The following is a 72,089-nucleotide window of genomic DNA, read 5'->3' on the forward strand; positions in this document are numbered from 1 at the left end:
TTGGGCACAAGGACTATGGTGGTCTGCTTGAAATATGTAGGTATTACAGACTGGGTCAGGGAGAGGTTGAAAATGTCAGTGAAGACACTTGCCAGCTTGTCAGCGCGTGCTCTGAGTACATGTCCTGGTAATCCATCTGGCCCTGCGGCCTTATGAATGTTAACCTGTTTGAAGGTCTTACTCACATCTGTTACAGAGAGTGTGAACACACAGCCGTCCGGAACAGCTGGTGCGCTCACGCATAATTCAGTGTTGCTTCCCTCGAAGTGAGCAAAGAAAGCATTTAGCTTGTCTGGTAGGCTCTCGTCACTGGGCAGCTCGCGGCTGGGTTTCCCTTTGTAATCCATGATAGTTTGCAAGCCCTGCCACATCTGATGAGTGTCAGAGCCGGTGTAGTAGGATTCGAGCTTAGTCCTGTATTGACGCTTAGCCTGTTTGATGGTTTGTTGGAAGGCGTAGTGGGATTTCTTATATCCTGTTCATCGGACCACTTTCGTATTGAATGCGTCACTGGTACTTCCTGTTTGAGTTTTTGCTTGTAAGCAGGAATCAGGAGGATAGTTATGATCAGATTTGCCAAATGGAGGTCAAGGGAGAGCTTTGTATGCATCTCTGTGTGTCGAGTGAAGGTGATCTAGAGTTTTTTCGCCTCTAGTTGCACAGTTGACATGCTGGTAGAAATTAGACGTATTTCAGTTTTCCTGCATTAAAATCACTGGCCACTCTGAGCATTTTCTTGTTTGCTTATGGCCCTATAGAGCTTGTTGAGTGCGACCTTAGTGCCAGCATCGGTTTAAGGTGGTAAATAGACAGCTACAAAAAATATAGATGAAAACTCTTGGTAAATAGTATGGTCTACCATGAGGTATTCTAACTCAGGCAATCAGAACCTTGAGACATCCTTAATATTGCGCTCCAGCTGTTGTTAACAAAGAGATACACACTACATCAGAGCCGATGTAGTAGGATTTGAACTTTCCCAATACTGCTGTTCTGTCCTGCCGATGCATAGAAAAACCAGCTAGATGTATATTATACATGTCCTTGTTCAGCCAAGTTTCAGAGAAACATAAGATATTACAGTTCTTCAGGTCCCGTCGATAGGATAGTCTTGAACATAGCTTGTCCAGTTTGTTCTCCAGTGATTGTACATTCGCCAGTAGAACAGAGGGGAGAGGCGGTTTATTTACTCGCTGCTGTAGTTTCATCAGGGTACCCGCACGTCTGCCTATATTATTTACAACAAAAGTTAAGACCAGTGTGCAGTTTTGTGCGTATGAAAAATGTCTGGGATCTTTTTATTCAGCTCATGAAACATGGGACCAACACTTTACATGTTGAGTTTATATTTTTGTTCAGTGTAAATGTTGAACATTGTGCTAGGTGGCTAATGCTAACGTTCACTAGCTGGCTAATGTTAGCTAGACTAGGGGTTACGGTTAGGGTTAGGTGTTAGATTAAAGGGTAAAGGTTAGGGGAAGGGTTAGATAAAAGGGTTAATGTTAGTGGAAGGGTTAGCGAACATGCTAAGCAATTGCAAAGTAGCTTAAAAGTAGTTGGTATTTGCAAATTAGCTAAAATGCTAAAGTTATCAGTGTTGAGACTCGAACACGCAACCTTTGGCGTTCTTGTTGTAAACCCACACATCCACCTTGACCAAACACTCTCCTTTTGGTTTTGCCTTACATCATGTAAACATACCAAACATAACATATCATCAGTGGTGATTTTAGCATGTAAATCTTGGTAGGGCAAACTAAACAATACATAAATTGCACTATAACGGTGACAAACGGTGCCCACAAACTGTTAGGGCCTACATAAAACTGTCCCAACAGCAGAGTCCCAACACCTTACCACTGCTACACCTGGCTATCATCGGAGCCTTGTCTGGCAGCAAAACAGTTAATTCAGCCTCATTTACGGCCTTGAAAAAAAAACATAGCTGATATGGCAGACTTGCCTAAACAAATGTGGTTTCTACTGACAATTGAGATGCAAACTATGGCTTAAGGGGATGACGAACGGATAAGAGGCAATCCGTAATTTCGATTAAGATATTAATGAGCGAGCTAGGACGGACGTAGTCAAAATAACAATTTTTTCAGCACTTTTATAATAATATGCAATTTAGCAGACGCTTTTATCCAAAGCGACTTACAGTCATGCGTGCATAAATTTTTTTATGTATGGGTGGTCCCGGGGATCGAACCCACTACCTTGGCATTACAAGCGCCGTGCTCTACCAGCTGAGCTACAGAGGACCTTTTGAAATGTACAGCGACATAATTCATGGCCGTTCTTACAGTATTCTCCCTGTACACCAAGCCAGAACCTTAGGATAAATAAAGGGGGCATATAAGCAGACAATGAAAGCTCTTACAATATTCGATTATTACATTTCTCTAAAACAGGCTATAGGCTATATGTGCACCACCAAGTCAGAACAGTAGGCAAAATTATGAGGGGAAAAGTGACCAAATTATTAGGGTGAGGCACATGGGCTACTAACAGCTTACTACACAACATACACTTAGTATTACTTTCTTAGCTACAGACAGTATACATATCTCCCTGGCATATTACATCATTTATGCAGCAGCATACAATACATTTTTGGACTCACCTTGATGTACTGTGCTCACTTGAACAGGAAGGTGTCACGGTGGTCCTTCATGGGCAAATTTTGTCATCAAACTTTGTCATCAAAGTCTCTGGATTTATTGTGCGTTCAAGACAACTGGGAATTCAGAAGAAGAAAAAAAGTCTAATCATGATGACGTCAGTGATCTTCAGGTCGGAGCTCTAGAAAGAGGCCAGAGTTCCCGACTTGCAATTCCGAGTTGGATGACTGTTCAAAACGTATTTTCCCAGTCGGAGCTAGTTTTTTTCAGAGTTCCCAGTTGTCTTGAACTCACTGAAGTCAGATTTCCCAGTTCCATTTTTCATGACCTGAAGTAAAAGATCACAAATATTTTCCATATGCACAAAAGCTTATTTCTCTCAAATTATGTGCACAAATTTGTTTACATCCCTGTTAGTGAGCATTTCTCCTTTGCCAAGATAATCCATCCACCTGACAGGTGTGGCATATCAAGAAGATAATTAAACAGCATGATCATTATACAGGTGCACCTTGTGCTGGGGCAATAAAAGGCCACTTTAAAATGTGCAGTTTTGTCACAAAACACAATGCCACAGATGTCTCAAGTTTTGAGGGAGCGTGCAATTGGCATGCTGACTGCAGGAATGGCCAACAGAGCTGTTGCCAGAGAATGTAATGTTAATTTCTCTACCATATGCCCCCTACAACATCGTTTTAGAGAGTTTGGCAGTACATCCAACCGGCCTCACAAGTGCATACCACGTGTAACCACGCAAGCCCAGTACCTCCACATCTGTCTTCTTCAACTGCGGGATCGTCTGAGGAGGTGAGGGGGGGTGCTGAGGAGTATTTCTGTCTGTAATAAAGCCATTTTGTGTGGGAAAACTCATTTTGATTGGCTGGGCCTGGCTCCCCAGTGGGTGGACCTGGCTCCCATGTGCAATCCATAGATTCGGGCCTAATTTATTTTAATTGACTGATTTCCTTCTATTGTTTCATGTTGCGTTTTTATATTTTTGTTCAGTGTATATAATAGTCTTTGTATCTTAATCATTGTCATGTGGTTAATCTAAATTCTATCTAAATGAAAATGATGATCTAAAAGTAACTTCCATTGCCAACTATGTGAAAATATCCTGATTTAAAAATACATATCCTTTAAATCACATTGGCTACGCAGGGCCTGTCTGCAACGAACCTAAAACATTGTATCAACTATCAACTGGGTCCGGCCCGAAGCTCACGCTAGCAAACTTGCAACATTATATAAAATATTCTGGACCCTCAGTTTCCTGCGCCATTGAGCTCAGAACAAACACAGCTGTAGGTTATTTGTGCAAGGGATAAGAAGTAATCTGTTATTTTATGTTTCCACTGGATCAGAGCATTACATGTTACCTTTTCATGCAGAGTGGTTTTCGAAAGGGAGAGAGCTGGATTTTTTTTTGTTTTATTACATTGAGGAACTATTGTCATTCTCAATGGATTCTAAAAACAGACTTTGTTTACTTGCTGTTGGAAGTGAAGAAAAAATTACTTTGAGAAGCTCCACATCTCATTAGAGGTGGTAAGTTAAGGCAATCAGAAATAGTATTAAACATCCCCAAATGGGCACATTTACAGTCCTACATTTGCACGCAGGCCAGGTAGCCTAGGCCTACTTCTATATACGTAATCAGGTGCACATCCTTACTCAACATTGACAGGAGCGATCCAAACAAAAGACAATGAATAAATTGACACAACTCATAAATGCAATGAAATAAACCAAAAACTTGTTTCTCACAAGTGTAGTATATGTTGTGAGCTCCGCAAACAACGTGTCCGACAATGAGAACGGTAAATGACTGTAATAATAATATATTGAATGCATGAACAGAAATTACCTTAACCAAACAAACATTGTAGATTAGAAATTATGGGAATTAAAGGTAAATGTAGGCTCTACTGATGTATGTAATGGGGAATTGATAGACACTAACAATCAAAGGGCAAACAATTCACACAATGAAGTTATGAAACAATGAATGCGCACAAAATGGCGGGAGAGAGCACATTCTGGAGAGAGATGTGCCTTCTGCATTGTAAGCCAAATACACATTGAAAGATGCAGTCAACAGCATCAAAATTTGCACAGGAGAGTAGAGCGCGTCAATTCACACACTGCGTAATTTATGCCAACTTTTAATTGTCAAGAGAATCCAAAATAAACAGATGTATTTGTTACGTTCACTATGTAGCCCTTGTGAATTATTGTTTTGTTCATTTTTACTCACATTTATACACTACGTGACCAAATGTATGTGGACACCTACTCGTCAAACATCTCATTCTAAAATCATAGGCATAATATGGTCCCCCCTTTGCTGCTATAACAGCCTCCACTCTTCTGGGAAGGCTTTCCACTAGATGTTGGAACATTGCTGTGGGGACTTGCTTCCATTCAGCCACGAGCATTAGTGAGGTCGGGCACTGATGTTGGGCGATTAGGCCTGGCTCGCAGTCGACGTTCCAATTCATCCCAAAGGTGTTCAATGGTTGTGAGGTCAGGGCTCTGTGCAGGCCAGTCAAGTTCTTCCACACCGATCTCGACAAACCATTTCTGTATGGACCTTGCTTTCTGCATGGGGGGCATTGTCATGCTGAAACAGGAAAAGGCCTTACCCAAACTGTTGCTATAAAGTTGGAAGCACAGAATCGTCTAGAATGTCATTGTATGCTGTAGCGTAAACATATCCCTTCACTGGAACTAAGGGGCCTAGCCCGAACCATGAACAGCCGCAGAAAATGTTTCCTCTTCCACCAAACTTTACAGTTGGCAATATGCGTGCAGGTAGTGTTCTCCTGGCATCTGGCAAACCCAGATTCGTCTGTTGGACTGCCAGATGGTGAAGCGTGACTCATCACTCCAGAGAATGCGTTTCCACTGCTCCAAAGTTCAATGGCGGCGAGCTTTACAACACAAGAGCCGACGCTTGGCATTGCGCATGGTGATGTTAGGCTTGTGTGCGGCTGCTCGGCCATGGACACCCATTTCATGAAGCGCCCGACAAACATTTATTGTGCTGACGTTGCTTCCAGAGGCAGTTTGGAACTCGGTAGTGAGTGTTGCAACCAAGGACAGACAATTTTTTCCTTCAGCACTCAGTGGTTCCTTTCTGTGAGCTTGTGTGGTCTACTACTTCGTGGCTGAGCTGATGTTGCTCCTAGACGTTTCCACTTCACAATAACAGCACTTACAGTTGACTGGCACTGCTCTAGCAGGGCAGAGATTTGACGAACTGACTTGTTGGAAAAGTGGCATCCTATGACGGTGCCACTTTGAAAGTCACTGAACTCTTCAGTAAGGCCATTCTACTGCCAATGTTTTTCTAAGGAGATTGCATGGCTGTGTGCTCAATTTTATAGACCTGTCAGCAACGGGTGTGGCTGAAATAGCCGAATCCACTCATTTGAAGGGGTGTCCACATACTTTTGTATATATAGTGCATGTCCTACGGGAGCCACCGTACGTGCCTGCGCTAAACAGTTATGTTAGCTTATGAAGGTGAGGAGAGTTGTAGGTAGTACACCCGAGCAGTTTATAAAGAATTTAGCTAGTCTCTGTCGTCTACATACAGGGTTCGCACAAGGTGCTTAAAGTACTTGAATTTGGCACTCTGAAATTCAAGTACTGGAATACCTTGAAAAGCTGACATTTTCTCAAGTTGGTACCTGAAGAACAGATAATGATCAAATATGTTTATGAAAAATATTAGAAAAATGTATTGGTTTTTGGCAGACTACCGAGTTGTTTCCTCACTTGTTTTGTGCTGTGGTTGCCAGGCCAGCTTGCTCCTTCCACCCACACTTCCACTCAGCCAGGTAGGTAAAGAACTGACTGATTAGGCACCGCCAAACACCACATCTATAGCTAAAATGCTGGGCAAATGTAGATTAAATCCTGCCTTTTGTGCGTATGGAAAATGTCAGTGATCTGCCATGGCCAGCGAAGAGCCCGAATCTCAATCCCATTGAGCATGTCTGGGACCTGTTGGATTGGAAGGTGAGGGCTAGGGCCATTCCCCCCCGAAATGTCTGGGAACTTGCAGGTGCCTTGGTGGAAGAGTTCTCACAGCAAGAACTGGCAAATCTGGTGCAGTCTATGAGGAGGAGATGCACTGCAGTACTTAATATAGCTGGTGGCCACACCAGATACTGACTGCGGCACTCCAGGAACAGAGTTGCTTACCTCTGCTCTAGGGTCCTGTGGTGAAAGAACTGCTGAGCAAGGTATTGGGCAACAGCTTTTTTTCAGGACCTATATTCACAAATCGGCTCAGAGTAGGGATAGTGATCTAGGATAACCTCCCAACTTGTCAATGTAATTGTACTCTGTGTGAAGGCAAAACTTATGCTAAAATCAGTATTACTCTGAGATTCTTTGTGAATATGGGCCCTGGCCTGTCAGCAATGCTACTCTACCTGAAATGCAACAACAACAAAAACATGAATAATAATTATCTTAAGTCAGTCAGTGACTTTGCTAACTAGCTAATGAAACACTAATGTAAACGTGCACAAGACCCCTAATCAGCCAAATTATATGAAAACAACAGTAACATTTGGAGGGGCATTTTTGTTGCCAACTTTCAGTCACAAAAGCATCAATAAACAGGCAGGGAAACAAAGTAGTTTGACAAGAACGGTTTAAATAGTAACTAGCTAGTGTTTAAAATATAGCTACCAATTATATACACTATACATACAAACTATGTGGACACACCTTCAAATTAGTGGATTCGGCTATTTCAGCCACACCCGTTGATGACAGGTGTATAAAATCAAGCACACAACCATGCAATCTCCATAGTGAAACATTGGCAGTAGAATGGCCTGACTGAAGAGCTCAGTGACTTTCAACGTGGCACCGTCATTGGATGCCACCTCTCCAACAAGTCAGTTCGTGAAATTTCTGCCCTGCTAGAGCTTCCCCGGTCAACTAAAAGTTCTGTTATTGTGAAGTGGAAACATTTAGGAGCAATAACGGCTCAGCTGCGAAGTGGTAGGCCACACAAGCTCACAGAAGGGAACAGCCAAGTGCTGAAGCGCGTAGAAATCATCTGTCCTGGGCCTCCCGAGTGGCACAGTGGTCTAAGGCACTGCATCCAGTGCTAGAGGCGTCACTACAGACCCGGGTTCGATCCCGGGTTGTATCACAACCGGCCATGATTGGGAGTCCCATAGGGCGGCACACAATTGGCCAGCGTCGTCCGGTTTAACGGAGGGTTTGGTCGGGGGGGGCTTTACTTTGCTCATCGCGCTCTAGCGACTGCTTTTGGCGGCCCGGGCGCCTGCAGGCTGACCTTGGTCATCAGTTGAACGGTGTTTCCTCAAACACATTGGTGCGGCTGGCTTCCGGGTTAAGCGGGTGGGTGTTAAGAAGCGTGGTTAGGCGGGTCATGTTTCGGAGGACGCATGGCTCGACCTTCGCCTCCCGAGCCCGTTGGGGAGTTGCAGCGATGAAACAAGATCGAAATTGGGGAGAAAAAGGGGATAAAATACAAAAAATTAAAAAGTCTGTCCTCGGTTGCACCACTCACTACCAAATTCCAAACTGCTTCTGGAAGCAACATCAACACAATAAATGTTTGTCGGGAGCTTCATGAAATGGGTTTCCATGGCCGAGCAGCCACACACAAGCAAACGTCACCATGCGCAATCCCAAGCGTCGGCTGGAGTGTTGTAAAGCTCGTCACCATTGGACTCTCTGGAGTAATGAATCACGCTTCACCATCTAGCAGTCCGACGGACAAATTTGGGTTTGGCAGATGCCAGGAGAACACTACCTGCCCGAATGCATAGTGCCAACTGTCAAGTTTGGTGGAGGAGGAATAATGGTCTGGGGCTGTTTTTCATGGTTCGGGCTAGGCCCCTTAGTTCCAGTGAAGGGAAATAACACTACAGCATACAATTACATTCTAGATTATTCTGCTTCCAACGTTGTGGCAACAGTTTGGGGAAGGCCCTTTCCTGTTTCAGCATGACAATGCCCCCATGCACAAAACAAGGTCCATACAGAAATGATTTGTCGAGATCGTTTTGGAAGAACTTGACTGGCCTGCACAGAGCCCTGACCTCAACCCCATCGAACACCTTTGGGATGAATTGGAATGGCAACTGCGAGCCAGGCCTAATTGCCCGACCTCACTAATGTTCTTGTGGCTGAATGGCAGCAAGTCCCCGCAGCAATGTTTCAACATCTAGTGGAAAGCCTTCCCTGAAGAGTGGAGGCTGTTATAGCAGCAAAGTGGGGACCAACTCCATATTAATGCCTATGATTTTGGAATGAGATGTTCGACAAGCAGGTGTCCACATTCTTTTGGTCATTGAGTGTATCTAGCTAAGGTGGACTCTGTTGATGGGGGTAAGCTAACGTTAGCGAGCTTTCCCCCAGCAGTGTCAAGATAGTCGGCTAGTGAATGGCATTTTTATAAACTTTATCAATCAGATGAATAGCTAACAAATGTGTTTGATCATGTATGTGTCCCTTGTAGCAGCTAGCTGACCCAAGTTTTCGATGCATGCCTCCACACGAAAAAGCAGGTAATCTGGATATGCATCGTTTTCAGCAGCGGCCAGCACTGTATGTGAAGCTAGCCACAATAAAGATTTGCCAATAGTGGAATTTGCGGTTCGCCTTCAAAATAAAGATCATGCCATATTTGCACTAGATAATGCTTAACAAGTTTGGAATGTTGTTATATAAATTCAACATAAGACAATAATGAGTTAATTTGACAAAACGGACAAATCAGTTGAAATCGCATTGTGGATGAATAAGACTTCATAATTGCATTGGAGGCATACTTATCTTTCATTGTACAGCCTTACCTATGGATCTTGGCTCCATAAAATGTGGTATCAGCCTACTCAGTGACACCTACAGAACACAACTGTGAAGAGTTCACTCAAATATTAGCATTGTAGCTCTTATTGCAGGACTTTTACCGTGGGAAATCACCTCACCATTCAGCCTATTGACTGATGAGCTAATGTGGCTCATTTCACAGTAGTGTCAAAGTCCTGCAATAAGAGTTACCACCTTAATATTTGTGGAGTCACGTGCATTTGGGGCAAATGCCAGATGGGCTGGTCAATTTTTTGTCCAGGTCCTTGTTTAGTTTTTTGGCGCAAAATCTGGCTAATATTATCTGGGCATTTTTTTGGGGGGGGGGGGCCGGAGTGTTAGAAATGCCAGGGACGATTTCTGGTCCCAGTCCGTCCCGCTTTGACGTTTTTGATTTCAGTATCAGAAAGAGCAGATTCAGCAGTTTCTAACTTTTTCCAAGAATAACCCATTGTTCAGCACGTGAGCACTCGCGGCATCATTACTCACTCAGGCTACTAAGCAAAGACTAGTAACATCATAATACTTAAAATATGCTATTCTGTTTAAAAAATATAAATGTTCTTGTTTCCATAATGTTTCTCAAGACCTGCCAAAACAAAATTATAATCGATTTCTTTGTGATTGATTTAACTGTGTTAATGTTTTTTTGTTTTTACATATAGCCTTCATAAACACACCCAAATGATTATTCTTCTGATAGCATATATGAAATGTACTTATTAGACTTAGAATGTTGATCTTAAGAAGACGTGTCATTTGCTCGAACGGGGGTCCGTCGAGGCCAGCCGTATGCTAATGAAGACACCCGACTTGTGTGAATACTGATTCATCCTTGATACAAATAACACCATTACTGCCTGGGTCTATTATGTTATTGGGCTTATTTAGTTGGTTTTCTAAAATATGCAATCTGCAAAAAGCAAGACAGTTGGCGCAGATCTATCATTCAGGCCATGTGCTTGCATTCATGATAAGACTGTTAGCTAGCTAGCTACATTAGAACCTGTTTGACTAAAACCATTGCGTCAAGCATTTTCCTGCATGAACGTTTTCAGTCATCAGTGCATGCCATTTGCAGTTGAAATATATAGCCAATTCATTTTGTATTGAATAACAGTGTAATTTACATTATGGGTTCAGTAACGATTTTTTTTTGTAATGAACAACTAATGTGTGCTTGTCATAACAAGCTCTCTTTGCAAGGTTGCCATAGTGACTGTTGTAAAGCACTCCAGTGAATCTACTCCATACAAATGCTGATGCTGACATCTAGTGGTGACATTACAAACAGCATGTTACAGGATTTCACTGCATAGTTTGATTTTGTGAACAGTGCCATTTCAGATTTACTTTACATTTACATTTACATCATTTAGCAGACGCTCTTATCCAGAGAGATTTACAAATTGGTGCATTCAACTTATGATAGACAGTGGGACAACCACTTGACAAAGTTTAATTCATTCAGCTATTCTTGTTTATTAGTGTGCTTGTGGTTCTTCAGCACAAACACTTCTGCTTTCTTATCCACTGCCATAGATAGGTACAACTGAAAGATTTGTCTAAGAAGGTAAACTGAACAAGTGTTTTGTATTTATAGAGCATATAGTTGCTTTTTGGTGGTTATGTAAGCCACAAATAAAATGTTCTTAAATAATGTTAATTTTAGTATTTAGTTAAGATATCTTAATTTAGAGTATCTCTTCATCCTTTGGAGCACAATTTGTTCATTTTTAAAAAACAAATAATCATTACACCTCTGAAAAACTATATATAGGTAATCGGTGACTTTTGCCTCGGTAACGGTATTGGACCGAAAAATCCCAAATCGGTCGGGCTCTAACCCTGGTCTATGACATAGACTATCACCAAATTGACAGGAGTTTCATGAGTTTCATTTCTGGAGTGAATTATCTCTTTAACAAAAGGGATTGTTAGACCTCAGTTCAATCACCTAGATCTGTCCGCAGCAAAATCAAATCAATCACATTTTATTTGTTGCATGTTTCGTAAACAACAGGTGTAAACTAACAGGGAAATGCTTACTTACGTGTCCTTTTCCAACAATGCAGAGATAAAGATAGAAAACATAAATAGTGACACAAGGAATAAATACACAGTGAAAACAATAACTAGTAAAAATAACATACATACATTGTAGAATAATAGTGAAGACATCAAAACTATAAAATAACACATATGGAATCATGTAGTAACCAAATAAGTGTTAAACAAATCAAAATATATTTTATATTTGAGATTCTTCAAAGTAGCCACCCTTTGCCTTGATGACAGCTTTGCACACTCTTAGCATTCTCTCAACCAGCTTCATGAGGAATGCTTTTCCAACAGTCTTGATGGAGTTCCCACATATGCTGAGCACTTGTTGGCTGCTTTTCCTTCACTCTGCGGTCCAATTCATCCCAAACCATCTCAATTGGGTTGGGGTCTGGTTATTGTGGAGGCCAGGTCATCTGATGCGACACTCCATCATTCTCTTTGGTCAAATAGCCCTTACACAGTGGAGGTGTGTTTTAGGTCATTGTCCTGTTGAAAAACAAATGATAGTCCCACTAAGCGCAAACCAGATGGGATGGCATATCGCTGCAGAAGGCTGTGTAGCCATGCTGGTTAAGTGTGCCTTCAATTATAAATAAATCACTGACAGTGTCATCAGCAAAGCACCCCCACACCATCACACCTCCTCCTCCATGCTTCACGGTGGGAACCACACATGTGGAGATCATCTGTTCACCTACTCTGCGTCTCACAAAGACACAGCGGTTGGAACCAAAAATCTCAGATTTGGAATCATCAGACCAAAGGACAGATTTCCACCGGTCTAATGTCCATTGCTCGTGTTTCTTGGCCCAAGCAAGTCTCTTCTTATTATTGGTGTCCTTTAGTAGTGGTTTATTTGCAGCAATTCGGCCATGAAGGCCTGACTCACTCAGTTTCCTCTGAACAAGTTGATGTTGAGATGTGTCTGTTACTTGAACTCTGTGAAGCATTTATTTGGGCTGCAATTTCTGAAGCTGGTTACTAATGAATTTATCCTCTGCAACAGAGGTAACTCTGGGTCTTCCTTTCCTGTGGCGGTCCTCATGAGAGCCAGTTTCATCACAGCTCTTGATGGTTTTTGCACATGTGTGAGGTGTGACCCAGGTGCTGTGCAGGATAGACAGTAGGCAGAGATGGTGAAACAAGGATCTTTACTTGTGGTCCCAAAACCAGGATATAAAATAACGGACTTGTCACGAAAAGATAAAGGAGGAGCAAATTGGTCTCCAAAAACATGCTCACAGCAAACATACAAAATACTAACTACGACTGAAAACAACAATGAAACAGGGAGAACACTTCTCAAGTACCTGTACATACGTCTCGCGATCATACACTGATTAGTACTGTTTGGCATCGAGAGCTAGCAGAGAAAACAGAGCAAGGGAACACAGGGAAGTGAGGGCATAAATACACAGGTGAACAGGTGACACCAATAGGACAATGATTAGTCAAAAACTGTGAGTGAGGAGGTGCCTAAGGTTGTCGGAGGATGACACAGGGTGGGTCGCTCCAGAACAGCGACCCCCTCCGGAAAACGTGCTGCACCACCAACTTAGCCGTCTCCCGGGCCGACGGGAGTTTGAGAAGGGGAATGAAGTGGGCAGCCTTCGAAAACCGGTCCACAACAACCAGGATGACTGTGTATCCATCAGAGGGGGGTAGGGCGGAAATTAAATCCAGCGAGATGTGGGTGCTTGGGGATAGGCAGGGGTTGGAGCAGCCCTGCCGCGGGCTGACGTGAGCTCTTCGTGCGCGCACACACCGGGCAAGCAGCCAGGAAGGCGCGCGTATCCCCCTCAGCTGATGGCCACCAGAACGTCCTACACAGGAACTCCGACGTCCTGGCACCCCCCGGATGGCTGGTGAGGTTGGACGCGTGCGCCCACTGAAGCATTTGTGAGCGATCAGCCTTGGGTACGTACATCCTCCCCGATGGACCTCCGCCCAGATCGGGCTCCCGCAGCAGCGCTGCTCAGACCAGCCTATCGATTCCCCACGAAACTGGGGCAGCAATCAGGGTGATGGGGACAATGGGGTCTTCCCTCTCCACCAGGTTCACAGGGTCGAACTGCTGGGAGAGCGCGTCAGGCTTGGAGTTCTTCGACCCCAAACGGTATGAGATCGTGAACTGGAACCTGGTGAAGAACAACGCCTACCTGGCCTGGCGCGAGTTGAGCCTCTTGGTCACCTGAATGTAGGCTAAGTTTATATGGTCAGTCCATACGACGAATGGATGGGCGGCCCCCTCTAGCCAATGCCTCCACTCCCCCAGGGCGAGCTTGACCACTAGCAGCTCACGGTTCCCCACATCGTAATTCCGCTCTGCCGGGGACAGCCGACGGGAGAAAAATGTGCAGGGGTGAGTCTTACCATCCGTGAGGAACTACTGGGACAGGATTGCTCCCACCGCAATGTCTGAAGCATCCACCTCCACAATGAACGGCAGGGACGGTTCAGGATGCCCTAGGACCGGGGCCGATGTAAAGCGCTGCTTAAGCGCATCGAATGCGTTTCTCGCTTCCGGGGTCCAGGCGAAGGAGCGCATGCTCATCTGGGTGAGGGCTGTCAGGGGAGCGGCTAGGGAGCTAAAATTGCGAAAAAATTGGCTATTAAAACTATCGAACCCTAAAAACCATTGTAGTTGCTTGAGGAATGAGGGCTGGGGCCAATCCAGTACCGCGCTGACCTTGGCTGGGTCCATCCGTAGGTCCCCCTGGGTGACGATGAACCCGCCTTGACATAGAGCTGGTGACGGAGAAGGCGTTATAGGACCTGTCAAACGTGCTGCTGGTTTTCACTCATGTCCTTTGAAAATATTAGGATGTCATCCAAATACACGAAGACGCTGTAGTCGGGAGGTCCCGGAGCACATCATTGACCAACGCCTGGAACACCGCAGGTGCGTTGGCTAGACCGAACGGCATGACTTGGTACTCGTAATGCCCACTGGGTGTGTTAAAAGCCGTCTTCCACTTGTCCCCCTCCCGAATCCTCACCAGGTTGTAGCCATTTCGTAAGTCCAGGTTGATGAAGACCTGGGCCCCCTGCAACGACTCGAATGCCGTCGTCATCAGGGTGAGTGGGTAGCGGTTCTTAACCGTGATGCCGTTGCGCGCCCGGTAATCAATGCACGGCCGCTGGCCACCGTCCTTTTTCCCCACGAAGAAGAAGCCTGCGCCTGTGGGTGAGGTAGAGGGACGGATGTGACCCTCGACGAGTGCCTCGTCGATATGCTCTCTCATGGTCAGCGTCTCTGGATGGGACAAGGAAAACAATCACTCTCGTGTGGGCTTGGCACCCGGCAGGAGATCGATAGCGCAGTCATATGGCCTGTGAGGAGGTAGGCCCTTGGCGAGCCTCTTACTAAACACATCCCCCAAATCCCAATACCCCCGGGAAACGCCTGCCAGGTCTGGGTCGTGGATGGACTCTGTAGCCGCTGTCCTCCTGGTGGCAACCGCCACTAGGGCGGTAGGCAGTTTGGAGTGCGGGACCTGGGGAAGAGGTGAGGACTGGTAGGTGGTCTGGGACGGTGGTTTGGGCTGATGAGTGGTCGGTGGAGACCTGAACAGGACGGAGGCGGAGTCTCCCTCCAGGATGAGCCACACCGTGGACCAGTCTATCCGGGGTTTGTGGCCGACCAGCCACATGTGCCCGATTACGAGGGGACACTCCGGAGAGTCCACAATGAAAAACTGGATATCCTCCCATAGCCCCCCCACCACCCAGACACGCACGGGGACAGTGCGACGGGAGATGAAGCCCGACCCCAACAGCCGGCCGTCCACGCCCATGACCGGAACCGGCTCGGAGAGGGAGAGTAATGGAACGCTCCACCCTTGGGTTGGGGTTTCGGTTCCGGATCGCTAGCACCCCTCCCGATATTAGTGAGCCCTTCCGTTTCCCGGCTTCTCCAGGCATGAGTCACAGTGGTAACCTGCCAGGCCGCAGTACAGGCCACGTCCCTGGCACAGACGTCTCTGCTTCTCCATCCTGGACAAGCGCGCCTTGGTCATCCCTCTCTCATGCGCCCTCTCACGACGCCGAATGTCTACCCGCACCGAGAGGTCGACAAGGCAGTACAGTCGCTAACGCAGCTACCTGAAGGAGAGTTCATCCTTCATCCCCTCCGATAGCCCCTGCGCGTAAAGGACGACCAGGGCGGCCTCCTCCCATCCTGCCTCTTGAGCCCGGGTCCGGAACGCCACGGAGTAGTCCGCCACCGAACGGTCATCCTGCCGACAGGCCGTTAGCCGCCTCCTGTCCTCGTGCCCCGACACCACCCGAGAGGTGTCGAACACCTTGCGTAGCCCCCGGATTAATTGGTAGAAGTCGGAGCATGCCGGAGTTTGGCTCTCCCACTCCGCGTTAGCCCAGGAAAGGGCCCAACCCGTCAACAGAATGATAATGTAGGCCACCCGGCCCTGCTCCGTCGGGAAGGAGGAGGGTTTTAGGCTGAATACCAGGGAACATTAGACCCACCCATTGTATAAATTAAGAATAGCCTATCACTTGTGAGTGATGCCCATCGTGTGCAGTAAGGCAAGAAACAACGCATTCCTTTATTTTTGTCACACACCTCATTTGGTCTAGCCCATAGGCCTGTATGTTTTGATAAGGTTTGTATCACAACTAAAGTGGCCAAATAACTTCTTAAAATTAAGCACATTAATCCGCTTTACAACCAGTGTAAAGCCTACCTAACTGGTATACATAGGTGCCGGTTGAATTTCAAGTTTGGGGAAGATAATTTTCACCATAAAAATGCACCTTTATAATAAAGCATTACATGCATAATCGTATATATGCGGTCACTTTTGAACTTGTTTTCCAGCTAAATGATTTCATTTTGTAACATTCACACTTATAGCCTACTGCGGTGTGCGCATTGCTGGACTTATAATGTGAAGAAATAGCCTAATAGTTTATCAACATTTTAAGCTAAACATTCTCATCTGTTGCATCAGCCTCATTGCTTTTTAAAGGTTTTTGATGCGAGTGGTTGTATTAATTTGGGATCTATCGCATCCCACAACTGTCCCAGAGTATTTTTTGAATATTTATTTATTGCACAGATGGACAAGGTGACCAATAGAATAGGTAAACTTTTGTACTATGGGGGAAAGAAGATTGACATACATTGTTGGCTGACGAAAAGTAGCCTAAATGTGGACAGTTCTTCTAACATCTTCAATATGCGCTTCGGAATTCGATAAGAAGGACGTGCGTAGTTGCATCCCCGATGTGTCTGTCTTCACTTGTAGCATATTTCGAAGCTGAGATGCCTGTGAGAAGGACCCGATCATGTGATGGGCATTAGCTAATAAGATTTGAGATATCTGAGAAAGCCATGTGAGTGAGAGGCGCTTCGGAGCTACTAACGTAATTTTCGCTACCTATCTTTACATACCGTATAGCTAGCCAAGTTAATTAAATATCACCAGCTAGCTAACTTCATATTAGCTAGTTAGCTACCTATCTTGATGTATTTATTGTTGTAACTTGAAATACATTTGTAGCTAGCTAGCTAGCTAGCTAGCAGCCATGGAAGAGGGTGAAATGATTAACTACCAGTTCCAGCTGTCAGAGAAGGGAGAGTAGGCTACTCCGGATAGGGCAGGTACCTTTGTGGGAGAATGTTATGAAAAGATTATCCAGTTCCTGTCTCTAGCGAGTACATTTTTATGTCAGCACAAGGCATGTGCATCATCTAATATAATGCATCAGTGGCATGTAGGCTATGCGTGGAAGCCAGGAGATGCTAAACGTGTTTATGTTAATTGTGGTCAAGTACCGTGAGACCGGCAGTTATTTGCTTGTTGATGAGGGAAGTGAGGAACGGGAGAACTTCTCCAGAGATGGTCTGGAGGAGGGGATGATGTCGAGCAGGCAGGTTGTCGGGCGGCCAGACCTCACTAGTCGCAGGATGTCATCTGGAGAGATATGGGAGAAAGAGGTCAAGGCATAGGGTAGTTCTGTGTGAGTAAGACCAGTGGAATCAACAGGCTGAGTGAATGAGTAGCGGATGTTGTTAACCTTCTTTTCAAAGTAGTTGACAAAGTCGTCTGCAGAGAGGGTGGAGGTGGATGATTAAGGAAGGAGGAGAAAGTGGAAAATATTTTCCTAGGGTTAGAAGCAGAAGCTTGAAATTTAGAGTGGTAGAAAGTGGCTTTAGCAGCGGATACAGAGGAAGAGAAGGTAGAGAGGGAGTGAAAGGATGATTCTGTAGGTCCTTCAGAAGTTTAGTTTTCCTCCGTTTTCGTTCAGCTGCCCGCAGCCCTGTTCTGTAAGCTTGTAATGAGTCACTCAGCCACGGGGCAGGAGGGGAGGGCCGAGCTGGCCAGGAGGAAAGGGGACAGTGCGAGTCATAAGATGCGGAAAGGGAGAAGAGTAGGGTCGAAGAGGCAGAATCAGGAAACAGGAGGGAGAAGGATTTAGCATAAGAAAGAGATGATAGAATAGAAGAGGAGAGAGTTGTGGGAGAGCGAGCGAAGATTACGACGACGCATGACCATGTGGGTAGGGGCGGAGTGCTTAGGGTTGAAGGAAAGGGAGACAGAAATGCAAACAAAGTAGTGATCAGAGACCTGGAGGGGGGGTGCAGTGAGATTTGTAGGCGAGCAGCCTCTAGTAAAGATGAGGTCAAGCGTATTGCCTGCCTTGTGAGTTGGAGGGGATTGGGAGAGGGTGAGGTCAAGGGGCATGGAGGGGAAAGAGTTGGAAAGAAATGAATCGAAGGCAGACGTCGGGAGGTTGAAGTCGCCAAGTACGAAGTGCAGTGAACCATCGTCAGGAAATTAGCTTATCAAGGTGTCAAGCTCATTGAGGAACTTTCCAAGGGCACCTAGTGGGCGATAGATGACAATGTTAAGCTTGAGTGGACAAGTGACCGCATGGAATTAAAATGAGGAGATGGACAGGTGAGAGAGGGAGAAAAGACAAAATGAGTAGACCTGTTCCACCACCACGACCTGATGCTCACGGACAATGAGAGTAAATGTAGTCAGATAAAGAAAGAGCAGCTGGAGTAGCAGTGTTCTCTGGGGTGATCCATGTCTCCGTCAGGGCAAGAAAGTACAAGGAACTGAAGGACAACATAGACCGAGATGAACTCGGCGTTCTTGACCGCAGATCGGCAGTTTCAAACGCTGCCAGAGACCCATAATTCCTCATGGGTTGTGCACGCAGGGTACACTAAATTAGTAGGGTTGCAGCCAATGGCTGGAGGGTGTCTGTAAAGCCTACAGGGAGATAATTTGATCTGAAAATAACTGGGTAAGATACTCAAGTGAGAGAGTGGTGTGGAGCCTCCCTCGAACAACTCCCTCGAACAACTCCGGCAGAACGATCTTTGTTTCGGCGACAGTCTTAGTTTTACGACTAGACCGCCACTTACAGCTGCCGCTGAGAAACCAGGGGAGACTGAAGTACTAACACTATTTGCTAATTGCCTAGCAGAGGTGGAGAGCACACCTCCCTGTACTAATTGCTGATTGTCTAAGAGAGGTGAAACCACTCCCCCTTCAATACAGCCACTGATTACCAAAACAAGTCACAAATTGCCCTGCCCCTTGATCCTGGTTGATGTGTCAACAACTACAGTGGGGAGAACAAGTATTTGATACACTGCCAATTTTGCAAGTATTCCTACTTACAAAGCATGTAGAGGTCTGTAATTTTTATCATAGGTACACTTTAACTGTGAGAGACGGAATCTAAAACTTAAATCCAGAAAATCACATTGTATGATTTTTAAGTAATTAATTTGCATTTTATTGCATGACATAAGTATTGACGTCTGTATCTGCAAATTATGAGCAGTCAGCAGTTTCGCACACCAAGTAGGCCACTGGGAAGACAGGCAGCACTTAAAGTAGATGGCCCTAGCTAGCCAAAAGACAGTACTAGACAACAACAGATTTTTTATTTTTTATTTTTTATATATCTTTTATTTTTTTTTAACCTTTATTTAACTAAGCAAGTCAGTTAAGAACAAATTCTTATTTACAATGACGGCCTACACCGGCCAAACCCGGACGACGCTGGGCCAATTGTGCGCCACCCTATGGGATAAAGGCAAAGATTATACTTATCACTCCAGGAGTCCTCTAGCTATAGAATGAAGGACATTATCTATAGGCTATATAGGCTATTCATCAAAATATCCTATTTTGCATTGATAACCAAATATATTCTCAGTGACAATTCAAACATTAAACCAAACAAGAATCCACCCAAAAAGGTTTTTTGTTTAGAAGTAATGACTAATGATTCCAGGCTATTGTGAAATGGTAGAACATGCTGTAGCCAACTAGCTAGCATGACCAAAATATGACGACGTTCATTATAAATCTCATTATTTCACGTTGTTAGCTAGGCTGCCAGCTAGCTACTACAAAAAAAAAGCTTTACTGTCGCCCCATTGTAAATGGGAGTAGAACTGGTGAGGATATCATGTAACCAACATGTGTCCGCTGCTCCAAAAATCCCATTCCACCTACGTGCACGTACGCACGTAGATCAACGGAGTCATGATTGTAGTAACCTTTGGGTTACCTGCCACAATGACTACCGCACTCTGTAACATCTCTAATCATGAAGTGCTTTGAAAGGCTGGTCATGGCACACCACCTCCATCATCCCAGACACCTTAGACCCACTCCAATTTGTATACCACCCCAACAGATCGACAGACGATGCGATCTCAATTGTACTCCACACTGCCCTCTCCCACCTGGACAAGAGGAATACCTATGTGAGAATCCTGTTAATTGACTACACCTCAGTGTTCAACACCATAGTGCCCTCTGGGACTGAACACCTCCCTCTGCAACTGGACTTCCTGATGGGCCAACCCCAGTTGGTGAGAGTAGGCAACAACACTTCCGCCACGCTTACCCTCAACACAGGGGCCCCCCAGGGGTGTGTGCTTAGCCCCCTCCTGTACTCCCTGTTTACCCACGACTATGTAGCCACAAACGACTCCAACTCCATCATCAAGTTTGCTGATGATGCGACGGTGGTAGGCCTGATCACCAATGGCGATGAGACAGCCTACAGGGAGTAGATCAGAGAACTGGCAGTGTGGTACCAGGACAACAATTTCTCCCTCAACGTCAGCAAGACCAAGGAGCTGATCGTGGACTACAGGGAACAGAGGGGGGAGGGGGGCACACCACCCCATCCACATCGATGGGGCCGAGAGGGTCAAGAGCTCCCTCCGCCGAGAGGGTCAAAAGCTCCCTCGGTGTGGTCCTCTCACACCTGAACAGTCTTAAAGAAGGCACGGCAACGCCTCTTTTCCTTCAGGAGGCTGAAACTATTTGCATGGCCCCTCAGATCCTCAGGAACTTTTTACAGCTTCACCATTGAGAGCATCCTGACTTGTTGTATCACTGTCTGGTATGGCAACTGCTGCTGGTCACTATTACTCCAGTTTACATGTACATTGGGAAAGTATTAAGACCCCTTGACTTTTTCCACATTTTGTTACATTACAGCCTTATTCCAAAATTGATTAAACTGTTTTTCCCTCATCAATCTACACACAATACCCCACAATGAAAGCAAAAATAATGTTTTAGAATTGTTTTCAAATTTATTGAAAATAATAAAAGGAAATAACATTTACATAAGTATTCAGTACTTTGAAGCACATTTCGCAGCGATTACAGACTCGCGTAGGGTTATGACGCTACAAGCTTGGCACACCTGTATTTGGGGAGTTTCTCCCATTCTTCTCTGCAGATCCTCTCAAGCTCTGTCAGGTTGGATGAGGAGCGTCGCTGCACAGCTGTTTTTAGGTCTCTAAAAATGTTTGATCTGGTTGAAGTCCGGGCTCTGGCTGGGCCACTCAAGGATATTCAGAGACCTGTCCCGAAGCCACTCCTGCGTTGTCTTGGCTGTGTGCTTAGGGATGTTGTCCTGTTGTAAGGTGAACCTTTGCCCCCAGTCTGAGGTCCTGAGCACTCTGGAGCAGGTTTTCATCAAGGATCTCTCTGTGCTTTGCTCCATTCATCATTCCCTCGATCCTGACTAGTCTCACAGTCCCTGCCACTGAAAAACATCCCCACAGCATGATGCTGCCACCACCATACTTCACCGTAGGGATGGTGCCAGGTTTCCTCCAGACGGGACGTTTGGCATTCAGGCCAAGCGTCAATCTTGGTTTCAATCTTGGTTTCATTAGATCAGAGAATCTTGTTTCTCATGGTCTGAGAGTCCTTTAGGTGCCTTTTGGCAAACTCCAAGCGGGCTGTCTTGTGCCTTTTATTGAGGAGTGGCTTCTGTCTGACCACTCTACCATAAAGGCCTGATTGGTGGAGTGCTGCAGAGATGGTTGTCCTTCTGGAAAGTTCTCCCATCTCCACAGAGGAACTCTGGAGCTCTGTCGAATGACCATTGGGTTCTTGGTCACCTCCCTGACCAATACCCTTCTCCCCCGATTGCTCAGTTTGGCCGGGCGGCCAGCTCTAGGAAGAGTCTTGGTGGTTCCAAACTTCTTCCATTTAAAAATGATGGAGGCCACTGTGTTCTTGGGGACCTTCAATGCTGCATAAATGTTTTGGTACCCTTCCCCAGATCTGTGCCTCGACACAATCCTGTCTCGGAGCTCTACGGACAATTCCTTCGACCTCATGGCTTGGTTTTTGGTTAAGTGTGCCTTGAATTCTAAATAAATCACAGACAGTGTCACCAGCAAAGCACCCTCACACCATAACACAACCTCCTCCATGCTTTACAGTGGGAAATATACATGCAGAGATCATCCGTTCACCCACACCGCGTCTCACAATGACACGGTGGTTTGAACCAAAAATCTCACATTTGGACTCCAGACCAAAGGACACATTTCCAACTGGCTAATGTCCATTGCTCGTGTTTCTTGGCCCAAGCAAGTCTCTTCTTCTTATTGGTGTCCTTTAGTAGTGGTTTCTTTGCATCAATTAGACCATGAAGGCCTTATTCACACAGTCTCCTCCGAGCAGTTGATGTTGAGATGTGTCTGTTACTTGAACTCAGTGAAACACTTATTTGGGCTAATGAACTTATCCTCTGCAGCAGAGGTAACTCTGGGTCTTCCATTCCTGTGGCGGTCCTCATGAGAGCCAGTTTCATCATAGCGCTTGATGGTTTTTGCAACTGCACTTGAATAAACTTTCAAAGTTCTTGAAATGTTCCTTATTGACTGACCTTCATTTCTTAAAGTAATGATGGACTGTCATTTTTCTTTGCTTATTTGATCTGTTCTTGTCATAATATGGACTTGGTCTTTTACCAAATATGTTACTCACCACCTGAATTTGGTCTTATGTAAAAAAAAAAATTTAAATGCTGTTTTTTACATTGGATAAACGTTTTTAAAATATAATTTAGCCGTGATGGTGAGCGGGGATGCAGACCCTGATGTGTCTTCTGTTGTTAGATTTGTACACTTGTTACATTCGAGCAGTGCTTAGAGCGAGCAATGTTGATACAGCGAAGGCCAGTCTGAGTAGACTTTGCAAGTTCACTGTCATGCAGCCTCTGAGTGCCAGAGAGGGAAAATGGAGCACCGCTTCATGACAGGCATGCTTGCAGAATTACAGCAAAGAAAACTGCTTGTGTGTAGCCTAAACGGTTCAAATAATATGATCCATATTACCGGAGATGCCATTTTTTCTTTCTATTGGGATTCACACAATTTCACAAACCATGTTGTGGGCCGTTTTAAACTAATCCCGGGTCGCTAATTATTGGTTTGATAACAAACAACGTTGTTCAGTCAACGTTTTTAAAATAAATAATTGGTCATTTAGCAGACGCTCTTATCCAGAGCAAATAGGGTTAAGTGCCTTACTCAAGGGCACATCGACAGATTTTTCACCTAGTCGGCTCGGGGATTAGAACCAGCAACCTTTCGGTTACTGGCACAATGCTCTTAACCACTAAGCTACCTGCTGCCAGTATAAAAAGGCAGCAGACTGCATGGCATGGCAACACCAAGCATTCCAGGTCACAAGCCTCAAAGGATTAATGAGGCAACTGGGAAGCTCCAACGAAAGGAAAGATAATCCAACCCTGGACTCTGACAACTTCTCCTTAGCTCTACAACTTGTTTCCACTGTGGTATAACTTGTGCCTCCAGGATTGGGCTCTTAAGTCACCTCCTTATCATTTAGAAGTGAGCTTTGATTCATTGCTAGTCCAATACGTCTGCCTGAATCCAACATGACCTTCCGCTGGCTCACTGCATTTGTGATGCACATTGGGATGTTCCAGTGCACTCTTATCCTGTTCAGGTTGAGCTGGCACATTGCTTCTTCCAGACAATCATGTCCACTATCCTGAAGTCTGAGCTGGAGTTGCCTTATATGTTGAGAAGCGCATAAGGCAGGTGTTTACTACAATGAACCAACACAACCTGACACTCATTGACATGAAATGCCATCAATTTAGTGGGCCTTCACATGTTATAGGAATTGCACCTCTCCAATGTCAATGCCATCCTGAATCTGCCAGAACTGTCCTCGTTAGGCCCACTCCACCATCAGTCCTTCTCTCAGGCAGTTACTAGAGACAGAGACACCATGGAACTGGACTGCCATGTCAGGAGGCCATAAAACAGCCAAATGCCATCTGTAAACTGTTGGTGCATTGCCCTCACATGTAAACATTTTGCTCCCCCCATGGCAGGCCAACCCATGAACTGGACTCGCATGTGAAGAATGATCTCTCGTGCATTGGTCTGGGAAACTGTGCAGTAACCCCAACATCCCTATAAGGACATATGCCATTAAGCGCAATCAAGAGGCACCTTAGAATGGTAAAACATGCTGTATGTGCTCGTTTATGGTGGCTGGGGATTGACTGTGAGATAGTGGTATTTGTGCACCATGCTTGATCAGCTCCACCTCCTATGCAACCCTTTTACTGTCCATCAAAGCCCAGGGATCATCTTCAAATGTAATGTGTGTGGAGCTGTGCTATGTCCCTCACAACCAACGCTTCTTAGTCATGGTCTATGACCTAGCTACAGTACACTAACTAACCTCTTAAGTAGCCTGAGGTCACACTCACAGGTTATGTCACCCTCCACATTTCCTGCTGGGCGTGCCCCAGTCTGTAATTAATGCCAACCACCCAGTTAATATTGGCTTAATTATCATCCTACCCGACATCCAAAGGAATATAAATAAATATGTAGGACGTGGCCTGCAAGATCTTTTGCCACATTGTACATAAAAAACTCCACCCACAGGCCAATTAGGCATTGTAAAGATCTAAAGGCAAGTCTTTGTGAGAGCCCTATCACAGACTTTCCTTCACAATCAGACAACCAACCATTCCACTACTGGAGTATCCCCAGATAACATTCCAGTTAGCCAATGGGTCTTGTTGGCATGTAAGCCATCTGCTGACTGCCTATAGTATTTATTAGGATCTCCATTTCTCTTCCTGGGATCCAAACTGGATTCTAACAATTACATCACAACAAAACAGCAGCCTACATAAAAAAATAAAACAATACATACAATACATTATTACTCTATTATTACAAATGTACAATATACAATTTACAGTTCTACAATATTACAATGTCTTTGTGTGTAGAGTGCGTGTGTTAGAGTGTGTGAGCGTGTGTGTGTTTCAGGGTTTCCGTTAGGAAAATGTGGAGCCAGACAACGTGACTGGGAAGATTTTAATTTACCAGTCATTTGAGAAATGTACCGGACCCATATGCATTGGGGGCATCACCCATTAGGGTGTTGTCCACCTGATGGGGAATGTGTGAGAGAAAGATCACATATTTACCTGATTTGTTTAAAATTAATAGTTAACAATTAATAATATGCTTAAAAAGATTAGAGACATTTCTTAACTACCAATGCTGTGCTTTTCGTTAGGATGGTTCCCTCTAGCTCCCTGCAGCTGGTCTGGGTGTGTAGTTAAGGACATGGGATAGAGATAAAATTCAGGAACAGATAGTGTGGTGAGTGATTTTGAAGGAGTCAGGCGCAGGAGGGTAAATCACAGAATGAAAGGTTTTATTCAGAAAACACAGCGGTACGCAGCAATGCGTCAAACACTCCAGTGCGTAAATCAGGCGCACTGGTAAACAACAAGGCACACGGGTGAAATATCCCGGCGATACAAAATACAAGGAGCTCCACCGAGCTAATCTAACCTCCACAATAAACAATCAAACACAAAGACAAGGGGGCAGAGGGAACACTTATACAGGTACTGATGAGGGGATATGAACCAGGTGTTTGTAATAAACAAGAGAAAACAAATGGAATGATGAGTTTGGCCGGTGTAGGCCATTATCGTAAATAAGAATTTGTTGTTAACTGACTTGCCTAGTTAAATCAAGGTAAAATAAAATAAAAACATTAATGAGTGGCTAGAAGGCCGGTGACGACAAACGCCGAAACCTACCCGAACAAGGAGAGGAGGCAGCTTCGGAGGAAGTCGTGACTGATAACCTGAAACACATTAAAATGGCGATAGGTTAGTGGAGGAGTGGCGGAGAGAGTTCTGGGCATATTCGGCCCATGGCAAGAACACCGACCATTCCCCCAGCTGGTCCTGGCAGTACGACTGCAGGAACCTACCCACATCCTGATTCACCTGTTCCACCTGCCCATTAGACTTGGGGTGAAACCCAGAGGTAAGGCTGACCGAGACCCCCAGACGTTCCATGAACGCCTTCCAGACCCTGGATGTAAACTGGGGACCCTGGTCAGACACTATGTCCTCTGGCACCCCGTAGTGCCGGAAGACGTGAGTAAACAGGGCCTCCGCAGTCTGCAGGGACGTGGGGAGACTGGGCAGAGGAAGGAGGCGGCAGGCTTTTGAAAAGCTGTCCACAACGACCAGGATGGTGGTTTTACCCTGAGAGAGGGGAAGATCAGTGAGAACATCAATAAACAAGTGGGACCATGGCCGTTGTGGAACTGGTAAGGGATGTAACTTACCCGCTGGGAGGTGCCTAGGTGCCTTACTCTGGGCACACACCGAGCAGGAGGAGACATACACCCTCACGTCCTTAGCCAAGGTAGGCAACCAGTACTTTCCGGTCAGGCAGTGCACTGTACGGCCGATACCTGGATGACCAGAGGACAGAGACAACGAATGCCGAAGCCTGCCCGAACCAGGAGAGGAGGCAGCTTCGGAGGAAGTCGTGACAGTCTAGCAATGATCAACAACCAATTTGACAGACCTTGAAGAATTTTTAAAATAATAATGGGCAAAAGTTACACAATCCAGGTGTGGAAAGCTCTTACAGATTTACCAGAAATACTCACACCTGTAATCGCTGCCAAAGGTGCTTCTACAAAGTATCGACATGGCTGTAAATACATATGTAAATGAGATGAAAACATGTTTTCACTTCATCATTATGGGGTATTGTCTTTAGATGGATGAGAAAAACAACAACAATTTAATCTGCCGACAGATGTTCATGAAAATATTATAAAATCTGCATAAAAAGAATATGCACATTTTCTCATCAAAGTTGTTTCCATCAAATTGACGGATAGAAGTCTGTGCGTAAATATGTAGTGCACGTAAAAATGACTTTTGTAAATATATATTGCACATAAAAATTACTTTTGCGGTTAAATTCCCATGTACCCAAAAAATAAAAATACAAATAAAAAGAGGTTCCATCTCATTTTCAACTCTAATCCTACTGATGGTTTTGTCACTAAAAATGTTAGTGTAGGTATGGAGAATGTGCCCACTCTGGTATTGGCATGTGCGCTCTAGCCAGTAGCTCGCAGATACGGTGCGGGTATACATGATGAGATTATTATGGACAAAAGTGGGAGATTATTATTTGTCAAACTGCAGCCAAGCAGCGATCATCATGTTACCAGAATAAAAGCCAATTTATGCGATCCAGAGGCTCTGTACAAAGGGTTTGACACAATTGCGGAGCCTCTGGAGGCATACAGAGACCAAATCGAGCTCCGTACCACATCGCCGTGCACCTCCCAAATTTTGTAACAATGCAGAGTGCTTCGTATACAGTGGGGGAAAAAAGTATTTAGTCAGCCACCAATTGTGCAAGTTCTCCCACTTAAAAAGATGAGAGAGGCCTGTAATTTTCATCATAGGTACACGTCAACTATGACAGACAAAATGAGGAAAGAAAATCCAGAAAATCACATTGTAGGATTTGTTATGAATTTAATTGCAAATTATGGTGGAAAATAAATATTTGGTCACATACAAATTTCGGGCTCTCACAGACCTGTAACTTCTTCTTTAAGAGGCTCCTCTGTCCTCCACTCGTTACCTGTATTAATGGCACCTGTTTGAACTTGTTATCAGTATAAAAGACACCTGTCCACAACCTCAAACAGTCACACTCCAAACTCCACTATGGCCAAGACCAAAGAGCTGTCAAAGGACACCAGAAACAAAATTGTAGACCTGCACCAGGCTGGGAAGACTGAATCTGCAATAGGTAAGCAGCTTGGTTTGAAGAAATCAACTGTGGGAGCAATTATTAGGAAATGGAAGACATACAAGACCACTGATAATCTCCCTCGATCTGGGGCTCCATGCAAGATCTCACCCCGTGGGGTCAAAATGATAAAAAGAACGGTGAGCAAAAATCCCAGAACCACACGGGGGGACCTAGTGAATGACCTGCAGAGAGCTGGGACCAGTAACAAAGCCTACCATCAGTAACACACTACGCCGCCAGGGACTCAAATCCTGCAGTGCCAGACGTGTCCCCCTGCTTAAGCCAGTACATGTCCAGGCCCGTCTGAAGTTTGCTAGAGTGCATTTGGATGATCCAGAAGAGGATTGGGAGAATGTCATATGGTCAGATGAAACCAAAATATAACTTTTTGGTAAAAACTCAACTCGTCGTGTTTGGAGGACAAAGAATGCTGAGTTGCATCCAAAGAACACATTTACATTTACATTTTAGTCATTTAGCAGACGCTCTTATCCAGAGCGACTTACAGTTAGTGAGTGCATACATTATTTTTTTATTTTTCATACTGGCCCCCCGTGGGAAACGAACCCACAACCCTGGCGTTGCAAACGCCATGCTCTACCAACTGAGCTACATCCCTGCCGGCCATTCCCTCCCCTACCCTGGACGACGCTGGGCCAATTGTGCGCCGCCCCATGGGTCTCCCGGTCGCGGCCGGCTACGACAGAACTTCTACAGCAATAGTATTGTAATATTATAACAGTAATAATAGCGCTGTAATTCTATAATAGCAGTACTGTAATAACAACAGTAATACTAATAATAGCAGTAAGGCTTTAACAACATCAGGAATCAGGAATCATTGATTTATTACTTTCTAAGCTGAATAAAACACTGGGAAAGGTGACAGTTGGCCGTTCCACAGTCGACAACTCTCTAGACCTGAACACAGAAACTGTCCTCCTCTCCAAGTCCCATTCTGTTACCCCTCTCCTTCCTGAAGTTTTCACTCGTTCACTCAAGGGACTGTTGTGAGGAATATTGTGGAAACTCCCCCTCTTGTCCATCATGCAAATCCTAAATTCATGAAGAGAGAAACGAAGTTGGGCTACAGTGTGGGGTCAGGGGTTAGAGGTCAGGGGTCAATCTGAGGGTGTGACCTTCAGCTCCTCACAGCTCCTCAGAACGTCCTCCAGAAAGGCCACCACCACCGCCACACTCCTCTCCTCTTCTCCTCCCTCCCTCCCTACACACAGACCCCTCAGTCTCTCCAGCGTCTCTCCCAGAGTCCTCACCCTCTCCTCCCCCTCTCTCTCTCTCTCCCCCTCCATCCCTCCCTCCGTCCCTCCTCCTCTCCCTCCCTCCGTCCCTCCTCCTCTCCCTCCCTCCGTCCCTCCTCCCCCTCTCAGGTATTTCACCAGGTGTTCCTTGAAGCCCCTCCCCTTCTCCATGACGAGCGACACCCCCAGGGCAGGCATGTCCTGTGATTGGCTGAGTCGTAGCAGGTGTGTGAGGGCGTGTGTGAGTGTGTGTCGGAGAGAGGAGCAGTAGCGGTACTCCAGGAAGTCCTGCGTCTCCTCGCTGTGTTCCAACGCCGCGGCCAGTGAGCGCCAAACACGCCCGAACCGCTCCGCATCACCGTAGCAATGAAATAAAATAAAAACATTAATGAGTGGCTAGAAGGCCGGTGACGACAAACGCCGAAACCTACCCGAACAAGGAGAGGAGGCAGCTTCGGAGGAAGTCGTGACTGATAACCTGAAACACATTAAAATGGCGATAGGTTAGTGGAGGAGTGGCGGAGAGAGTTCTGGGCATATTCGGCCCATGGCAAGAACACCGACCATTCCCCCAGCTGGTCCTGGCAGTACGACTGCAGGAACCTACCCACATCCTGATTCACCTGTTCCACCTGCCCATTAGACTTGGGGTGAAACCCAGAGGTAAGGCTGACCGAGACCCCCAGACGTTCCATGAACGCCTTCCAGACCCTGGATGTAAACTGGGGACCCTGGTCAGACACTATGTCCTCTGGCACCCCGTAGTGCCGGAAGACGTGAGTAAACAGGGCCTCCGCAGTCTGCAGGGACGTGGGGAGACTGGGCAGAGGAAGGAGGCGGCAGGCTTTTGAAAAGCTGTCCACAACGACCAGGATGGTGGTTTTACCCTGAGAGAGGGGAAGATCAGTGAGAACATCAATAAACAAGTGGGACCATGGCCGTTGTGGAACTGGTAAGGGATGTAACTTACCCGCTGGGAGGTGCCTAGGTGCCTTACTCTGGGCACACACCGAGCAGGAGGAGACATACACCCTCACGTCCTTAGCCAAGGTAGGCAACCAGTACTTTCCGGTCAGGCAGTGCACTGTACGGCCGATACCTGGATGACCAGAGGACAGAGACAACGAATGCCGAAGCCTGCCCGAACCAGGAGAGGAGGCAGCTTCGGAGGAAGTCGTGACAGTCTAGCAATGATCAACAACCAATTTGACAGACCTTGAAGAATTTTTAAAATAATAATGGGCAAAAGTTACACAATCCAGGTGTGGAAAGCTCTTACAGATTTACCAGAAATACTCACACCTGTAATCGCTGCCAAAGGTGCTTCTACAAAGTATCGACATGGCTGTAAATACATATGTAAATGAGATGAAAACATGTTTTCACTTCATCATTATGGGGTATTGTCTTTAGATGGATGAGAAAAACAACAACAATTTAATCTGCCGACAGATGTTCATGAAAATATTATAAAATCTGCATAAAAAGAATATGCACATTTTCTCATCAAAGTTGTTTCCATCAAATTGACGGATAGAAGTCTGTGCGTAAATATGTAGTGCACGTAAAAATGACTTTTGTAAATATATATTGCACATAAAAATTACTTTTGCGGTTAAATTCCCATGTACCCAAAAAATAAAAATACAAATAAAAAGAGGTTCCATCTCATTTTCAACTCTAATCCTACTGATGGTTTTGTCACTAAAAATGTTAGTGTAGGTATGGAGAATGTGCCCACTCTGGTATTGGCATGTGCGCTCTAGCCAGTAGCTCGCAGATACGGTGCGGGTATACATGATGAGATTATTATGGACAAAAGTGGGAGATTATTATTTGTCAAACTGCAGCCAAGCAGCGATCATCATGTTACCAGAATAAAAGCCAATTTATGCGATCCAGAGGCTCTGTACAAAGGGTTTGACACAATTGCGGAGCCTCTGGAGGCATACAGAGACCAAATCGAGCTCCGTACCACATCGCCGTGCACCTCCCAAATTTTGTAACAATGCAGAGTGCTTCGTATACAGTGGGGGAAAAAAGTATTTAGTCAGCCACCAATTGTGCAAGTTCTCCCACTTAAAAAGATGAGAGAGGCCTGTAATTTTCATCATAGGTACACGTCAACTATGACAGACAAAATGAGGAAAGAAAATCCAGAAAATCACATTGTAGGATTTGTTATGAATTTAATTGCAAATTATGGTGGAAAATAAATATTTGGTCACATACAAATTTCGGGCTCTCACAGACCTGTAACTTCTTCTTTAAGAGGCTCCTCTGTCCTCCACTCGTTACCTGTATTAATGGCACCTGTTTGAACTTGTTATCAGTATAAAAGACACCTGTCCACAACCTCAAACAGTCACACTCCAAACTCCACTATGGCCAAGACCAAAGAGCTGTCAAAGGACACCAGAAACAAAATTGTAGACCTGCACCAGGCTGGGAAGACTGAATCTGCAATAGGTAAGCAGCTTGGTTTGAAGAAATCAACTGTGGGAGCAATTATTAGGAAATGGAAGACATACAAGACCACTGATAATCTCCCTCGATCTGGGGCTCCATGCAAGATCTCACCCCGTGGGGTCAAAATGATAAAAAGAACGGTGAGCAAAAATCCCAGAACCACACGGGGGGACCTAGTGAATGACCTGCAGAGAGCTGGGACCAGTAACAAAGCCTACCATCAGTAACACACTACGCCGCCAGGGACTCAAATCCTGCAGTGCCAGACGTGTCCCCCTGCTTAAGCCAGTACATGTCCAGGCCCGTCTGAAGTTTGCTAGAGTGCATTTGGATGATCCAGAAGAGGATTGGGAGAATGTCATATGGTCAGATGAAACCAAAATATAACTTTTTGGTAAAAACTCAACTCGTCGTGTTTGGAGGACAAAGAATGCTGAGTTGCATCCAAAGAACACATTTACATTTACATTTTAGTCATTTAGCAGACGCTCTTATCCAGAGCGACTTACAGTTAGTGAGTGCATACATTATTTTTTTATTTTTCATACTGGCCCCCCGTGGGAAACGAACCCACAACCCTGGCGTTGCAAACGCCATGCTCTACCAACTGAGCTACATCCCTGCCGGCCATTCCCTCCCCTACCCTGGACGACGCTGGGCCAATTGTGCGCCGCCCCATGGGTCTCCCGGTCGCGGCCGGCTACGACAGAACTTCTACAGCAATAGTATTGTAATATTATAACAGTAATAATAGCGCTGTAATTCTATAATAGCAGTACTGTAATAACAACAGTAATACTAATAATAGCAGTAAGGCTTTAACAACATCAGGAATCAGGAATCATTGATTTATTACTTTCTAAGCTGAATAAAACACTGGGAAAGGTGACAGTTGGCCGTTCCACAGTCGACAACTCTCTAGACCTGAACACAGAAACTGTCCTCCTCTCCAAGTCCCATTCTGTTACCCCTCTCCTTCCTGAAGTTTTCACTCGTTCACTCAAGGGACTGTTGTGAGGAATATTGTGGAAACTCCCCCTCTTGTCCATCATGCAAATCCTAAATTCATGAAGAGAGAAACGAAGTTGGGCTACAGTGTGGGGTCAGGGGTTAGAGGTCAGGGGTCAATCTGAGGGTGTGACCTTCAGCTCCTCACAGCTCCTCAGAACGTCCTCCAGAAAGGCCACCACCACCGCCACACTCCTCTCCTCTTCTCCTCCCTCCCTCCCTACACACAGACCCCTCAGTCTCTCCAGCGTCTCTCCCAGAGTCCTCACCCTCTCCTCCCCCTCTCTCTCTCTCTCCCCCTCCATCCCTCCCTCCGTCCCTCCTCCTCTCCCTCCCTCCGTCCCTCCTCCTCTCCCTCCCTCCGTCCCTCCTCCCCCTCTCAGGTATTTCACCAGGTGTTCCTTGAAGCCCCTCCCCTTCTCCATGACGAGCGACACCCCCAGGGCAGGCATGTCCTGTGATTGGCTGAGTCGTAGCAGGTGTGTGAGGGCGTGTGTGAGTGTGTGTCGGAGAGAGGAGCAGTAGCGGTACTCCAGGAAGTCCTGCGTCTCCTCGCTGTGTTCCAACGCCGCGGCCAGTGAGCGCCAAACACGCCCGAACCGCTCCGCATCACCGTAGCAATGACGGCAGGCGGGGACGGAGAGGGCAGCAGCAGACTTGATGCGCACCTTGAAGTTCTGACAGGAAGTGACAACACAGCAGAGGGCGGAAAACGCATCGCCGGACCAGGAAGCAGAATCGAGGGGCAGGGCAGGGTTCCTGAAGGCGTTGCCCAGGGCATAGCAGGCATTCCAGCGGACCTTCATCGTGGCTTCTGATTGGACCGTGGTGACCAGTGCGCTGACCGCCTCCTCCAGGGGGCGCTGGAACCCCGGCCGGGTCAGCTGACTGACAGACAGGAAGTGGAGCAGGTTCCCCAACGCACGCACCGCATTACTCTTCACCCTGTCCTTGTCAATAGAAGCCTTGGTGGCCGACTGTAGCATCTGGAGGACCAACATGTCAGACAGTTCCTCCTGGAAAACCTCCCCTACACATTCCATGTTGACGATGAGTGTGTCGGTGAGGTTGCCTAGCGACCAGGCGGCCTTGGAGCGGACATTGGGGGAGTGGTCGTCCAGGGCTGTCAGGATGGCGTTGGCCGTGTCTGCTACAAACATCACATCCTCTCGTAGACAGGGGAACAGAATGTTGACTCCCAGAGCTCTGACTGCAGCAGCCTTCACCAGAGAGTTATCACTGTAGGTCAGGCCCAACACTGTAGGTCAGGCCCGTTCAACGGACCACTCAATACATCCACCCAGAACTGGACCACCTGTGAGATCGGGACACTGCAGCTCTCTGCCTGGCTGCTGTCTGCTCTGTACTGTTGGATGATACCTGTCCCCAACTCCTCCAGTAACTTGGCTTCGTGTAGTTGTATGGAGGGGTCTGTCTCTCGGAGACAGCGGGCACTCAGCTGCCCCAGCTCACACAGACACGCCTGGCACAGAGGGAAGTAACCGCGCACCAGGTGGGCTAGCACCTGTAAGGCCTCCAGGCGAACTGGGGAGGGCTCTAGAGCTGTAGCCCCTCCTCCTGGACCCTCGCTGTCTGATTGGTCATCTCTGGGTTGAGTAACAAGCGACACACACAGCTGCAGCAGCCAGGGCACGCCCGGCTCCTCCTCTCCTGGAGTGTGTGAGCCCCGAGGAGAGTGTGTTTGTTTGGTGTGTGAGTTGTGGTATTTGTGGGAGGGTGGAGTGTGTGGTGAGGGTGTGGAAAACCCCTCCCTCTGTCTCCAGCTCAGCGCCGTCTCCTGCGAGGTGTGTGGCTGTGTGAGGAGCAGCTGTATCTCAGAGAGAGGGGCTTGGGTCGACACCAATGCTCCATACAGTGTCAGAACAGACACACGCACGTTCACATCTCTGTGTCGTAGGTAGGGTCGTATCTGTCTCCACAGCGGGCTGAGCAGGCCGGGTCTCAGACGGTTATACGGAGCATTACACACCAGGTGAGCCAGGCACTTAATGATCTGAGTGAGTGTGTGGGCAGAGGCCTCGGCCAGCAACGCCAGGGAGAGAGAGCGGTGCAGCTCGCGGACGGCGGTGGCGAGGGAGAAGGAGAATGGAGTGTAAGAGGTTCTGGGCGGAGCCAAGTCTTCAGCCACGCCCAGGAACTGACGGGAACCATCCAGCAACGCAGACACCACCTGGAGGGCACACGCACGCACCTTAGGTGAAGGGTCCTTCAGTACTACAGTGAGCAGTGTGAGAGGAGGTGGTCCACCAATGGGAGCGTCCGGTATGAATGACGACCAATAGCCATACAGCGTTCTCCTCTCCACTGCCTTCACCACGGCTAGGAGACACAGCAACACACCCTGCCGCACCCTGCCATGGAACAACCTCAGTTTGCTGTGTGCTGCTCCCTCAGGATCAGAGAACTCTGAATCAGAGCTGCTCCTCTTCCATAACGGATAGAGGGATGGAACGGCCGGAGGTGGGGCTCCAGGGGTCTTAGACCAGGCCTCCCCTCCTCTTCCCCCTCTCTGGAGCCCGGGTTCTGCCTCTCTCTCCTCATCCACTCCTCCTTTCCTCCCCCGTCCTCGAGACTTCTTCTTCTTATTCCCTGAGGTCTGGGTGGGGGGGTTCCGTGGAGGTTCAGGGGGTTTGGGGGTGCTGCAGGTTTCGTACTGAGGCAGGGGAGCGGGGTACAGCACGGACGGCCACTCCACACCCACTCCTGGACAACCATGGAACATGAACCTCTTGAGAACTGCCAGTAGAGCTCCCAGTTCCTCCTGGCCTCCAAACCTCCACTTCCCTCCACACAGAGAGGACTGGAGGCCCTTCACTGCTCCCTGGATCACCGTGCAGTAAAGCAGTTTGTCAGCGTCGGGCGGTTTGGGTGACTGGAGCGTCTGCAGGAAGACTCTGAAACACAAACCCCTGTAGGGGTCTTCTAGTGACGCCTGCCCTGGGACACCCAGACAGATGTTAGCCATACAGGTGAGAGCAGCACGACGCAGCTCCATGTCTGGCTGAGACGGGTCGCTATAGAGACGCAGTACTCCACCATCACCAAGCAACTCACTCAGGTGCCGGTTGCAGCGAGGTCCGTTTCCATAGATCAGAGTAGACAAAGCCTGCAGCACCTCACTGTGAGTCCAGGGGCTACACACGCCCAGCGCACGGACCACGTAACACACACACACATCCAGCGTCTGCTCGTCCACTATCACCTGTAGCTGGTTGAGGAGGTGGTGTGTGAGCTGACATAGCTTGATAACCAGGTGTTCCTGGCTGAGAGGAACCAGGTGGGTCACGTGGATGAGCAGCGTGCACACTTCCTCAGGTGGTATGTTGGGGGTGGAGCATGGGGGTGGAAACATCATGCTTTGGGGCTATTTTTTACAAAGGGACCAGGACGACTGATCCGTGTAAAGGAAAGAATGAATGGGGCCATGTATCGTGAGATTTTGAATGAAAACCTCCTTCCATCAGCAAGGGCATTGAAGATGAAACGTGGCTGGGTCTTTCAGCATGACAATGATCCCAAACACACCGCCCGGGCAACGAAGGAGTGGCTTCGTAAGAACCATTTCAAGGTCCTGGAGTGGCCTAGCCAGTCTCCAGGTCTCAACCCCATAGAAAATCTTTGGAGGGAGTTGAAAGTCCGTGTTGCCCAGCGACAGCCCCAAAACATCACTGCTCTAGAGGAGATCTGCATGGAGGAATGGGCCAAAATACCACCAACAGTGTGTGAAAACCTTGTGAAGACTTACAGAAAACGTTTGAGCTGTGTCATTGCCAACAAAGGGTATATAACAAAGTATTGAGAAACTTTTGTTATTGACCAAATACTTATTTTCCACCATAATTTGCAAATAAATTCATAAAAAATCCTAGAATGTGATTTTCTGGAATTTTTTTCTCAGTTTGTCTGTTATAGTTGACGTGTACCTATGATGAAAATTACAGGCCTCTCTCATCTTTTTAAGTGGGAGAACTTGCACAATTGGTGGCTGACTAAATACTTTTTTTCCCCACTGTAGCTCTGCATTGACATGATTGGTTGACGGTAGGTGGTGGCGGGAGGTCCTGTATGAACACAAACTCACTTCCTTGACAACTTCCTTCACAACAGTTATACGCTGCTCTGCAAAGCGCACGAATAATGAATGCTCTGACTTCTGCGGATGCCGCATCACAGTAAATGCTGCATGGCCACTGCAGACATCTGTAAACCATGCAGAGCCTTTAGACCCTCAATATTTATTGAAAGGAGCGTCAAACTCATCACCATGCACCTTCACCACCCTGTGAAGTTTATTTCATCTGTAGCCATGATGTCCTGATATTTTTTTATATGACATGTTCTTTGCTCGCAACAAAAGGTTGGATGGAAACCTGGTTAATGCCAAGCCATTTTGAGGATGCTGGAATTATATTTTGGAGGAATGTGAGCATTGCTACAGGAGACTTTTGAAGTAGCCTAATCAGATTAAAACATTGTGACTGGTTGTGTTTATGCCACATATAAAAGGTAATACAAGTTTAATGATAAATATTTTGGTTATATTGAAGCTTTATTCTAGGTGTGTGGGGAATAGGCGCTCGGATTGGAGTAGAGCACACATTTAGCTTTCCTGAACAACTGGGCCTGCCGTGAGCATATGTGGCCAAATACTTATAGGACGACTTGGGAGAATGGTGATCTGCAACAGACATTCCATTTGGATCAGTTGTGGGTCTACTCTCCGCATTTTATAAGGTCTAGAAAGGCACAGTAGCAGGCCACTCTGACTGCGTTTTTTTACTTCTGATACTGAGATGTGCTGAAACATTCAGATCACGGGGCTTTTGCGCCGTTATTCAAATGACATTTTCACTGCAGCCGAGAGTAGAATTTTGTACTTGAAAACAATAATGAAATTAGTCATTGCATTGTGGTGTTGTAGGCTAGTCTCGGTAGGATAATTGTATTGTCCCTAAACAAGATCAATAAGGGAGATTTTTGAGCTGTGTGCCTCATGTCTTCACTGTTCTTTCAGGCGCAATGATGCACCTGGTCTCTCCGCTGCCTATCAGCTATTCTTATTTGTTCTTGTGAATTCATATTGAAAATTGATGCAGCTTTGAATGCTATTTAGCCTATTGCAGATCAGGACAAATGATCCACCTCCACTATTGTCACTATGAATGGTGGATAGAGGGCAGAATAGACAGATAGGTAGACTATATTGACCTGTGGTAGAGTAAAAGTTAGCGCGCGGAAAAGCGTAGTGCGTAAGGGAAGTACCAAAACACCTTGATATAGGGGATGTGCATACAAGCAGATGAGGACATTTGCCTAGGATGGAAGAAATTATATAGTAAAACCTGAAGAAAAAAATGAATGTAAACATACTACCCTCCCCTGTGCCCAATAAAAAAGACACACAACCCAGCCCCAAAGCAACAACAAAAAAAGTTTTGACAACCCTCCCCACCTGTCCTATAGCTCTTTCAACATCTCTACAACAGGCATAGCAGAAGATGGGGGTCTGTCTTTCTGCTACTAAGTCCCCAGAGTCCCCAAAGAGTGATTTAACATACTGTTGTATTTTTTATTGTGTCTCTGGTGCTTGTCTTGTGGTATACCTCAGTTAGTCCTCTACACCTCTCCCGGCCTTGTTGTAATGTTGTTCACCACATCCTGAACAGCACAGACAGGCCTTAACTCTCACACAGGCCTGGCCTTCCTGAAAGAGGCGTCCGACTTTCACTCACGCTACATCATTACAGTAAGTCAACATACATACCACACCAAAATACATTTGTAATTTTTCAAACCCTACCAAGTATGTCTAAAGAGGTTAATGTGTGTAAATGTCATGTAAAATGTGTTCCATCTTAATTGGTTTGCATGACTGACTCTGAAGCATTGGTGTCATTTACTGTTTATTTTTTGGGGGTGTGTGGATGAGTTGAAGTGCTCTTTTGAGTGTTGAGTGGAGGCTATTAAAGCTATCTGTTGTTAAAGCATTGTGTTGTGTACCTTGCAGGTCATCCAGAGGATATTCTACAATGTCAACAGGTCATGGACAGGCAGGATCAGCTGTTCGGAGCTCAGGAAAAGCAGCTTTCTCCAAGTAGGAAGGAAGATCTGAGGTGGAATGGATAATTTGTCCCATCAACAGTAGTGCTGTAAGTCAGATGAGGATGGACCCACCCTCAGTTTGGAGTCTGGTTCCTCCCATGGTTTCTTCCCATCAAGGGAGGTTTTCCTCGTCACTGTATAGTGAAAAGTGCTAAATAAGTCACCATTAATTGATTGGTTAATTGATTGTTTGGCTGGTTGGTTGGTTGACTGGCTAGTTGGTTGATGAATTGATTGGTCCAACAGAACGTGTCCCTGCTAGAGCAGGAGGAGGACGTGAACCAGCTGACAGAGTTCTTCTCGTATGAAGATTTCTGTGTCATCTACTGCAAGTTCTGGGAGCTTGACAAAGACCATGACCTCTACATAGACCAGAGAGACCTGGCTCGACACAACGACCAAGGTACGCGCGCACGAGCAGACATACACACAAAGAATGACCAAGGCACCCCTCAAGTCCAAGTGGAGTCCAAGTGCTTTCGCTCAAGCCACACACACCCCTCCATATCTTCCTGGTTGTGAAAGAAATGGGATCGAAGATCAATTGGAGCAATAGGCGTAACTTCTCCACCCACTCCCCTAATTAATATCCTGGTTGAATTGAGTGACGTCATGTCTGGCTCCATTTACTAGTCCTGTAGATCTCCCCTACAAGCAGAAATTACTGTATTTATGGTATGGAAATCATTCACTTTACTTCCCAATGAGCTCGATTTATGTCGTGTGACTGTGGATCATGTCTCCTCTAAAGTCTATGGCATTTTTTCACTACCTTGACATTTTGGCTTCTATAGGCAATTCTGTAATAGGCACCATCAAGTATTTTATGTCTATGGATTCAGCACACTGTCAGCTACAATAAATATAATGTCAACAACAAAAAAACATTGAGACACTTATATGAGTGATAATGTGCCATGAAGGCTAAAAAATATGTAAAAAAGCATGTTGATTGTGGTTCTTCCAGGTCTTGAGAATAACTGTACCAGTGTTTGGGGGCACAAATATCAATGAAACAAGCAACTATAAACATATTTGGGACTACTGCCCACATCCGTTTTCAACAGAACATAAGCCCAATCACACAGAATGCCCATGTCTGTCCTTCACATGTTTTGCCACAGGTGAATGCCATTCCGAATTTCACAGAGGGTCACCCCAGTGATCCCACACTCATTGGTGGGACTAGTTCCTCATCTACTAGCCTACATGTGCATTGCACCTTAGGGAAATACTTAAGCAATAAGGCCAGAGGAAGTGTGGTATATGGCCAATATACCATGGCTAAGGGCTGTTCTTAAGCATGACGCAACTCGAAGTGCCTGGATACAGCCATTAGCCATGGAATATTGGCCATATACCACAAACCCCCGAGGTGCCTTAATGCTATTATAAACAGGTTACCAATGTAATTAGAACAGTAAAAAATATTTGTTTTTGTCAGACCAGTGGTATACGGTCTGATATACCACAGCTTTCAGCCAATCACCATTCAGGGATCAAACCACCCATTTAATAATACTGTGTGTATGTATGTATGTGCAATTGAATCAATTTTATAATAAGGCTGTAATGTAACAAAATGTGGAAAATGTCAAGGGGTCTGAATACTTTCCGAATGCACTGTATGTATGTATGTATGTATGTATGTATGTATGTATGTATGTATGTATGTATGTATGTATGTATGTATGTATGTATGTATGTATGTATGTATGTATGTATGTATGTACAGTGCATTTGGAAAGTATTCAGCCCCCTTGACTTTTTCCACATTTTGTTACATTACAGCCTTATTATAAAATGGATTTCATTTTTTTCCAGTAATCTACATACTGAACAGGTTTTTAGAAATATTTGCAAATGTATTAAAAATAAAAAATATACCTTATTTACATAAGTATTCAGACAGTTTGCTTTGCGACTCGAAATTCAGCTCGGGTGCATCCTGTTTCCATTGATCATCCTTGAGATGCCAAACTGAGCAATCGGGGGAGAAGGGCCTTGGTCAGGGAGGTGACCAAGAACCCGATGGTCACTCTGACAGAGCTCCAGAGTTCCTCTGTGGAGATGGGAGAACCTTCCAGAAGGACAACCATCTCTGCAGCACTCCACCAATTTAGGTCTTCATGGTAAAGTGGCCAGACGGAAGCCACTCCTCAGTAAAAGGCACATGACAGCCCGCTTGGAATTTGCCAAAAGGCACCTAAATGACTCTCAGACCATGAGAAACAAGATTCTCTGGTCTGATGAAACCAAGATTGAACTCTTTGGCCTGAATGCCAAGCGCCACGTCTGAAGTAAACCTGGCACCATCCCTACGGTGAAGCACGGTGGTGGCAGCATCATGCTGTGGGGATGTTTTTCAGCGGCAAGGACTGGGAGACTCGGGATTGAGGGAAAGATAAACAGAGCAAAGTACAGAGAGATCCTTGATGAAAACCTGCTCCAGAGCACTCAGGACCTCAGACTGGGGCGAAGGTTCACATTCCAACAGGACAACGACCCTAAGCACACAGCCAAGACAACGCAGGAGTGGCTTCGGGACAAGTCTCTGAATGTCCTTGAGTGGCCTTGCCAGAGCCCGGACTTGAACTCGATCTAACATCTCTGAAGAGACCTGAAAATAGCTGTGCAGCGACGCTCCACATCCAACCCGACAGAGCTTGAGAGGATCTGCAGAGAAGAATGGGAGAAACACACCAAATACAGGTGTGCCAAGCTTGTAGCGTCATACTCAAGAAGACTCAAGGCTGTAATCGCTGCCAAAGGTGCTTCAACAAAGTACTGAGTAAAGGGTCTGAATACTTATGTAAATGTTTTATTTCAGTTTTATTTGTCTAAAAACCTGTTTTTGCTTTGTCATTATGTGGTATTGTGTGTAGACTGAATAGGCTGTAATGTAACAAAATGTGGAAAAAGTCAAGGGGTCTGAATACTTTCCGAATGCACTGTATGTATATGTATTAACAAAAAACTACATTTTAAGTGAGAATAGGCATTGGTCTGAAGCCGAAAAATAAAGCAAATTCACATGAGCACCATGCCTATTCCACCCATGCTCTACCAAGGTTTTCCAGTACACAGCTTTGACCTACTACAGTAGCTGTGTTGGTATTGTACTTCAAACTATGTGTAGGCAGGTTGCTTGGGATCCAAACCTTCTTAAACAGTCTAATTCATGTGATTTGTACCGCATGCAAGGTAAAGTATTGGATTCTTCACACACCACAGTAAGACATTATCCCGTTACGCTACATTTTCATGCTTTTTTAATTAAATGAATGTAAGCTTTGCTTTCATACTTACAAGGCCATTAGGCTTGTTTGAGCAGTTTTGTTTTGTAATAATGTGGTGCATGGACTTGGTATTTTACCAAATAAGGCAATCTTCTGTATACCACCCCTACCTTGTCACAACACATAATCTCAAATCTCAAATATATTTTGATTTGTTTAACACTTTTTTTGTTACTACATGATTCCATATGTGTTATTTCATAGTGCTATGTATTCACTATTATTCTACATTGAATGAGTAGGTGTGTCCAAACTTTTGACTGGTAGTGTATATATGCAGAGTTTGTTGTATATGAAATGTCAATGAAATGGAAAAAAAGGGTCCTGTACCATCTCTTAGTCTTGCGGTACACAGAGTAATACTGTAGTGTCCATCCACCTGGTAAAGAGGAGGTTGCCATATCTGATCCACCTCAGTGGGGTGGTTGGTTGGTCTGGCTCATCTTATCTTCTTGACTAAAATAAAATTAGTTTTACATGTACATTTTTTTGCCATATTTAAAAGCAGAAAATCCTTCATTACCAACATTCATACTTTTTCCCCCACTAAATGATCTACCCACTTTAATGCAGGGAAACTTAAATCCGTTCTACCTAATTTCTACCACCATGTTAAATGTGTAACCAGAGGGGAAAAAAACTCTAGACCACCTTTACTCCACACACAGAGACGCATACAAAGCTCTCCCTCGCCCTCCATTTGGCAAATCTGACCATAACTCTATCCTCCTGATTCCTGCTTATAAGCAAAAACTAAAGCAGGAAGCACCAGTGACTCGGTTAATAAAAAAGTGGTCAGATGACGCAGATGCTAAGCTACAGGACTGTTTTGCTAGCACAGACTGGAACATGTTCCGGGATTCTTCAGACAGCATTGAGGAGTACACCACATCAGTCACTGGCTTCATCAATAAGTGCATCGATGATGTCGTCCCCACAGTGACCGTACGTACATACCCCAACCAGAAGCCATGGATTACAGGAAACATCCGCACTGAGCTAAAGGGTAGAGCTGCCGCTTTCAAGGAACGGGACTCTAACCCGGACGCTTATAAGAAATCCCGCTATGACCTCCGACGAACCATCAAACAGGCAAAGAGTGTCAAGGCTGAGGTGTATGATGTGTGGAAGTCAGGCGCAGGACACCGAAGCTTAGTCCAACAAAGTTTACTGTGAAAAACCACCAGGCAAGGATACAGTAAACGGCCTCAACAAAACAGAGGCGAGCAATACGCAAAATATGCGTATAACAAATAAACAAATAAACAGATACAAAAACACGCAGCACTACGGACAGGCGAAAAACAACACACAATCTAACCAATGCAAAACAGGGAACTTATAGGACACGTAATCAGACACAAACGGACACAGGTGTAAAAGACAGACCAAAGCAATCACACCAAGAAACATTCAACGGTGGCAGCTAGTACTCCGGGGACGGCGAACGCCGAAGCCTGCCCGAACTAGGAGGAGGAGCAGTCTCGGCAGAATCCGTGACAGTACCCCCCCCTTGACGTGCGGCTCCAGCCGTGCGCCGACCCCGGCCTCGGGGACGGCCAGGAGGACGCGGACCCTGGCGCGTGGGATGCCCACGGTGGAACTCAGTCAGGAGGGACGGATCTAGGATGTCCCTCCTAGGCACCCAGCACCGTTCCTCCGGACCGTACCCCTCCCACTCCACGAGATACTGGAGACCACTCATCCGGCGCCTCGAGTCCAAGATGGTCCGGACCCTGTACGCCGGGGCCCCCTCGATGTCCAAAGGGGGCGGAGGGGTCTCTCCTATCTCATCTTCTTGGAGTGGGCCAGCTACCACCGACCTGAGAAGAGACACATGGAACGAGGGGTTAATATTCTTGTACTCAATAGGCAGTTGTAACCTGTAACACACCTCGTTCAATCTTCTCAGGACTTTAAAGGGCCCCACAAACCGCCGACCCAGCTTCCGGCAGGGCAGGCGGAGGGGCAGGTTTCGAGTCGAGAGCCAGACTCGATCTCCCGGTGCGTACACCGGTCCCTCACTGCGGTGGCGATCGGCGCTCGCCTTTTGTTGACGGATGGCCCGCTGCAGATGGACATGGGCAGCGTCCCACGTCTCCTCCGAGCGCCGAATCCACTCGTCCACCGCAGGGGCCTCGATCTGGCTCTCGTGCCATGGTGCCAGGACCGGCTGATACCCTAAAACACACTGGAAAGGTGTTAAATTGGTGGAGGAGTGGCGGAGAGAGTTCTGGGCCATCTCTGCCCAGGGGATATACCTAGACCACTCCTCCGGCCGGTCCCGGCAATAGGACCTCAGAAACCTACCCACATCCTGGTTGACTCGTTCAACCTGCCCATTGCTCTCTGGGTGGTACCCCGAGGTAAGGCTTACCGAGACCCCCAAGCGTTCCATGAACGCCCCCCAAACTCTGGAGGTGAACTGGGGACCTCGGTCAGACACAATATCCTCGGGGACCCCATAGTGCCGGAACATGTGGGTAAATAGGGCCTCAGCGGTCTGTAGGGCAGTAGGGAGACCCGGCATTGGGAGGAGACGACAGGCCTTGGAAAACCGATCCACAACGACCAAAATGGTGGTATTCCCCTGGGAGGGGGGTAGGTCGGTCACAAAATCCACCGAGAGGTGGGACCATGGTCGTTGTGGAACGGGCAGGGGATGTAACTTACCCCTGGGCAAATGTCTAGGCGCCTTACACTGGGCGCACACCGAGCAGGAGGAGACATAAACCCTCACATCCCTAGCTAACGTTGGCCACCAGTATTTCACGCTAAGGCAGTGCACTGTCCGGCCAATACCTGGATGTCCAGAGGAGGGTGATGTATGAGCCCAATAAATCAGACGATCACGAACCACGAGCGGAACGTACGTCCGCCCCACAGGACACTCGGGGGGAGTAGGGTCGGTACGCAATGCCCGCTCGATTTCCGCATCGACCTCCCACACCACCGGAGCCACCAGACAAGACTCCGGCAGTATGGAAGTAGGCTCAATGGACCTCTCCTCTGTGTCATACCGCCGGGACAGGGCGTCTGCCTTACCGTTCTGGGACCCTGGGATGTATGTGATCTTAAAAACAAACCGGGTCAGGAACATGTTCCACCTAGCCTGACGAGGGTTCAATCTCCTAGCTGCCCGGATGTACTCCAGGTTACGGTGATCAGTCGGAATGAGGAAAGGGTGTTGAGCCCCCTCAAGCCAATGCCTCCACACCTTTAGGGCCTGGACTACAGCTAACAGCTCCCTGTCCCCAACGTCATAATTACGCTCTGCCGAGCTGAGCTTCTTGGAGTAGAACGCACAGGGGCGGAGCTTAGGTGGCGTGCCGGACCGTTGCGACAGGACTGCCCCAATGCCGGCCTCAGACGCGTCTACCTCTACTTGGAATTGTAAAGAGGGATCCGGATGCGCCAGCACCGGGGCCGAGGTGAACAGGTTCTTCAGTTTGACAAATGCCCTGTCCGCCTCAGCTGACCACTGCAAACGAACCGGACCCCCCTTTAGCAGGGACGTAATGGGAGCTGCAACCTGTCCAAAGCCCCGGATAAACCTCCGGTAGTAATTAGCAAAACCCAAGAACTGCTGCACCTCTTTTACAGTGGTTGGAGTTTGCCAATTACGCACGGCCGACACACGGTCTACCTCTATCTCCACACCAGACGCGGACAACCGATAACCCAAAAAGGAGACGGACTCCTGGAAGAATAGGCATTTCTCTGCCTTGACATACAAGTCATGCTCCAACAGTCTTCTCAACTCTCGGCGCACCAGGGCTACATGCTCGGCTCGTGTAGAAGAGTACACTAGGATGTCATCGATGTATACTACCACACCCTGCCCATGCATGTCCCGGAAAATCTCGTCAACAAAGGATTGGAAGACTGAAGGAGCATTCATTAACCCGTATGGCATGACGAGATACTCGTAATGACCCGAGGTGGTGCTAAATGCTGTCTTCCATTCATCCCCCTCCCTAATGCGCACCAGATTGTACGCGCTCCTGAGATCCAACTTTGTGAAGAACCGCGCTCCGCGTAATGATTCTGTCATAGTCGCAATCAGTGGAAGAGGGTAACTGTACTTAACCGTGATCTGATTGAGACTACGGTAGTCAATACACGGGCGCAAGCCCCCGTCCTTCTTCTTCACAAAGAAGAAACTCGAGGAAACCGGGGAAGTGGAGGACCGTATGTATCCCTGTGCCAAGGACTCGGCTATGTAAGTCTCCATAGCCGCTGTCTCCTCTTGAGACAGGGGATACACGCGGCTCCGCGGAAGTGCCGCTCCTGTTTGGAGATCTATCACACAATCCCCCTGTCTATGAGGTGGTAGCCGTGTTGCCCTCGTTTTGCTGAACACAAGTGCTAAATCCTCATACTCAGGGGGAATGCGCATTGCGGGCACTTGGTTCGGACTCTCTACCGAGGTCGCCCCTAAGGAAACACCTAGACATCTCCCTACACACTGGGCAGACCACTCCATAAGAGCCCTCTGTTGCCACGCGATGGTAGGATCATGGGCGCTTAACCAGGGAAGCCCCAGCACCACGGGATACACAGGAGAGTCAATCAGATAAAACTGAATGATCTCCTCATGACCCCCCTGCGTCGTCATCTTAAGTGGTGCTGTGACTTCTCTGATCAGCCCCGACCCCAACGGCCGGCTGTCTAGGGCGTGAACAGGAAAGGGGGCTTCTACCGGCCGAAGGGGAATTCCTAACCTATAACAAAATGCACGATCAACAAAATTCCCAGCTGCGCCTGAATCTACTAGCGCCTTATGCTGGAAATGAGGTGCCACCTGTGGAAATCTCACAGGTATACTCATGTGACCAACAGAGAGCTCTGGGTAAGTGGGGCGCCTACTCACCTGAAATGACTCCCCAGTGCGTGACCTGTTGTCCCCTCTCCCAGGAGACCCTCCCCAGCACCTGGCCGCGGTGTGTCCTCCACGGCCACAGTTGGTGCAGGGGATGGCCCCCCTCGGGTTCTCTCTCCTCCTCTCTCTAGCGCCAGCACCCCCGAGCTCCATGGGAATCGGCTCGGAGGTGCTGGAGGGTGGAATGGACGACCCCCACTCAGCAGGGTGTCGAGATGGATGGAGATGTCCACCAACTGGTCGAAGGATAGGTTGGTGTCCCTGCAGGCCAGCTCACGACGAACGTCCTCTCGTAGGCTACACCAGTAATGGTCGATGAGGGCCCTCTCATTCCACCCGCCATCCGCCGCTAGAGTCCGGAACTCCAGGGCGAACTCCTGTGCGCTCCTCTTCCCCTGTCGGAGGTGGAACAGACGCTCCCCCGCCGCCTTCCCCTCAGGTGGGTGATCGAAGACAGCCCTGAAGCGGCGGGAGAACTCCGCGTAGGTGATGGTAGCGGCGTCTATTCCCCTCCATTCGGCGTTGGCCCACTCCAACGCCTTGCCAGATAGACAGGAGATGAGGGCGGATACGCTCTCGTATCCCGAGGGTGCTGGGTGTATGGTAGCCAGGTAGAGTTCCACCTGCAGGAGGAACCCCTGACACCCGGCTGCAGAACCGTCATATGCCCTCGGGAGCGAGAGCCGTATGCCACTGGGTTCCGGTGCTGAGAGAGGAGGACTGGCCGTTGGTGATGGGATGGTGTGAGAAGGCGTGGGCACCTCTCCAGTAACCAACCGGCGCAGAGTGTTGGACACCTCGTTCATGGCGGCCCCAAGTTGCCGGATCATGGTGTCTTGGTCGCTGATCCGATCCTCCAGCGACTTGGGTGCCGCCACTGCTCCTGCTGACTCCATAGTGGTGTGTTGTTCTGTCAAGGCTGAGGTGTATGATGTGTGGAAGTCAGGCGCAGGACACCGAAGCTTAGTCCAACAAAGTTTACTGTGAAAAACCACCAGGCAAGGATACAGTAAACGGCCTCAACAAAACAGAGGCGAGCAATACGCAAACTATGCGTAGAACAAATAAACAAAGAAACAGATACAAAAACACGCAGCACTACGGACAGGCGAAAAACAACACACAATCTAACCAATGCAAAACAGGGAACTTATAGGACACGTAATCAGACACAAACGGACACAGGTGTAAAAGACAGACCAAAGCAATCACACCAAGAAACATTCAACGGTGGCAGCTAGTACTCCGGGGACGGCGAACGCCGAAGCCTGCCCGAACTAGGAGGAGGAGCAGTCTCGGCAGAATCCGTGACAAAGAGTCAATACAGGTCTAAGATTGAATCGTACTACACTGGCTCTGACGCTCGTCGGATGTGGCAGGGCTTGAAAACTATTACAGACTACAAAGGGAAGCACAGCCGCGAGCTGCCCAGTGACACAAGCCTACCAGACGAGCTAAACCACTTCTATGCTCGCTTCGAGGCAAGCAACACTGAAGCATGCATGAGAGCACCAGCTGTTCCGGATGACTATGTGATCACGCTCTCCGTAGCCGATGTGAGTAAGACTTTTAAGCAGGTCAACATTCACAAGGCCGCAGGGCCAGACGGATTACCAGGACGTGTACTCCGAGCATGTGCTGACCAACTGGCAAGTGTCTTCACTGACATTTTCAACATGTCCCTGACTGAGTCTGTAATACCAACATGCTTCAAGCAGACCACCATAGTCCCCGTGCCCAAGGACTCTAAGATAACCTGCCGAAATGACTACCGACCCGTAGCACTGACGTCTGTAGCCATGAAGTGCTTTGAAAGGCTGGTCATGGCTCACATCAACAGCATTATCCCAGAAACCCTAGACCCACTCCAATTTGCATACCGCCCCAACAGATCCACAGATGATGCAATCTCTATTGCACTCCACACTGCCCTTTCCCACCTGGACAAGAGGAACACCTACGTGAGAATGCTATTCATTGACTACAGCTCAGCATTCAACACCATAGTGCCCTCTAAGCTCATCACTAAGCTAAGGATCCTGGGACTAAACACCTCCATCTGCAACTGGATCCTGGACTTCCTGACGGGCCGCCCCCAGGTGGTAAGGGTAGGTAACAACACATCTGCCACACTGATCCTCAACACGGGGGCCCCTCAGTGGTGCGTGCTCAGTCCCCTCCTGTACTCTCTGTTCACCCATGACTGCATGGCCAGGCACGACTCCAACACCATCATTAAGTTTGCCGACGACACAACAGTGGTAGGCCTGATCACCGACAACGATGAGACAGCCTATAGGGAGGAGGTCAGAGATCTGGCAGTGTGGTGCCAGGACAACAACCTCTCCCTCAACGTGACCAAGACAAAGGAGATGATTGTGGACTACAGGAAAAAAAAAAGAGGACTGAGCACGCCCCCATTCTCATCGACGGGGCTGTAGTGGAACAGGTTGAGAGCTTCAAGTTCCTTGGTGTCCACATCACCAACAAACTATCATGGTCCAAACACACCAAGACAGTCGTGAAGAGGGCACGACAAAGCCTATTCCCCCTCAGGAGACTAAAAAGATTTGGCATGGGTCCTCAGATCCTCAAAATTTTTTACAGCTGCACCATCGAGAGCATCCTGACTGGTTGCATCACCGCCTGGTATGGCAACTGCTTGGCCTCCGACCGCAAGGCACTACAGAGGGTAGTGCGTACGGCCCAGTACATCACTGGGGCAAAGCTTCCTGCCATCCAGGACCTCTATACCAGGCGGTGTCAGAGGAAGGCCCTCAAAATTGTCAAAGACTCCAGCCACCCTAGTCATAGACTGTTCTCTCTGCTACCGCACGGCAAGCGGTACCGGAGTGCCAAGTCTAGGTCCAAAATACTTCTCAACAGCTTCTACCCCCAAGCCATAAGACTCCTGAACAGCTAATCATGGCTACCCGGACTATTTGCACTGCCCCCCCACCCCATCCTTTTTACGCTGCTGCTACTCTGTTAAGTATTTATGCATAGTCACTTTAACTCTACCCACATGTACATATTACCTCAACTACCTCAACTAGCCGGTGCCCCCGCACATTGACTCTGCAACGGTACCCCCCTGTATATATAGCCTCCCTACTGTCACTTTATTTTACTTCTGCTCTTTTTTTTCTCAACACTTTTTTTGTTGTTGTTGTTTTATTTTTATTTTTTGTTTAAAATAAATGCACTGTTGGTTAAGGGCTGTAAGTAAGCATTTCACTGTAATGTCTGCACCTGTTGTATTCGGCGCATGTGACCAATAAAATTTGATTTGATTTGATTTGATTACCCTTCCCCATTTAGCTCAGTGGAGGTGTGTAAGGGGAGAATTTTAAAGCCTGCCCTGTGCTATTGTTATGTTGTAGTGGTAGGGGGTTGGGGAAAGTTATGTGCTGTGAAAATATGACATTGTTTATTTTCTGTGCTATAGCCTATCATGATGTAGTCTATTTCAATATAACATAAACCCTGTATCACTAAATGTGTATATTTCATTACATTAAATAATAACGGCACATCCAGTAATGTTATTTTAGACTTCGCTACTCCCGTATCGTATCAACAAAGTAAATAGACAGCGACTTTCCCGTTACGCTATCAAAACAGTAAAATAATAAAATGCCTTGGACGTTACCGTTATCAACACAGTAAACAGTAAATGTTTTCTAATAAACCAAATAGGAAATCATCTCCCAGATATCACTATTTCTAAAACAAGCCATAGAACGTTGGTTGAAATTTCAATGTAATGCTCCAGAAACGACAGAACAAATAATGCAACAAATATTGTGGTTAAACTCAAATATACTAATTGACAGAAAAACTTTTTTTTTTGACAATTTTTAAAAAAAAAAAGGTATAATCTTCGGAAATGATATCATCGGTAGGACTGATGGAGTTATGTCGCACGTGCAGCTAACAAAAACATATGGAAATGTCTGCTCTACCCAAAATTACAACCAACTAATTGCAGCCTTACCGCAAAAATGGAAGAGGAAAGTGGAAGGAGGAGAAAGTAAGGAACTTCTCTGTCGGCCTTGCATTAAAGAACATAATTGGTTAAGGAAAACTGTGATAAATAAAAAGGTATATCAGTTTCATTTAAGGACCAAAGGATTGACAGCCGTCCCATATAGATTGCAAAATAGTTGGGAAGAGATTTTTGACGTACCGATCCCATGGCATAGTGTTTATGAACTGATACGCAAAACAACACCGGATTCAAAACTTAGAATCTTTCAAATTAAATTATTATATAAAATTCTTGCTACCAATATAATGTTATTTATATGGGGGATACAATCTTCCCAGCTCTGCAGATTTTGCTGTGAAGAGACAGAATCATTAGATCATTTGTTTTGGTTCTGTCCATTTGTAGCTTGTTTTTGGACACAGGTCCAGGAATGGCTAAAGGATTGCAATATTTACCTGGAGCTAACCCTGCAGATAGCATTACTGGGTGATCTGAAAAGTCATAGTCAATCGATCAATAATATAATAATACTTTTAGCAAAAATGTTTATTTTTAATTCACAATCTGTAGAAGCAATGAGAATAGAAATGTTCAGGACTTTTGTAAAACATCACAGTACGGTTGAAATATATATGGCAAATAGAAATCCTATATGGATGGTGTTAAGAGATAGATGGGAGGTATTGAATAGAGTTGAAGGATGGGACTAATAACAAATAACAACAAATATTAACAAAGATAGCTAATAATGTAAGCATTCTGTGTCCATAATAAGTATATAGGTTGTATGTTGGGAGCTTTTGGGAAAGAGCACAGTTAGAAAGATATGGCATATAGAAGCAAACCGGATGGACATCATGAAAATGATCGGAGAGGTTGAGAGTAGAAGTAGTTCAGGAGCAAAAAAATTAATAAATATATATATATATATATATATATATATATATATAATAAGATAGTAGTGTTATTAAAAGTCTTATTGAAAGTTATTAAAAACCTCCAATTAACCTATAATTTCCATTCTCAGAGCGTTAATAAAACCTCCCAGGGAAACTTTCAAGCAACCAGAGTAAAACATTCTCAGAACCTCCCTGCAACATAAAAATAAATGTTACAAGAACATGCAACATTTTCACTTCCGTTCTCAGAACGATTAAAAAAACGTTTGGTTTTTCCAGTCAGGAAACGTATGGCTTTATTCCCAGAATCAATGGGAAACCAAAAATTTATGTTACCACAACTTCCAAGGAACTAAATGTGCTAGCTGGGTACCTTCCAGTTGTCATCCCACCTCTTCTTCTTCTGTGGGGTTTATCGGCGGTTGGCATCCAACATTATAGTGCATTACCGCCACCTACTGTACTGGAGTACCCCCGCCTCCTGCCTGTGTACCGGAGTTAAAAATGGACCAATAGAAGTATAAAGTGGGGTTCCTGCAGATCCAGGAATGCCCACATGCAGGAACGCCCTGAATTGCGGGATGCAATTGCACCCTTCTCCCACGTTTTGCTAGTTCATTCCGACATCAATCTCATGGGTTGGCTACTTCTCCAGTAGATGTCTTTGACGGTGTGGCATAACATTTTAATAGTGTAGTACCTACAGTGGTGCAAAGTGCTTAAGTAAAAATAATTTGAAGTACTCCTTAAGTAGTTTTTTACGGTATCTGTACTTTACTATTTAGAACTTTTACTTTTATTTCGGTACATTCCTAAAGAATATAATATACTTTTTACTCCATACATTTTCCCTGACACCCAAAAGTATTGCTTAGCAGGAGAACAGGAAAATGGTCCAATTCACTCACTTTTCAAGAGAACATCCCTGGTCATCCCTACTGCTTCTGATCTGGCGGACTCACTGAACACATGCTTCATTTGTAAATGAAGTCTGAGTGTTGGAGTGTGCCCCTGGCTATCCATAAATATAAAAAAAAACAAGAAAATGGGGCCATTTGGTTTGCTTAATATAAGGAATTTGAAAAGATGTATACTTCTAAGTATATTTTAGCAATTGCATTTACTTTTGATACTTAAGTATATTTAAAACCAAATAGCTTTAGGCTTTTAGTCAAGTACTATTTTACTGGGTGACTTTCACTTGAGTCATTTTCTATTAAGGTATCATTACTTTTACTCAAGTATGACAATTGGGTACTCTTCCACCACTGAGTACCTATCGTTTCTCATCTCATTTAATATCTCGATGTTTTGACAAGAACGGCCTTGCTCAGACTACAACCTCGATCTCACATAGGGCTAAACAGATGACTGACTGACTGACTATTACAGGAAAATATGAGTATGACTCGTTACGTAATAATACGTCTGAAAATCCGTCCTGATAAAATGTAATTTTCTTACCAGAAGCGTGGGAACTTACATAGTAGCTGTCAATGAGCAGTGCCAGGACCCTGATGTGACAGTGCCATCCAGTGAAATTATATATAAATAACAAAAGCAGGAGGAGCGACGTACCTAGGGTGTATTAATTCCGCTGGTTCTGTTGCAAATCGTTTCTTAAACGAAAGAAAACTAAACAAAACATGGAGGAACCTACCTGAATTTGTCCAATAGAAACTCTTGTTTTGGCGGAATGAATACACCCCTGATATACCCCCCCCCCCCCCAAAAAAAAAGATGGGTGTGTAGGAGCTGTTATTACCATTAGGGCTGGTTGCTCTGGGGCTTCACTCAAACAAACTGAATAAAATATTAAAAAGTATGTTTCTATTCCTTTGTAATTGAATTGATATAGTGGCAGGTGGAAATGTTACTTGTATAATGACAGGTGATCATCATTACGTTGGTCATCAAAAGCGTAATTATAAATTACAAAACATACATTATATATACACTACCGGTCAAAAGAACACCTACTCATTCAAGGGTTTTTCTTTATTTTTACTATTTTCTACATTATAAAATAATAGTGAAGACATCAAAACTATGAAATAACACATATGGAATCATGTAGTAACCAAAAAAGTGTTAAACAAATCAAATTATATTTTATATTTGAGATTCTTCAAATAGCCACCCTTTGCCTTGATGACAGCTTTGCACACTCTTGGCAATGGATTTGACAGCTCTAGCGCAGTTCCACCTCTGACAGTGTCAAAACAACAGCTATATGGATGTCGGCTAAAGCGGATCTGATTGAATAGAGCCCTAACTTTGGAAATGCAGAAGCACCCTCTGCCTTGGTTTGTTACTGGATCTATATACAGCACACAAAAACATTCCATCCTGTGAAATGATTTTGAAATGTCATTTGACCCAACATGAGATATTGCGACATGTCATCTTGGTTGTCGTCTTCCCTCTCTCTCTCCACTTTACAGGTTACGTTTTTTAACAGTGTTGTTTAACAGAAACTCTGTTCTCTCCACCCTGACCCCCAGACACATACTGGGCAGAGTACAGGCTCTCTCGGTGCGGGTCTGTCTTCCCTGTGTCCAGACTGCTCAGTGTTCTCAGCCTTAGCATCTGCCTCAGCTTTTGACGGAACTCCCTAGAGGCAAAGTAGTAGATGAAAGGGTCGAGGCAGCTGTTGAGGCAACTGAGGGAGAGAGTCAGCTTGTAGGCCATGTAGAGGGAGTCCCCGTAGAAGAGCCTCCGGATGGTGTGAGCCAGGAGGAGGATGTTGTTGGGAGCGAAGCAAAGCGTGAAGACCGTTAGGACGGTGACGGCGAGACGTATAGCTTTCTCTTTCTGGTTGGTCTTGGAAACTCGGGCCAGCTTGCGGATGATGCCGACGTAGCAGAACACAGTGATGCAGAACGGGATGAGGAAGAGGATGACAAACAGGGCAAGGAGGAAGGCAGCCCAGGCCTCCATTGATGGAAGCATGTCCCTCTTCAGAACGTCAAAGCAGGTGGTGATCCCGAGTTCTGGAACGTGGAACGTCAGGTCGGTTGTCATGAGTGGGTACAGGACAGATAGGACGACTGTCCACATGGCCAAGCAGCCGATCACAGCGAATGACTTCCTTTCCCTGGTCTCACGGAAGAGCATGGGCCAACAGATGCCCAGGTAGCGGTCTCCACTGATGGCCGTCATAGTTAGAATTGAGCAGTACATGTTGGCAAAGAACACCAGGGTCAGGAGCCTGTGGAAGATCAGAATATATTTAATCGTTATTCATCTGTGACAAAATAAAGTTGTTGGCTCTTGCTCAGGGCATGGAAAAGACACATCTATCTCAATGGGACTGATCAGGATAAATACATTATAATAAAATAAATAAACAAGAATACCTGCATATGCCCGGGCCCAGGCTCCAGTTATACCCCTGCATCTGATACATGATCTGGAAGGGCAGGACGAGGCCCAAGGCCAGGTCTGTCAGGGTCAGGTTGATCATGAAGATGATGGAGGGAGTTTTGGGAGAGGTACGGAAGAGGAGAAGCCACATGGAGAGGCCGTTTCCTGTCAGGTTGATGGCGGTGACCACGATGTAGATGATGGAGATAGCTGTGCTGGCTGTTGCGTTCTGGAACAGGGACAAGGTGATGTTGTCCAGTTTGGTGCTGTTGGTACTCCAGGCCATGGTGACAATGACTTCACACAAACTACCTATGATCAGACAGACATTTAGATTCATGTAAAAGGGTAGCATTGTCTTGTCTGTAGCCCAATGTACTAGCTAGTGTCGCGTGGGATCTGAACTTGTGTTTTAAAACAAGACTTGGCAGACAATATTATGCCAATGAATTAAAGATCACCAAATATGTAAGTCACCACACCCTAATAGGGTAATTTCCCCCCTGAAATATTGCACTAAAATATGCAAATTAGTAAATATATTTGTATATACCGCAAATCCATTTTCCTAGACACTGGATGAAGTCAGCCTAAATATTTGGTTTAATTTTGTTAAGACACTCCAGGACCGGACATGTATAGAGCAGGTTGTGGATATATACTTTTTCATCTTTCTATCTGTAAAATACTAAAGACATGTATGTAAACAGCATTTATGTCGCATATTTCCAAAGAACATTTAATCTAGAATCAACATTTATAACATATCAACAACTTCCTGTATACAAGTTTGGAGAATATATCAAGGGAATGGATAACCACAAAATAAATTGTGAATGCAGATGCTTCTGAAGCTGAGAAAAATGTGTTGGCATGTTGGAAGAGTCTGACTTTCGGTAAATGGCATTTAAAGAGAAGAACAATTAATTTTGCCTACCAATTGCCAAACTCTTATTTAGGGCAGGGTTTCCCAAACTCGGTCCTGGGCCCCCCCCTGGGTGCACATTTTGGTTGTTGCTGTAGAACTACACAGCTGATTCAAATAATTAAAGCTTGATGATGAATTGGTTATTTGAATCAGCTGTGTAGTGCTAGGGCAAAAACCAAAACGTGCACCCAAAGGGGGCCCCAGGACAGAGTTTGGGAAACCTGATTTAGACCCAATCACGATCTCTTCAGAGTAAGTTATTACATATAGTCCAGTTTTTAACATTCTCTATGACATGGGCTTTTTAAGTTATGTATGATTACATGTAGTAGGATTTTAAATTATAGATGAATGTCCATTGAATGTGGTAAAAAATCATGAAATTTTGATGGTAGTATGATAAACAAAAGGAAATATACATTTACAGCAAATTGTTGAAGTTTACTTTTTGAAAGTACTATTATTAAATATGTAACTTTTTGGGCGACCCGATCAAATTCACATAAAAATCTGAGTTATAGAACTGTCATTCTTATTGAAAGCAAGTCTAAGAAGTGGTAGATCTGTTCTATGTGCTCTATTTCTAGGCTTCCCGTTCCTAAGATTCATTTTGTGTCATTTACTTTCGGTTTTGTACACCAGCTTTAAACAGCTAATAATACAATATTTTTGGTTTAATTCAAATATATTTCACAGCGGTTTAGATGGTACAATGATTCTCTACACTATCCATTGCTTATTTTATCACATAAACTGAAATAAGGCGAACTATTCAAATTTTATCAACCAGGCAGAGCGATTTCTGCATATTGCACCTTTAAAGGACCAAAATTCCCCAAAATCTCAAAATGTATAAGAAGTTGCAAACATGTAATTTAAGACTGTGGTGCCTGGCCTTAATTAAATGACTGCATACAGTTTGTCCTTCTTCATTGAAGTGCACGATTATTTAAACTTTCTCTTACTGAAAGCCAATATTAGGCTATACCATCGATAAGTTGAAATATCATCACGTCTAGAACAGCCTCCAGCCTTCCATCAGAACGTCAATTCTGAATGAAAAACAGTATTAAAGGGGACAGTTAAAAACTAATCATGTGCTAAAAGTCTTCTGAAACAACAGGCATTTTGGGTAATAATGACATAACTCTCTAGTAATACTAGTCCTGTGCAAATAGGGCTTAAGGCAACAACGACTATTGTGTTTAATGAACTGTATCATGTGTTATAGGTGTTGGTATAAATGTATTGTCTATCAAATCAATCTTTTTTGCATTGATTGTGATATTTGGAAATTCTTGTGGTGACAATAATATGTTTTTGGCTCTGGAGTGAACTTTCACTTGTAAAATACTGCAACACTAGCACACACCACAAGGAATAAAAAACACTTTCACATGGTGAAGGGGTTAATAACCACAAACCAAATGTGACAGTTTCTGAGGCGTGTTGTGTCACAATAGACACGGCAAAATCTCTCATGGGTTTCATCTGTTGCCGCTTTCTATATACTATAGAACACATTTCCAGTGTTGTACGAAATATGTATGAAATTCCAAAAGTGCACGAAATTCCAACAGTGCAGCTTGGCTCTTGCACAGTAAATTCCCTTCCATGTGCAAGTGAAGTGGCACTCTAACCTTATACGACCTATATAACCAAAGCACAAGCTTTGCCAAAAGTAAATAGCACAGGTACTGTACGCATCTAAACAGAATACCTTCATTCTAACTTTAAATGTAGAATATAATATATCTGAATAGTATCCCTATTTCTGAGACAATGTACACGAATTGAAACAAAGAACAATTACATATTTTATGCTAAATCTTTATCAATCTCTAATTCAGATTTTGGACATTAACAGTCCAAATTGAAGTATCTCTGTATGAAGTGTGCAGCAAAGAGACAGAGCAGTACTTACCTCTGAGAATACACAGACTCGAGTCAGAGGGGGGCGGTTGGGGGATGAATGCATTGTACTGTAGCGGGTCAGGAAACGGGTGCACGTTACTGTAGAATAGGGGAAGTGCGTCAGGTCTTCATATCCAACTGCCATAGGCAGGCAAAACTAATAAACAAGGTGTAGTAATGATATGTGCACTCTGTTTCTGTTTGGTATTTTATTTTATTTAATTAGGTAAGTTGATTGAGGACACTCCCATTTACAACAACGACCTGGAAAAAGTGTGCGTGTGCAATAACTCAATTCGCTCTTGCACGCCTTGTAAACACCATTTTTTAAAAATTGTCACATCTACAAAACTTAGTGCACTCTGTTCGTAACAGATTGTAGTTTATGGAACAGAAAACTGTATTGAGATCGGGCTTTTCTTCTATGAGACAATCTGCAGAATGTCGGCCCAGTTCCATCTCGTTCCATACTCTCCCACTTCCGGCCACTGCTGGCTTCCTCTTCTCACCATATTTGGTGGGTAGAGGAAATTCCAACCGGATACTTCAGATTTATACATCCAGTGAAACACCTATCTCCTTGTTCTATCTGTGATTGAAGTGTATGGCGATCACCCAGAGATGGCATGACTAGCTAGCTTAAAGCCTACCTCTTTCTTTTCCATCTTCTTCCCAGAGTGGTAGATAAAGAACTACATTTGAGCCCTTGTGGTGAAAAAGACAGAGAAAGAGGAATCTACAGACTTCATTTTGTTGGATAACATTGAAATTGGGAGATGCACACATACACACGTGTGCACATCAATACACACGTGCACATATCCACATGCGTCCAACAATGCAGCTTTCACCTTTCTCACCAAATCCTTTCAAATCGAAGTTTATTGGTCGTGTACACAGTTTAGCAGATGTTATAACTGGTGTAGTGAAATGCTTACATTACTAGCTCCTAACAATGCAGTAAAATGTTAAGCAAGTACACAAATTATTATACAAAATATATACAATTAAAATAAATCAAGAAATGTCAGAACAAATTCAATTAACAACCCAAATAGCACTGTAACAGTAATCCAAATGCAATCTATATGTATATACACCAGATTAATGTACACAAGATATACAAAATAGAGCTATGTCAAGAATCCAGGATATAAATAAATATGTGGTGTGTATAAACAGAGTAACTAAAATGCAATGTACAGTAGTAGAAATATTAGAATGAGCTATGTCGAGAAAACAGTAGTTAAATACACAGTATTTGTATTTATTCTGGATCCCCATTAGCTGCTGCCAAGGCAGCAGCTACTCTTCCTGGGGTCCAATCACAACTACATACAATAAAACCATACAAAACACAACACATTATTACACACTTCTCTACCATAACATATCTACAATATACAATCAATAATACAGCAAAATAACAATATAAAAATATGTGTGTAGAGTGTATGTGTTAGCATGTGTTTGTGAATGCTGTGTGTGTGTGTGTCTCTTCACAGTCCACGCTGTTCCATAAGGTGCAGTTTTATCTGTTTTTTAAATCTGATTTTACTGCTTGACTGAGTAACATGATGTGGAATAGAGTTCCATGTAGTCATGGCTCTATGTAGTACTGTGCGTACCTGTCTGTTCTGGACTTGGGGACTGTGAAGAGACCTTTTGGGGTATGTATGGGTGTCTGACCTGTACGCTAGTCGTTTTCCTCTGCCACTGCTACTATAAACAGTGGCTTGTGAAAGTATTTACCCCCCTTGGCATTTTTCCTATTTTGTTGCCTTACAACCTGGAATTAAAATATTATTTTTTATTTTTTGTAGAGCCACCGTTTGTAGCAATTACAGCTGCAAGTCTCTTGGGGTATGTCACTATAAACCACTGGGATTTTCGGCCATTCTTCAAGGCAAAACTGCTCCAGCTCCTTCAAGTTCGATGGGTACTGCTGGTGTACAGCAATCTTTAAGTCATACCACAGATTGTCAATTTGGTTGAGGTCTGGGCTTTGACTAGGCCATTCTAAGACATTTAAATGTTTCCCCTTAAACCCCCCGAGTGTTGCCTTAGCAGTATGCTTAGGGTCATTGTCCTGCTGGAAGGAGAACCTCTGGAAGAGTGAAACAGGTTTCCCTCAAGAATTTCCCTGTATTTAGCGCCATTCAACATTCCTTCAATTTTGACCAGTTTATCAGTCCTTGTCGATGAAAAACATCCCCACAGCATGACGCTGCCACCACCATGCTTCACTGTGGGGATGGTGTTCTCGGGGTGATGAGAGGTGTTGGGTTTGCGCCAGACATAACGTTTTCCAAAAAGCTACATTTTAGGTACATCTGACCAAAGTACCTTCTTCCATATGTTTGGGGAGTCTTCCACATGTCTTTTGGCGAACACCAAACGTGTTTGCTTATTTTATTCTTTAAGCAATGGCTTTTTTCTGGCCACTCTTCCATAAAGCCCAGCTCCGTGGAGTGTACGGCTTAAAGTGGTCCTATGGACAGATACTCCAATCTCCGCTGTGGAGCTTTGCAGCTCCTTCAGGGTTATCTTTGGTCTCTTTGTTGCCTCTCTGATTAATGCCCTCCTTGCCTGGTCCGTGAGTTTTGGTGGGTGGCCCTCTCTTGGCAGGTTTGTTGTGGTGCCATATTCTTTCCATTATTTAATCATGGATTTAATGGTGCTCCGAGGGATGTTCAAAGTTTGATATTTTTTTATAACCCAACCCTGATCTGTGCTTCTCCACAACTTTGTCCCTGACCTGTTTGGAGAGCTCCTTGGTCTTCATGGTGCCGCTTGCTTGGTGGTGCCTCTTGCTTAATGGTCATGTGACAGATCATGTGACACTTAGATTGCACACAGGTGGACTTTATTTAACTAATTATGTAACTTCTGAAGGTAATTGGTTGCACCAGATCTTATTTAGGGGCTTCATAGCAAAGGGGGTGAATACATATGCACGCACCACTTTTCCGTTATTAATTTTTTTTAATTGTGTAGGTAGTACAGACTCAGTCAGGGAGAGGTTGAAAATGTCAGTGAAGACACTTTCCAGTTAATCCGCGCATGCTTTGAGTACACGTCCTGGTAATCCGTCTGGCCCCGCGGCTTTGTGAATGTTGACCTGTTTAAAGGTCTTGCTCACATCGGCTACTGAGAACGTTATCACACAGTCGTCCGGAACAGCTGGTGCTCTCATGCATGCTTCAGTGTTGCTTGCCTCGAAGCGAGTATAAAAGGCATTTAGCTCGTCTGGTAGGCTTGCGTCACTGGGCAGCTCGCAGCTGGGTTTCCCTTTGTAGTCCATAATAGTTTTCCAGCCCTGCCACATCCGACGAGCGTCAGAGCCGGTGTAGTAGAATTCAAGTTTGCCTGCATTAAAGTTCCCTCGCAGTAGAAGCACCACTTCTGGATGAGCATTTTCTTGTTAGCTTATGGCCTTACACAGCTCGTTGAGTGCAGTCTTTTTTTATTTCTTATTTTTTTTAGGGGGTAGATTAGCTTTAATATTTCAGATAGATTGGAACTTCCATCAATGTAATTGTCTGCATCACTTCCAATCCCCCATGTTTTTTTTCTCGCATATATATATATATATATATATATATATATATATATATATATATATATATATATATATATATATACACATACATACACACATACATATATATACATACACACATACATATATATACACACACATACACATACATACACACACATATACTCTGCCGATTTTGCAGGGTTTCCTACTTACAAAGCACTTAGAGGTCTGTAATTTTTATCATAGGTACACTTCAACTGTGAGAGACGGAATCTAAAAAATCCAGAAAATCATATTGTATGATTTTTAAGTAATTAATTTGCATTTTATTGCATGACATAAGTATTTGATACATCAGAAAAGCATAACTTAATATTTGGTACAGAAACCTTTGTTTGCAATTACAGAGATCATACATTTCCTGTAGGTCTTGACCAGGTTTGCACACACTGCAGTAGGGATTTTGGCCCACTCCTCCATACAGACCTTCTCCAGATCCTTCAGGTTTCGGGGCTGTCGCTGGGCAATACAGACTTTCAGCTCACTCCAAAGATGTTCTATTGGGTTCAGGTCTGGAGACTGGCTAGGCCACTCCAGGACCTTGAGATGCTTCTTACGGAGCCACTCCTTAGTTGCCCTGGCTGTGTGTTTCGGGTCGTTGTCATGCTGGAAGACCCAGCCATGACCCATCTTCAATGCTCTTACTGAGGGAAGGAGGTTGTTGGCCAAGATCTCGCAATACATGGCCCCATCCATCCTCTCCTCAATACGGTGCAGTCGTCCTGTCCCCTTTGCAGAAAAGCATCCCCAAAGAATGATGTTTCCACCTCCATTCGTCACGGTTGGGATGGTGTTCTTGGAGTTGTACTCATCCTTCTTCTTCCTCCAAACACGGTGAGTGGAGTTTAGACCAAAAAGCTATATTTTTGTCTCATCAGATCACATGACCTTCTCCCATTCCTCCTCTGGATCATCCAGATGGTCATTGGCAAACTTCAGACGGGCCTGGACATGCGCTGGCTTGAGCAGGGGGACCTTGCGTGCGCTGCAGGATTTTAATCCATGACGGCGTAGTGTGTTACTAATGGTTTTCTTTGAGACTGTGGTCCCAGCTCTCTTCAGGTCATTGACCAGGTCCTGCCGTGTAGTTCTGGGCTGATCCCTCACCTTACTCATGATCATTGATGGCCCACGAGGTGAGATCTTGCATGGAGCCCCAGACCGAGGGTGATTGACCGTCATCTTGAACTTCTTCCATTTTCTAATAATTGTGCCAACAGTTGTTGCCTTCTCACCAAGCTGCTTGCCTATTGTCCTGTAGCCCATCCCAGCCTTGTGCAGGTCTACAATTTTATCCCTGATGTCCTTACACAGCTCTCTGGTCTTGGCCATTGTGGAGAGGTTGGAGTCTGTTTGATTGAGTGTGTGGACAGGTGTCTTTTATACAGGTAACGAGTTCAAACAGGTGCAGTTAACACAGGTAATGAGTGGAGAACAGGAGGGCTTCTTAAAGAAAAACTAACAGGTCTGTGAGAGCCGGAATTCTTACTGGTTGATAGGTGATCAAATACTTATGTCATGCAATACAATGCAAATTAATTACTTAAAAATCATACAATGTGATTTTCTGGATTTTTGTTTTAGAGTCCGTCTCTCACAGTTGAAGTGTACCTATGATAAAAAATTACAGACCTCTACATGCTTTGTAAGTAGGAAAACCAGCAAAATCAGCAGTGTATCAAATACTTGTTCTCCCCACTGTACATACATACATACATACATTCATATATATACATATATATACAAACATACACATAAACATATACACATACATACAAACACATACACACACATATATATATATACATACATATACAGTGAGGGAAAAAAGTATTTGATCCCCTGCTGATTTTGTATGTTTGCCCACTGACAAAGAAATGATCAGTCTATAATTTTAATGGTAGGTTTAGTTGTACAGTGAGAGACAGAATAACAACATTTACATTTACATTTACGTCATTTAGCAGACGCTCTTATCCAGAGCGACTTACAAATTGGTGCATTCACCTTATAGCCTGTGTGATAACCACTTTATAATCTTTTTTTTATTTTTTGATATATTTCGTTTTAATTTTACTCCTTTTTTTTATTTTTTATTATTATTTTTATAGTTTTTTATTTATATTTGTACTGTTTTTTTATTTATTTATTTATTTTTGGGGGGGTGGGTGGGTTGGGGTAAGGGAGGGGTAGAAGGATTACTTTATCCTATCCCAGGTATTCCTTAAAGAGGTGGGGTTTCAAATGTCTCCGGAAGGTGGTGAGTGACTCCGCTGTCCTGGCGTCGTGAGGGAGCTTGTTCCACCATTGGGGTGCCAGAGCAGCGAACAGTTTTGACTGGGCTGAGCGGGAACTATGCTTCCGCAGAGGAAGGGGAGCCAGCAGGCCAGAGGTGGATGAACGCAATGCCCTCGTTTGGGTATAGGGACTGATCAGAGCCTGAAGGTACAGAGGTGCCGTTCCCCTCACAGCTCCATAGGCAAGCACCATGGTCTTGTAACAGATGCGAGCTTCAACTGGAAGCCAGTGGAGTGTGCGGAGGAGGGGGGTGACGTGAGAGAACTTGTGAAGGTTGAACACCAGACGGGCTGCGGCATTCTGGATGAGTTGTAGGGGTTTAATGGCACAGGCAGGGAGCCCAGCCAACAGCGAGTTGCAGTAATCCAGACGGGAGATGACAAGTGCCTGGATTAGGACCTGTGCCGCTTCCTGTGTAAGGCAGGGTCGTACTCTCCGAATGTTGTAGAGCATGAACCTACAGGATCGGGTCACCGCCTTGATGTTAGCGGAGAACGACAGGGTGTTGTCCAGGGTCACGCCAAGGCTCTTCGCACTCTGGGAGGAGGACACAACGGAGTTGTCAACCGTGATGGCGAGATCATGGAACAGGCAGTCCTTCCCCGGGAGGAAGAGCAGCTCCGTCTTGCCAAGGTTCAGCTTGAGGTGGTGATCCGTCATCCATACTGATATGTCTGCCAGACATGCAGAGATGCGATTCGCCACCTGGTTATCAGAAGGGGGAAAGGAGAAGATTAGTTGTGTGTCGTCAGCGTAGCAATGATAGGAGAGGCCATGTGAGGATATGACAGAGCCAAGTGACTTGGTGTATAGCGAGAATAGGAGAGGGCCTAGAACTGAGCCCTGGGGGACACCAGTGGTGAGAGCACGTGGTGCGGAGACAGCTTCTCGCCACGCCACTTGGTAGGAGCGACCGGTCAGGTAGGACGCAATCCAAGAGTGAGCCGCGCCGGAGATGCCCAGCTCGGAGAGGGTGGAGAGGAGGATCTGATGGTTCACAGTATCAAAGGCAACAGACAGGTCTAGAAGGACAAGAGCAGAGGAGAGAGAGTTAGCTTTAGCAGTGCGGAGAGCCTCCGTGACACAGAGAAGAGCAGTCTCAGTTGAATGACCTGTCTTGAAACCTGACTGGTTTGGATCAAGAAGGTCATTCTGAGAGAGATAGCAAGAGAGTTGGCTAAAGACGGCACGCTCAATAGTTTTGGAGAGAAAAGAAAGAAGGGATACTGGTCTGTAGTTGTTGACATCAGAGGGATCGAGTGTTGGTTTTTTGAGAAGGGGTGCAACTCTCGCTCTCTTGAAGATGGAAGGGACATAGCCAGCGGTCAAGGATGAGTTGATCAGCGAGGTGAGGTAGGGGAGAAGGTCACCGGAGATGGTCTGGAGAAGAGAGGAGGGGATAGGGTCAAGCGGGCAGGTTGTTGGGCGGCCTGCAGTTACAAGTCGCAAGATTTTATCTGGAGAGAGAGGGGAGAAATAAGTCAAAGCATAGGGTAGGGCAGTGTGAGCAGGACCAGCAGTGTCATTTGACTTAACAAATGAGGATCGGATGTCGTCAACCTTCTTTTCAAAGTGGTTGACGAAGTAATCCACAGAGAGGGAGGAGGGGGGGGGGGGGATTCAGCAGGGAGGAGAATGTGGCAAAGAGCTTCCTATGGTTAGAGGCAGATGCTTGGAATTTAGCGTGGTAGAAAGTGGCCTTAGCAGCAGAAACATTGAACTGGAGGGGTGGATAAAAACAACATGAATGAAAAGAGAACTACGTAGAAATCTGAGGTGAGCAGAGATATGCTTAACATATTATAAAAAATATCCACCAAATATCTTATAAAGTTGTAATGAAAGGTCGCTCCTACTGTGTTGTCACAATAAACCCATGATTACAGGATATGGTAAAAGCTGAACTCTTGCTATCAACAGGAAACAGCCCATGCCTGCGAATGAGCAGACTCGTGAATCTGGTGAACAACAATGAAGAAAGCACACTGTTCCTGTTCTCACTTCAGTCTCATAACATCACACTTCACAGTTGTAAGCAATTAGCTAGATCTTGCTCTCCCACGCTCCACACACAGATACACTCACATGTCTGTGAGGAGGGACATTCCACAAATAGAGTGCCTTTTATGTACGTCTGAGATTATGAGTGTACATTTTGATGAAACACTCAAAATTCCAATAGCACTGTGTTTTCTTTCAAATAAATCACGTAGGTTAGAAAAAGTATCTAGATCCTCTATGAGGCTGTGGAGGGATCCAAATTGTGGATTTAAAAGAAAGCATGAATCATCAGCGTACAATACCACCTTTGTTTTTAAGCCCTTTACTCAGTACTTTGTTGAAGCACCTTTGGAAATGATTACAGCCTCAAGTCTTCTTGGGTATGACGTTACAAGCTTGGCACACCTGTATTTCGGGAGTTTCTCCTATTCTTCTCTGTAGATCCCCTCAAGCTCTGTCCGGTTGGATGGGGAGCATTGCTGCACAGCTATTTTCAGGTCTCTCCAGAGATGTTTGATCAGGTTCAAGTCTGCGCTCTGACTGGGCCACTCAAGGACATTGAGACTTGTCCCGAAGCTACTCCTGCGTTTTCTTGGCTGTGTGCTTAGGGTCCCGAGTGGCGCAGCGGTCTAAGGCACTGCATCTTGAGGCGTCACTACAGACCCCCTGGTTAGATTCCAGGCTGTATCACAACCGGCCGTGATTGGGAGTCCCATAGGGCGGCGCACAATTGGCCCAGCGTCGTCCGGGTTTGGCCGGTGTAGGCCGTCATTGTAAATAAGAATTTGTTCTTAACTGACTTGCCTAGTTAAATAAAGGTAAAATAAATAAAAATAAAAAGGGTTGTTGTCCTGTTGGAAGGTGAACCTTCACCCCAGTCTGAGGTCCTCAGTGCTCTGGAGCAGGTTTTCATCAAGGATCTCTCTGTACTTTGCTCCGTTCATCTTTCCCTCGATCCTGACTAGTCTCCCAGTCCCTGCGCTGAAAAACATCCCCACAGCGTGATGCTGCCACCACCATGCTTCACCGTAGGGATGGTGCCAGGATTCCTCCAGACGTGACGCTTGGCATTCAGGCCAAAGAGTTCAATCTTGGTTTCATCAGACCAGAGAATCTTGTTTCTAATGGTCAGAGTCCTTTAGGTGCCTTTTGGCAAACTCCAAGCGGTTTGTCATGTGCCTTTTACTGAGGAGTGGTTTCCGTCTGGCCACTCTACCATAAAGGCCTGATTGGTGGAGTGCTGCAGTGATTGTTGTCCTTCTGAAAGGTTCTCTCATCTCCACAGAGGAACTCTGGAGCTCTGTCAGAGTGACCATCGGGTTTTTAGTCACCTCCCTGACCAAGGCCCTTCTCCCCCGATTGCTCAGTTTGGCCGGGCAGCCAGCTCTAGGAAGAGTGTTGGTGGTTACAAACTTCTTCTATTTAAGAATGATGGAGGCCACTGTGTTCTTGGGGACCTTCAATGCTGCAAAAATGTTTTGGTACCCTTCCTCAGATCTGTGACTCAACACAATTCTTTTTTCATTACAACAAACGCTGACACTACACATCCAAGTATATCTGACAAAATTATGAAAGACAAGCATTCTAATTTTGAATTCCGTAAAATAAGTGTGGAAGAGATGACAAAATTATTATTGTCGATCAACAATGACAAGCCACCAGGGTTTGACAACTTGGATGGAAAATTACTGAGGATGATAGCGGACGATATTGCCACTCCTATTTGCCATATCTTCAATTTAAGCCTACTAGAAAGTGTATGCCCTCAGGCCTGGAGGGAAGCAAAAGTGATTCCCCTACCTAAGAATAGTAAAGCCCCCTTAACTGGCCAACCAATCAGCCTGTTACAAACCCTTAGTAAACTTTTGGAAAAAACTGTGTTTGACCAGATAAAACGCTATTTTACAGTAAACAAATTGACAACAGACTTTCAGCACGCTTATAGGGAAGGGCATTCAACAAGCACAGCACTTACACCATTTTTATTTAATTTTTTTATTTCACCTTTATTTAACCAGGTAAACCAGTTGAGAACAAGTTCTCATTTACAACTGCGACCTGGCCAAGATAAAGCAAAGCAGTGCGATAAAAACAACAACAACACAGAGTTACATATGGGATAAACAAAACGTACAGTCAAAAACACAATAGAACATCTATATACAGTGTGTGCAAGTTATGGAGGTAAGGCAATAAATAGGCCATAGTGCAAAATAATTACAATTTAGTATTAACACTGGAGTGATAGATGTGCAGAAGGTGATGTGCAAATAGAGATACTGGGGTGCAAATGAGCAAAATAAATAACAATATGGGGATGAGGTAGTTGGATGGGCTAATTACAGATGGGCTCTGTACAGGCGCAGTGATCGGTAAGCAGCTCTGACAACTGATGCTTAAAGTTAGTGAGGGAGATAAGAGTCTCCAGCTTCAGAGATTTTTGCAGTTCGTTCCAGTCATTGGCAGCAGAGAACTGGAAGGAATGGCGGCCAAAGGAGGTGTTGGCTTTGGGGATGACCAGTGAGATATACCTGCTGGAGCGCATACTATGGGTGGGTGTTGCTATGGTGACCAATGAGCTAAGTTAAGGCAGGGATTTGCCTAGCAGTGATTTATAGATGACCTGGAGCCAGTGGGTTTGGCGACTAATATGTAGTGAGGGCCAGCCAACGAGAGCGTACAGGTCACAATGGTGGGTAGTATATGGGGCTTTGGTGACAAAACGGATGGCACTGTGATAGACTACATCCAATTTGCTGAGTAGAGTGTTGGAGGCTATTTTGTAAATGACCTTGCCGAAGTCAAGGATCGGTAGCATAGTCAGTTTTACGAAGGCATGTTTGGCAGCATGAGTGAAGGAGGCTTTGTTGCGAAATAGCAAGCCGATTCTAGATTTAACTTTGGATTGGAGATGCTTAATGTGAGTCTGGAAGAAGAGTTTACGGTCTAACCAGACACTTAGGTGACTGATGACTCAATGACTGATTGGCTGAGAGAAATGTATGATAAAAAGACTGTCGGGCTGTTTTGTTAGACTTCAGTGCGGCTTTTGACATTATCGATCATAGTCTGTTGCTGTATCGATCACAGTCTGTTGCTGGAAAAACTTATGTTATGGCTTTACACCCACTGCTACAGTGAGGGAAAAAAGTATTTGATCCCCTGCTGATTTTGTACGTTTGCCCACTGACAAAGAAATGATCACTCTATAATTTTAATGGTAGGTTTATTTGAACAGTGAGAGACAGAATAACAACAACAAAATCCAGAAAAACACATGTAAAAAATGTTAGAAATTGATTTGCATTTTAATGAGAGAAATAAGTATTTGACCCCTTCTCAATCAGATTCCAAACTCTCCACCATGGCCAAGACCAAAGAGCTCTCCAAGGATATCAGGGACGAGATTGTAGACCTACACAAGGCTGGAATGGGCTACAAGACCATCGCCAAGCAGCTTGGTGAGAAGGTGACAACAGTTGGTGCGATTATTCGCAAATGGAAGAAACACAAAATAACTGTCAATCTCCCTCGGCCTGGGGCTCCATGCAAGATATCACCTCGTGGAGTTGCAATGATCATGAGAATGGTGAGGAATCAGCCCAGAACTACACGGGAGGATATTGTCAATGATCTCAAGGCAGCTGGGACCATAGTCACCAAGAAAACAATTGGTAACACACTACGCCGTGAAGGACTGAAATCCTGCAGCGCCCGCAAGGTCCCCCTGTTCAAGAAAGCACATTTACAGGCCCATCTGAAGTTTGCCAATGAACTTCTGAATGATTCAGAGGAGAATTGGGTGAAAGTGTTGTGGTCAGATGAGACCAAAATCGAGCTCTTTGCCATCAACTCAACTCGCCATGTTTGGAGCAGGAGGAATGCTGCCTATGACCCCAAGAACACCATCCCCACCGTCAAACATGGAGGTGTATACTTTGGGGGTGTTTTTCTGCTAAGGGGACAGGACAACTTCACCGCATCAAAGGGACGATGGACGGGGCCATATACCGTCAAATCTTGGGTGAGAACCTCCTTCCCTCAGCCAGGGCATTGAAAATGGGTCGTGGATGGGTATTCCAGCATGACAATGACCCAAAACACACGGCCAAGGCAACAAAGGAGTGGCTCAAGAAGAAGCACATTAAAGTCCTGGAGGGGCCTAGCCAGTCTCCAGACCTTAATCCCATAGAAAATCTGTGGAGGGAGCTGAAGGTTCGAGTTGCAAAACGTCAGGCTCGAAACCTTAATGACTTGGAGGAGATCTGCAAAGAGGAGTGGGACAAAATCCCTCCTGAGATGTGTGCAAACCTGGTGGCCAACTACAATAAACGTCTGACCTCTGTGATTGCCAACAAGGGTTTTGCCACCAAGTACTAAGTCATGTTTTGCAGAGGGGTCAAATTCTTATTTCTCTCATTAAAATGCAAATCAATTTCTAACATTTTTGACATGTGTTTTTCTGGATTTTTGTTGTTGTTATTCTTTCTCTCACTGTTCAAATAAACCTACCATTAAAATTATAGACTGATCATGTCTTTGTCAGTGGGCAAACGTACAAAATCAGCAGGGGATCAAATACTTTTTTCCCTCACTGTATATAATGAATATGAATTCGGAGGGCAGAAATTATTAAATATTAAAGCATTGGACGTCTCACTAAAAGCTTCAGTCATACAAAAACTATCCTTAAATCCAAACTGTTTCTCTAGCAGATTAGTAAGAATGGCTCACCCAGTGTTCAAGAATGGCCTTTTCCCCTATATTCAGATTGCAAACTCTCACTTTTGGTTATTTGAAAATAAAATAATCCCCAGAATATAGCTATTTTTAAAAGAAGCCATAGAAAGCTGGTTGCAATTTCAGTTTAATCCACCAGAAAGGACAGAACAAATATTGTAACAAATATTATGGTTAAACTCAAATATACTAATTTGTAAATTGTAAATTATATCATAAATAGGACTGGTGGAGTTATGTCACACAAAAATATATGGAAATGTCTGCTCTCTCCAAAATTACAACCAACTGATTGCAGCATTACAGCAAAAATTGAGGAGGCAAGTGGAAAAGGGAGAAGGTAAGGAACTTGTCTGTCGGCCCTGCTTTAAAGACCAAAATTGGTTAAAGTAAATTGTGATAAATAAAGAAGTATACCAGTATCATTTGAGGACAAAAAAAATATCAGCTGCGCCATACAGGTTGCAAAATAGTTGAAGAGCTCTTCGATGTACCGATTCCATGGCAGATGGTTTATGAACTGATCCACAAAACGACGCAGGATTCAAAACATAGTTTTTCAATTTAAATCATTATACAAAATTCTTGCATCCAATAGAATGTTATATATACAGTGGATTCGGAAAGTATTCAGACCGCTTTACTTTTTCCAAATGTTGTTACGTTAGTGTTATTCTAAAATGTATTAAATAAAAAAAATCATCAATCTACACACAATACCCCATAATGACAAAGCGAAAACAGGTTTTTAGAAATGTTTTCACATTAAAAAAAGATTTAAAAATGATTTACATAAGTATTCAGACCCTTCATTATGAGACTCGAAATTGAGCTCAGGTGCATCCTGTTTCCATTGATCATCCTTGAGATGTTTCTACAACTTGATTGCAGGCCACCTGTGGTAAATTCAGTTGATTGGACATGATTTGGAAAGGCACACACCTGTCTATTTAAGGTCCCACAGTTGACAAGTGCATGTCAGAGCAAAAACCAAGCCATGAGGTCGAAAGAATTGTCTGTAGAGCGCCAAAACAGGATTGTGTCTAGGCACAGATCTGGGGAAAGGTACCAAAACATGTCTGCAGCATTGAGCTGGCCGCCCGTCCAAACTGAGGAATCGGGGGAGAAGGGCCTTGGTCAGTGAGGTGACCAAGAACCCGATGGTCACTCTGACAAAGCTCAAGAGTTCCTCTGTGGAGATGGGAGAACCTTCCAGAAGGACAACCATCTCTGAAGCACTCCACCAAAGCTTTTATGGTCAAGTGGCCAGACGGATGCCACT

At 45.4% G+C, this 72,089-nt stretch overlaps 2 protein-coding genes across 2 annotated transcripts; both read right to left on the reverse strand.

The window, feature by feature from the left end:
• Positions 1-32,829: 32,829 nt before the first annotated feature.
• On the reverse strand, positions 32,830-36,132 carry LOC311143389 (HEAT repeat-containing protein 6-like; the record flags this gene model as incomplete). The annotated part of the gene is given in 2 exon segments (XM_084179223.1): positions 32,830-34,017; positions 34,020-36,132. Coding segments are annotated over 2 exon segments (3,255 nt in total). The 3' UTR covers positions 32,830-32,875.
• A 17,969-nt stretch (positions 36,133-54,101) lies between these two features.
• LOC311144072 (P2Y purinoceptor 8-like) lies at positions 54,102-55,674 on the reverse strand (the record flags this gene model as incomplete). Its single annotated transcript, XM_084180025.1, has 2 exons — positions 54,102-55,164; positions 55,313-55,674. The coding sequence occupies 2 exons, from the start codon at positions 55,672-55,674 to the stop codon at positions 54,408-54,410; spliced, it is 1,119 nt and encodes a 372-aa protein (XP_084036151.1). The 3' UTR covers positions 54,102-54,407.
• Between the last annotated feature and the right edge of the window lie 16,415 nt (positions 55,675-72,089).

The sequence above is a fragment of the Coregonus lavaretus genome, assembly GCF_964263955.1.
Source record: "Coregonus lavaretus genome assembly, chromosome: 16".
Taxonomy (NCBI): Eukaryota; Metazoa; Chordata; class Actinopteri; order Salmoniformes; family Salmonidae; genus Coregonus; species Coregonus lavaretus.